The sequence below is a fragment of the Nilaparvata lugens genome, chromosome 7 (assembly GCF_014356525.2).
Source record: "Nilaparvata lugens isolate BPH chromosome 7, ASM1435652v1, whole genome shotgun sequence".
Taxonomy (NCBI): Eukaryota; Metazoa; Arthropoda; class Insecta; order Hemiptera; family Delphacidae; genus Nilaparvata; species Nilaparvata lugens.
The window spans coordinates 6196332-6268420 of record NC_052510.1 but is presented as its reverse complement, the minus strand read 5'-3'; the positions used below and the strand labels follow the sequence as shown (position 1 = coordinate 6268420).

At 34.2% G+C, this 72089-nt stretch overlaps 2 protein-coding genes across 2 annotated transcripts in view; one reads left to right on the top strand and one right to left on the bottom strand.

The window, feature by feature from the left end:
* Positions 1-24395: 24395 nt before the first annotated feature.
* LOC111052746 lies at positions 24396-57918 on the top strand. The gene is given in 13 exon segments (XM_039431834.1): positions 24396-24955; positions 30546-30627; positions 33498-34303; positions 34306-37694; positions 37697-38162; positions 39529-39858; positions 40908-41138; positions 42863-43066; positions 44960-45226; positions 48158-48361; positions 50221-50306; positions 52009-52157; positions 54085-57918. Coding segments are annotated over 11 exon segments (6249 nt in total). The 5' UTR covers positions 24396-24955; positions 30546-30627; positions 33498-33528; the 3' UTR covers positions 54233-57918.
* A 5620-nt stretch (positions 57919-63538) lies between these two features.
* LOC111052745 (zinc finger protein 391) overlaps positions 63539-72089 on the bottom strand; it is a 10448-nt gene continuing 1897 nt past the window's right edge. The window contains exons 2-3 of the mRNA XM_022339501.2: positions 70785-72089; positions 63539-66968 (exon numbers count right to left, since the gene is read on the bottom strand). The exon at positions 70785-72089 is cut by the window's right edge and continues 137 nt beyond it. Of these exons, the coding sequence (XP_022195193.2) occupies positions 65968-66968; positions 70785-71439 (1656 nt within the window). The 5' untranslated portion in view covers positions 71440-72089 and the 3' untranslated portion in view covers positions 63539-65967. The remainder of the gene's footprint in view (positions 66969-70784) is intronic.

Here is a 72089-nt window from a genome sequence, read left to right as displayed (position 1 = left end):
TTAATCTCAATTCACTGTGATTAGATAGAACATTTCTGTATGAACTATAAAATATTATTATAATTTCTTCTTTCGTAATAAATTTTCTATGCTTTTGTACTCCAGAGCGAAGCTCGGTCCCCGATATTTCAAGTTATTTGTCGATTTACTCCAGTTTTTGTCACAACATAAGTTGGAGAATGAATGAGCGTTTGAACCAGCCACTTCTATTTGAAGAAGTTGCAACTTATATTGGCCAACTATAGAACTGTAGAACCAGTGACACACTAAAAACATCCTGCTATAAAAGGTGATATCGAGAAGAAATACGGCAAACTCAAAACCACATGAGAATATAAAAGGATCGTGACCTTGCCATGAGAGAGAAAGCCTTCTTCATTACTATTCCATATGTATTAAAAGCGCCATTCTACACACATTTCTTCAATGAAATTCATCTCAAACTGACAGCATTGTATGAATGGGAATCATTGATGTCATTTATAAAGCTGGCAGTTCAGTGTCGAGGTGCATTCACCTTAAATATGTACAGTATGTTCCATTTCAAGTTTTGTGAGATATGTGAATGGCATAAAAATAATGCCATTCTTAAATTTAGAAAAATGTTCCCATTGCAGTTGTGAATGAAAGGAGAATAATACATGCGACTATAGTGAGGTCCACGTTATAATGGCGGCAGTGTTTTATTAGCAATGGTATTGCTATCCTTGTCTATCATTCAACAACGCAGATAGCGCTATCTCTTTCTCGCTTTGCTCTGTTGCAAGTTCGTCTTTTAACAATGTAGAATTAATAACTAACAAAACATTTTATTTTAATTATTAAAATTCATTATAAAATCATTGAAAAAATATAATTTCTTGCTTGATAGAATACAATTGATTATTTTAAACGAGAATGAACAGTTAATATTACATCAATAAACCTGTATCAGCTACCGTCTATAGAAGACATTGACAAGACAGAGGATCGGCAACGTTGTTCTCCTATCTTTCTCCACTGCCATTATAACGTGGACCTCACTTTAGCAGTGAATGAGACTGATGTTTTCCTTGGGAAATCGAAGAAACAATTGAATACCGTATCTTGAAGGAGTTTTGTGCGTTTGGAATCTTGGAAACACTGGATTTTAATTCAAATTGAGGTTTTCTTGGCAAAACAGATCTGAGGATTTAATTTTTTATGATTTGGATGATTGGCATGATGGAAATACAACAGTGAATTGAGTCTTCACATAAATGTCATCACTGTTGTATTTTCATACAACAGATTCTACAATTTACTTTCACAGTGACTATTTGTAATTTTTTAATTATTGCTGCTTTGTTGGTCTCAAAAATAACTTTCGAACGTTTTGATGAACGTGAAATGTGAAGGCGATCTGGACCTCGATTTAGGTTAATAACACTAATTTGATTCTACAGATAATAAAAATAGTACCCACATAGTAGAAACAAGAGAGTTATTATAATGAAAACGATCATAATAGCAATTGAAAGATGGGGAAAAGACAAAAAAAACAGAAGAACCTCTGGGGAAATTATTCGGATTTTATGAATAAATTTGAAGAAGTAGAGAACTGAAAACAACATTAGAGAATAGCTGAATAGATGCTGAAATTAAGCCTCCTAGACTAATACATTATTGTAATTGCTATGTTTTTGTGAACAGGAATCAATAAATTTCAATTTCAACATTAACAGAGTGTTCCACGAAAGGTGTAACAGCCAAAGACCGTTTTTATTACAAATTCCATGTAGAATCTATGGTTTTCGGCTGTCACACCTTTCGTAGGACACTAACTGTCTAAGGCTAGGCACACACCAGTTAGTCAAAACAAGACATGATCAGTCACAATACTTCACATAGTTGCTTATGAAGACATGTCTAATTGCAATGACTAATCAGTGTGAGTTGCGTCATAAGCAACAATGTGAAGTATTGTGACTAAACGTGTCTGATCATGTCTTGTCTTGTCTTGACTAACTGGTGTGCGCCTAGCTCAAAGAAAAGAATCGTTCCTTGTTTCTGTCTATAGTTTGAAGTTATATATATACGACTTTTGTTGGGTCTAGGTCTTTAACTCCTTCCGAACTATTTAAGTCTATAGTGTTATATCCAACAGTTATTCAGTTATAGATCTCTCCTTCTTACATAGTTAGTATAATACTACGAACGACTTCAGAGAGGCTTTATCTTCACTTCAGCGGAAGCAATCATCAAAGAATGAAACGATCCATGAAGATAAGAATAAATCAATTCAGGCTATTGTTACGAGCAGTAATTATTTTCGAATAGGGGCCTCGTAAATTTGTAAACCTATATACTCCAAACAATAAACAATTAAACGTTTGCCTCTCTGTCATCTGTGATCTGTCATTTGTAATGGAGATCAATATTGAATTAGTTTTGGAATGGCGAGTCTAGGTTCCATCATAGAGAAACAGTAGCATAAGTAGATATCCCATGGTATAGGGCGTTTATGTCGCAACTTTTACTGTTATCTCAAGCCGATAGTTCATGTAATTCTTTCCCGTGAAGCTGTGTGATACTGGTAGTCTCTCATATTGTGCCGTTCATGCACTCTCAACCAAACAAAACAATAAAAATCGACAATAATCAACAGTAATCGGCTTGAGATAACAGTAAAAGTTGCGACATAAACGCCCTATACCCTGGGATATCTACTTACGCTATTGTTCCTCTATGGTTCCATTCTCAATACTGTTCTCTTTAATGAACAGAGTTCAGAGTTAAGATTTGCAGATTTCCCTTAAACTTGTACTTTCCTTCGTTTCCTTTCAACAGACTTCCCCTTGAATTTGAAAAACCACGTTTGTTAGTATTTTATAAAGTATTTTAATTACCACTACATTCAAAAATGTTTTATTCGTTCGATCAGAACTAACATTTTTATATAGAATCTCTCCAAGTCTATCCTGCAGTATATTGACTACTTATTTATTTGTATCGACTACTAGATGTATTTATTAATTGTTGTCCAACGGCTCTTGACATAAATATATATGACCTTATTTGGGCACTTGAGCGTGTCTTGTCTCGGCCAATGGCAGTAGAGCTCAGTCTTTATTGGTCAACAGCTAATGGCCAATCGTAGCGCTTCATCCACACTATATAGCCTATTCTGATACTAATGTTCGAGTTCTCACTATAGTGAGCTCTATAGTGAGATTTCCCATATAATTTCTTTCTTTATCTTTTCTCGAAGAACTTTTATTCATTTTTCTATCATTAGTAGTTCTGTGAACAGTAGACCTCACGCAGTATTCTCATCCACAAGTACCTGATGTCACCTGTTTTTAATGTTAACAAACTCAGTTCACGTTTGAATTTGTATCCCATAATATGATATAATAATAATAATTTCTGTGGATGTTGGACGACGCATCCAGAGGAGTTTATTCATAAATTCAGGAAAATTAAATATAATTTTTTCATACATTTTCAATAATATGACAATATTCAAGGTTTACAAAATGATACCTCACTATTTAATATATGTGTCGAGGTTATCATCAAATTAATACAAATTTATGCTACAACAGATAATACAGAAATTCCAAAAAATCTAAAACTATATTACCCTAAGCATCACCTAGCACAATGATACTAAACCGAGGATATAATTGATCCAGTTCCGTGATAATCTTTCCATCTGATGAAAATTAATTTGGACAATCAAAAATATTATAACTTCTTTAGCATTATTTAGTTCACTTGATTATTTTTAATCACCTATTGAATTAGTTTTTCGAATGTGAGAATATTGATACTGATGTGCACGCTTTATAATACCATGAGTGCAAACAAAATATTGAAAACAAAGACCTAAAGATGCATACCTCTTCAAGGTCTTTGAACTATAGACCTTATAGAAATACAGAAATAGACTGGCTTCTATCTAGACATCATTCTGTGTAAACACTTGTCAGCTGATTGATTATGAATAATTCTATAGTCTGATTACTCATATCTTCAGAGTAGATGATATAGTGATAACGGAGTATGGAGGAATTCCTTTTCCTTTCATATCATCCTTAAAATGCAAAATTTCAAAAAACCTTGTGTATACATCGACGCGCAGTTGAAAAAGGAATATATCTTCCAAATCTCAAATAATCCTCACTACGTTCGGTCAATTATTGTAAAAAATTACTGTTTATTTATTCTGTCAATACTGACGTTGTTATAACACGGTTCAGCATTTCCAGCAATAAAGAGTTTGATTCCGATTTTTATTACTTCAACTGGAGGCCTACTTTACAGCCTATACAAGCCTTTATATTGCACTATACTATGAGTCAAATTTGTCTGGTACCCTTCCGCCACTTTATTTGCATCAATGAAAGCCCAAACTATTCATTAGAGAGGCGTTGACACGGCTAACGTCCCATTGGCTCAGCTGCCATATTATTCCCACCAACTATATATGCCGTCAACTGCCGACAGTTGTGTAATAATATGGACAGATTATCGACCTGCTAACCGGCAAAAGTCAATGACCTATGTCACTGCTCAGTGAGGGTTTGAGTCGACGAAATTGTTGCCCTAGTCTTAGCAGAATATTGGGGTTTGCGTATCAGGAAGTTAGCAAGTAGTGACTCATTCTTCAGCATAAGTGACTCATTTTTCAACGGTTGGGAAATTCATCTATCAAAGCTTGTCCACGAAAATTACTTTGGAATGAGTTTTATAGTATAATTACTATAGTAAACGATATATACGAATTGAATACAGTTATCAACTACCAATTACCGTTTCAGTGCTAATAAAATTTAGTTGTCAATTGATTATTGATTTTCATTATTTGAGCATAGGAGACACATTTTCACATGGGAGTACTACTTCTTCTAGTTCTCATGTTATAGAGATTTACTAGCAGATAACCCGTGCTCCGCAAGGGTCCAATTAGAAACTTGACAAACTGAAAACTTGACTTAATGGCATTTTGAAGAATTGAAAATAGGCATTTAACCATCCTCAGCAAGGGAAGAACCTATGTATATGCAAAATTCCAAGTTAATCAGTCCAGTAGTTCAGACGTGATGATGCGTCATTTGAGTATTTCCTATTCCGTACGTGTATTAACTTTGAATATTATGATATACTCTAATTTAGAGTTTAAACCATGTCATGCCAACAAATCAATTATTTCGATGAAATTTCTAGTTTATATTTCTCGCGAGATACGGTAAGCTGATTGAATGATTACACAGTTGATCTCCCACACAGGCACACGCATCTTCTGTTATCGACAGACGACGAAATTATACAGACATCTGTTCTTCCAAGGATGAATTATCCTTTTGATGTCCTTCAGCGAGTTTTCCCAGGGATGAGACATAGTGCAATCGAATTTCTATATCATAAACATACTATGTTCCAAATTTCGTGAAAATCGTTAGAGCCGTTTTCGAGATCCGTTGAACATAAATAACCAGATATAAAAATACAGAAATTGCTCGCTTAATATAATAGGATATGGATTAAAAATTACAGTGGATTATTGAACCCGAAGAAAGAGAACAGTCATGTTCAATTAGACTTGCGAATTAAGTGATCCTTGTCACCTAGATGATATTTGGAGATTCAGAAAGGATGATTCATTATGAGTTTATGAGACTTGGAGAGATTTGTGGTGATTCATGGTGAATTTCCAAGCTCTAAAAAGATCTAAAACTATTTTATTCCAAGCAATCCTCAAGGATATTAAGTGATACTCAATCACAAGCAGTTTAAAATTGAACCACAAATAAATTGTAGCAATCTGATTATATGATTTCTATATATTTTGTAATTTTCTTATTATAGGTAATTTTATATGTGCTTCAAAATAGCTTTCAGAAACAATATTCATAATTTTGTCATATACTCCCTTCGAACTGTAAATATTAAAATCAGGAAAATCGCAAATATCGGTTTTGATCTGTTTCTTGTGATCCGTCATGTTGATTTTTTACGCATATATAAAAGAGAAATAGGTGCATACAAGTGAACAATAATTAGAAGAACAGGAAGATTTCGGTCAAATATGAAACATGAGGATTTGAAAATAGTGAGAAATCCTATGCTACTCTACTTGATTCTCGATGTCAGCTAAATAGGTCATTCATAGGCCAATCCCTAGTCAATAGAATAGCAAACAGTATATCCTTTTATAGAGTATAGAACATCCTAATGCCTTCACATCGTCAATGCCTTCTATAGAAGGTAGCTGATACAGGTTTATTGATGTAATATTAACTGTTCATCCTCGTTCAAAACAATCAATTATATTTTATTAAGCAAAAATTATATTTTTCAATAATTGCATAAAGTATTTTCATAATTAAGATTAACTATTTTGTTAATTAATGCTTAATTCTACATTGGTAAAAGACGATCTGACAACAGAGCAAAGCGAGAAAGAGAAAGCGCTATCCGCTTTGTTGAATGATAGACAAGGATAGCAATACCATTGCTAATCAAACACTGCCATTATAACGTGGGACCTCACTACAGCGAGTTGTCTCGACAACTAGGTACGCTATCTTTTCTCTATGATAGTAGCAAGTACGGTAGCCTACTATATTATACTATTATACTGCACCAGTGTTGTACTACTATTGTACGTCCATTGTACGTACAGTGCCATACTTCATTTCGGCTACTGAACTGATTCATGTCCAAAGTACAAAGCTTTGACAAATTTGACAACTTTCAAGTTGAGAAAAGACGTTCGACTGGGATTCTCCTTTTGTGGTTTATCAAGTGTGTCACTTTCTTCCCCCATTGTTAAACGTTTTACTGCTTTATCTATGAATAAATTGGTATTTTCTTGTACCATTCCATGATCATCTAACTTAATAAAAGTGCTATTCAAGAAGCACTTCACTTGAATGGGCTACATTTTAACAAATTAATAAAAACAATATAAAAATCTTGTTGTACCCTTTATTTTTTAAAAACTTTAAGACATTTCAACTTGAAAATGACCTAAGTTAGGGTCGAAACTAGTTGTTGAACTATTTTATTTTTTTTTTAAATAAAGGGTACTACAAGATTTTTATATTGTTTTTATTCAAGGTTTATATTTTAATCAATAAATACGCGTATTTCATCCACGTAATATTCCTTTATCTACGAACCACGACCATGTTATAACTCATATATTACGAGATCATAATCAATCCCATAAGAGGTGTATTTTCGCAAAGGACTCTCAAAACTGTACTAAGTACTGTTATAGGATTTTAATGCAACGGAATCAAAACTTCATCGTTATGAACTCATTATGCAATATTACCTGTCAAAATAATACAAAATCAGAAATCAAAATCCGTCTGTATGTTCTACAAATACTTTAGAAAGAATTGATCAATCAGCTTCAAATTTTGAAGAAGTATTCTTCGAACCTTTTTACAGGTTAAGTTCGTTGGACAATAAAATTGATTCACTCCTTCGTCCTTTTTCATGATATAAAAAACATTTAATCAAGACAAGACATATACTCCCTATACTACCCATATACTCACCATAATATCAAGACACCTTCAATTAAATAGGCTATAGTCTAGCTGTATTTTACGAAATATTCATCCAGGTTAAAAAAGAATTAAATAACTACAGAATTTGCAATTGAAAATACTCATCTCAAATGGAGCTGAACTGGAGTAAGATTTACTGTAAACTGACAGCATTGGAAGAATGGGAAGCATTGATGGTATTTATAAGGAATGCTGACAGTTTAAAGTGACTCTAACTAATAGATAAAAAGCAAGCAAGAGTTTTTATGCATCTCCACTCTTCATCATAAATAACGAACATCTTTTAAAAGATTTACTGCTCAAGTCAATCAAGTTGAATGTTTTCAAGTGCCTACTTATATCTGAGGAGAGTTAAGTTAGAATGATAACAGGAACTCAGGAAGGAATGTGTTTCAGACTATGCTATGTATAAGATTGGTTTAATTAGAAAGTTCTCAGTAAGGAATTTATATCAGAAGCTCATTGAACCCAAAACAAGTGAATATACAATTATTAATAATTCTATTAGAATGTATTTCAGATTAGAGAACATATGGAGCTTTGAAATTATAAGTATAATTTATTGACTCATTTCTTTCTTTATCCTTTCTGGTAAAGCTCTTATTTATTTTTCTATCAAGTTCAATTTACAGTAGTTCTGTGAACAGTAGACCTCACGCAGTTTTCTCATCCACAAGTATTCTATGTAACCTGTTTGAAATGTTAACAAACTCAGTTCACGTTTGAATGTGTATTCTATATGATAATTATTCATCCAGTTCCGTGATAATCTTTCCATCTGATGAAATATTTCTCAAATATTTGAAAATTAGTTTTTTTAATCAAAAATATTATAATTTCTTCAGCATTACTTAGTTAATCCAATCATTTTTGATGACATATTAAATTTGTTTTACAAAATAATGTGAGAATACTGATACTGATAGACACGCATAAATATACCATGACTGCAAAACAAAATATTGAAACCATGAACCTTATAGAAATAGATAAGTCTTCTCCAGATATCTGTGTGAAGCAATAAAAAGTCCACTTGTTAGCTGATCGATTATGAATTTCTATAGCCTGATTAATCCTATCTTCGGAGTGGATGATTATAAATAGTGATATCGGAGTATGGATGAATTCCTTTTCTTCTCATATTATCATTAAAATGCAAAATTTCATAAACCTTGTGTATTCATCAATGCGCAATTGAAAAAGGAATATTCCTGCCAACTCTCATCAAATTCAATTAACGCGCTTGGCCGTAAATGTGTTACATACAGACAAAAGAAAATCCGAGTTAAAACATAGACCTCACTACGTTCGGTCAATTATTTCAATTTTTCTAATTCTTCCCTACCGTACTTCTTTTTTATGCTCATTGCTGTTCTTGTCCTCATCGCTTATTCCATCTTCTCCTTTTCCCACTCATCCTCCTCTTCCTCCTCCTCCTCCTTTCCACCCCTTCCTTTTCTTTCGTCTCTATCTATATATATATATATATAAAAGCGAAATGGCACTCACTCACTGACTGACTGACTCACTCGCTCACTCGCAGAACTAAAAATCTACCGGACCAAAAACGTTCAAATTTGGTAGGTATGTTTAGTTGGCCCTTTGGAGGCGCACTAAGAAATCTTTTGGCGATATTTTAACTCTAAGGGTGGTTTTTAAGGGTTTTAAGTTCTTTTAGCATGTATATTCTTCTTATTCTAATATCTTGAAATTATAATTGAAATGTCCATACGATTTATGTTAATATAGAACTATAATCTAGAGAGAGTACCTCTTCGAAACAGTTGTTCTGGTAACTAAATTAAAAATTTTGTCAGGTTGGCATTAAGTTGAGATGACTTTGTTAGGTTGGCACCAATTTGAAGATTGAAATGCATTTATCCAGGACCTCCTAAATACCAATTTATCCAATTAGCCAAAATTAGCGTTTTCTCAGCTTTTCTGCGTTTCCTCACCTTTTTCAATAATTGATGGAAATATATTTAAAAAATTCAGTACACAGGTTTAGCTGAGGTGAAAGAATTTTGTTCGCCAAAGATACGCCGATATAAGGACAGTAACAGGTGTTTTTCGAGATCAAATTGACATAATACGTTCAAATTCGGTACAGAGTTCCGCTGTGGTCTAAATGCAGGCGAGCGAAGCGAACCCGATGATCTCATTTTTGGACAATCCAGTCGGGGGTCCAGGGGGCGGAGCCCTCTGGCTAGACGAATATGGCGAGCGAAGCGAGCCTGACGGCTAGTAGTCTTATATTCTCCACTTTGTCAGTATTATGTACATTGAACCTCTCATTGTCTCATTCAACCTGTGCTGGCATTATAAAGTGAATCTCTCTACAGGTGTATGCATTGAAAAATAAAGACATAGTCTATTCAGACTCTTTCCAAGTAGAAAATCTAAAAAGGATGAACTCAAAAATATCTTCAAGATGTTTTTATTTTGGTCCTGGCTCTCAATACAGACGGGTGTTTACTATCAGTCACTTCACGGATGGATCTTTAATGGTGTCTGTCTTTAGACTTCGGACAATGCACGACGTAATGGATTTATTTTGGTGGGAGATTGATAAAGAATCGTTGAAAAACTATAACAAAATTGAATCACTTGAAAAATAATCTTCAGAGTATAATATACACTCTTTGGTTTAAGAAGTGTAATATTATTTGAGGAAATGATGATAGTAACATAACCCCCATTTTGACAATTTATCTACATTTCTATTGATTCCAGGAATAAATCAGTAATGAACTACTTCGCTGGTTATCTTCAATAATTTGGCTTATTTGAAATTAATAATCATACACTTCTTAGACGATTCGATAGAGTACTTCTACACTAAGAAAAACTTCACTAAATTCATCGATATCAAAAATTATGTTTGTTGTTGGTTATCCATATTGTTTTCACTATTATTATTACTATTAAATTTTGTAAAAGTTTTGAGTTTCTGTTTGGCTTGAAAATATGCAATACCAGCACGAAACGGACGTCGCCACATCAAAAAATTTGAGTGTTTTTTCACTTTAAAGTTTTACAAAATTTAATAGTAATAAAAATTATGTTATTGGAATCAAAGATTAGGTCCACTTACCGAAACTCCTTCTTCTCTCTTCTTCTTCTTTCAATCAGGGATTAGGCTATTGCCTGTTCCGACTCACATTCAGCTTGTAATTAGAATAAAAAAATAATAATAAATAAAATCTATAAACTAATAACACCAATATAATCTAATGTAATATCATCATAAGCATCACTACAATCTACTGTTTTCATTTTATAATAAATATAATTATCATTGCCATCTTTTTCGTGGCCTGCCTATGTCTCTTTTGCCTACCGGTTTATACTTGAAAATTCTTTGAGGAAGCCTATCAGCTGACATTCGTTCCACATGCTCTTTCCATTGCTGACGATAAGATGCAACTCTCTCATTCAGGCAGAAGATATTCAGCTCTTTCCGTATATCCTCATTCCTGATGTGATCTCTTCTGTCACAGTCCTTAGTTCTGCGAAGAAATCTCATCTCAGCTGCCTGCACTTTACTCTCAAGTGACTTTGATGTTACCCACGATTCACTACCATAGAGTAGTAGTGGAGCTGCCATTGTCTTATAAAATTTCATTATCGTGCTTGTGGTAGCTTTCTTTCTCAATGTCCTACTGATACTTCCACAAATCATTTGTAATCTTCCTACCTTCTTCTCTACATCTAATTCATCTTTATAACTAATTTCGGTCGGTCGGTCGGTCAGTTATACCGACCGAAACTCCTTTCTCGTGAAAACTCGCACTAGACTTCAGCTCACAGTTCTGCAAAAATGAACTAGATTTTTTAACGAATTTTCTTATTAAAACTTGATAGGCCTATATTATTTTCATTTCAACGTTTTTGCACTAAGAATCAGAATAATTACAACCTAGATAATGGTAGAGCGAACATATTTATTTATTGATACACCGAACACAATTCATTGAAATGATTGGGGAAGGACCAACAGGCACAGCCCAAAACTGCTCCTTTCCAAAACTAAGAATATTGTAGTTCAAAAGTCAACCAATGGGAGTCTAGAAACGAAAAAATCGACCAATCACAATCTAGCCAATGAGAGAGCAGAGATTTTGTTGTTAAGCCAATAGGAGGCCAGGAACATTGTGGATGTAAACAAGAAATATCTCGCATACGATCATCTAATCTGTCATAAAATTAGAAAATCAAATAAGTAGATTATAATTATTACAAACTGAATCTAATCTAATTCTCATGAAATTTAAATCAAATAACTAATTTATAATTTCAAACTGAATCTAATTTGATAGGTAGATCATAATATTATTTCTGTATGTAACGTCTGATAAATTTTAATTCGAATAAGTAAATTACAAACAAAAACCAATTATTATTTCATAGATAATATTCAGAATATCGGGGCACCAAGCTTCACTCGTTATTTTTATTTATTGATAAACAGAACACAATAATTCTCAAAATGATCGTGTTTATATTTCACAGCTGGCTATACGTCAGCTAATGAATTTCGGGGATGCGATATTTTGATTTTCCACAGAATCACTCGCTCACTTTTTACTATCCACACATTCCACAGACGACGAAAGTCTCAGCTGTTTCAGCCAAGGATGAATTATCCTTTTAATGTCGTTCAGCGAGTTTTTCCAAGGATGAGACCTAGTGCAACCGAATTTTTATATAATAAAGCTACTATGTTCCAAATTTCGTGAAAATCGATAGAGCCGTTTTCGAGATCCGTTGGACGTAAATAACCAGATATAAAAATATAAACAGATATACAGAAATTGCTCGCTTAATATAATAGGATAATATGACAGATTGGACCCATGGGATGTTCCCAATAATCATCTTTCAAGATATTTTACCTTGTATGTTTATTAAATCAGCATCTTTCCATAATATTATAGGTATACATAGATAGAAGGGAATTTTTCCCGTGAATAACTTTTATTAAATTATGGTAATAATGAGATTCATTAAATGAAAACAGGTCCCTACTGTGGAGAGACCCTACAATCAATATATGTCACAATTAATCAGTTCAAGCTATTGAAAAGTTGTTCTTTCATTTTAATAAGTACAAAAGTATAAAAAGTTACGTCCTACAATAAGTAATATACGAGAATCGATTCACGGATTAGAACTCATAAAAAATAAGCATAAAATCGATAATTCATTGCTTCAGCTAGCTTATTCGTTATCATTGTTTTTATCACTCATAAAATCCAAGAGGCGATTCTCATAGAATGCTGCAGTTAATTTCAAGGCAATTTGCTACAGAATTATAGTTCTGCATTAAAGGTATCATATATTTCTATATTTTACAACCATAATATTTTTCATTCTGTTGGGAAATTAATTATTTCTACGTCAGATATTTCAAATTGGAAACTCAACACTATAACAAAATGAACGTATTATCAAGAAATAAATTTCTTAATAAAGAAAACAAAGTACTAGAAGATACAAATACCGTAACTTAACAAATTATGAGATATTGAAAGCCTAGAATGGTTTTATTTTATTTTAGCAATTAAAATTGGTCAAGTTGAAAGAATTAATGATTTTGAAATTAATATTGATGCATGATCAATGAAGTAACTGAAGAATCAAATGTGCCTAAAGCTAAACTAATGCTAATATTTGAATCTATAATGCATATATTTGTATTTACAATTTTTACTTTTGGCATGAAATCCTAAACAATAGCAAAATTAGTGGCATCCCGACACATATTCATATATAGTTGTGGCCACATTTTCTTAGATCAGCAAATAATCAATCAATTGTATTAATCCTTTTTGTAAATAATTGTAGATTATATGCTTTTTGTAATCATGTCTACATTTTTAATGCTGGGCCATAACCAATACACCCTCACCAGATTATGTTCTTCAAACAATATTGTACAATTTGAGGTAATCTCCGATAAACTCTCGATTATGAGCTTCGAAAATCACTACCCGGAGGTTCGGAACCTACTTGAAACTGTGATAAAATTCATTTCATTCACGTTCAAAGCTGAACTACGATTACATGAAGGTATGATCGCATTTAAAATTTAATTCGTGTTTAATTCCAGGTTTAAACTAACATATAATATATATCTCAGTTTAAATCGAGTTTACACATAAATGGGCCTTGGGATCATAATGCACCATCTAGGCTACGTTAAACGCTAAAACATGATTACTGGTTGATATGGTCGCATACATTCTAATCTGTTACATTCCAGGTTTAAACCAGGTTTCAGGTGATTTACCTCCATTTAAACTGGGATGTTGCATATGGGTCTATACTTACGGCAGTATTAGGCCTAATGTACCATCCCAAGTTTGAATGGAGCCGGATCAGTTGGTAGCTTAAACTCTGAGGGCCGGCCATTTGCACAGTCAAAGCTTCAACTGAATTCAATCAGCTGGTGGCTTAAATTGAAAATGAACCACATTATAAAAAAGAGATTTGATATGGATTCAAGCCAGTTTAAATAAGATGAAATTTATTTTAAACTGTTACTGTGCAAATGGCCCTGAATGTAATACATTATAGTGAATACGACAATAGCTTTATTCAAACCTATAGTTTGACTGAAACCTGTGTTTAGCATAAAATGGTATTTAGCATAAATGCCTTATAGCATAATATACGTTCTTGAATCTTACATTTGAAACAGACATTGGTTAGTGTAACCAAACACAAAAAGCGATCATAGTAAACAAAAACTGAATCTAACAATCACAAACAACAAGTGTATGTTAACAATGTAGCACTAATTGTTTGGAAGTTAGTCAATGAAACAGATGTTTCTGCCAGTGACATTTCTATGTCAAGGTCATGGCAACGCCTCTACCTTATAGGAATTAGGATCACGTATGACCTTGAAGACGAGCCTAACCAAAACATTACCATCCCATCCGCCTATCTACACGGAACTCTTATTAATTATACAGCTATACTGGACAGTGGCTATTCCGGTACTCATTATGTCTAATATGACTAAAATGAAATATTTTTCAATTTATAAGATGTAGATGAATCATAATTATTGATCGACTTATGATCAGATTCATCTTACTATTGATTTGTATCTTCCATGAACAAGACTTTTATAAATTCAAACATTACTGTAAATATACTGTAATTACTGTCTTATAGTGTAGAGAGATGGAAACTAGACACAAAAATAAGTTTTACATTGAATTATTTCAACATTTTATTCATATTGTAACTAAAAAATTATATTATGTTGTGATATAACATTAGGCCTATGTAATAGAATCGGTTGAAATGGTGGAGGATTTTGAACATGTTAATTCCAGTATAGATGGTAGAAATGCATAGAAAAAGACTCAACACCTCTCGATAAGCATAGAATTCATGGGCAAAATTTCTTGAATATTTTTTGCAGAAAGCTATACTAGGTAAATAGCAAATCCGAATTGATACAGTACATTAATATTTATACTACAGTATTTAATGTAAAATTATTATATATCTGCTACAATTTGGTAAAATAGCTGGTAATGAGCTATTCACAGCTCATGTGAACTTGGTAGAAGAAATTTAATCTTTTCAAGTGAAAGTCATAGCGGATGTTTAATTAGAGGAATGTGATATTTTCCACTATGTTCAAGGATTACTTTATCATATATTTTCTTACAATATGCAGTGAGCAGTGGGTAGATACAATGTTATTGAGAAAAATATAAATTTGGAAACGTTTGGAGGAATTGGATAAATACAGCTCGTTCAAGATCAAAATGATTTAATATATTAGTCTCGGTAATTCTAATTGATAAATCAAGTTGCATTTTGAAATGTACCTATTATTTAATTTTGATTCTATAGTGATAAATTAAATTTTACACTTTTCCACTCCTGAATCTAGAATATTACCATGAATTTTTTCAGAAATTTATATTTTCTTTTCAGGAAAAAATGAGAAAACTTGTTTAATAGAGGAATTAATTGATAAAACTTCAGTGCAGTAAATGGACATGATCAAAAAATATTCTTGAAAGCAGGAAAGGAGTCTTGATTTACTGAATTTAAAAATTCTATATTTTTAATAATATCGTATTTTTTTACAACTGCTATACCTATAATATGATTGTGTGATTATGAGATATGTTGTAATTTTATTACAGTAGCTAGTACGTTTATAATATTGATGTGTTGTGGATGGTGAGCAATTCTTGATCAAAAATTCATTCATAAACATGATTGAAAATGAGAAGTTTGAGGAAACATTCAATTAATATAATAGTTATTCATTGTATATGGAATACCAATCAAGTGAATTTTTACGTGAATTTATTATGATTCTACTCAACAAGCAGGCAGAAGATGATAAAAGTTTATAACAATATTTTACTAGCTGAATCATTGAAAACATTTAAAATGCTGGAAAAATTGCAGGTAATTGATAAAAATGGATTTTATTTATTTTATAAGGCAATTATCATGATGTTCCTAGTTCAAAAAACAAAAATTAAAACAAACTTAGTACCAATTTCCAATATGATCAAATTTGATAAGAACAGAATAGTGATAAAGTTATCAGTATCATAATTATTAAGAAAGTTATGAATTTGAATAACAGGGAATAAAAAGAATAATTTTTTATGAAATTATTTATAAAATTTTTCTGATACAGATAATGATGGGCTGTTGATCAACCTGAGTAGACGCTACAAGCTCTGGAGTCCTGACATAATAATTTTGTAAGCAATGTTTCAAAAATAAATTGTAATTCAATTCTGCATTCTCTCAATTTTCAATTTAGTAGAAATTTTACAATATCATAACTATTCACTTCAGAACTTCATTATTTTTGCTTTTTGCTGATTTTTTATGGCGATCAATTGATTATCAAATAGGCTACCCCATATTTTCAAAAATTTAATTATAGAGAATATCACTCATCAAATCTAATTTCTTATCAATTCCATGCTTCATTAATTAATTATCATGTGTCATATTTAAACCATTATTATCATCCTTTATATTATAAAAAATATGAAAAATACTAATAAAAGCCCATTTTGCATTACTTTCATGCTTTGCAATAGAATATCATCCTTAAGACTTCCTTCATGCTTTGAGCAAGAATACCACCTTATTTTCAAGCCTCTTCAAGCCTCTCATTTTAATTCATCATACAAACACCTACTGCATAGATTCAATCATGCTTCTAGATAAATCATCAACAATCCAATCATTCAAGTCTACAGATGGAATTAAATTAATTAATTTTTGGATAAAAAAGTGAATTCGTATGGCTTTTGTTGGTGGGGAGTCCCTTGCGGGAAGGTCCCACCGCCTGAATATATAATTTAAGCCGTCAATGGGCCTTTTTTTCAAACAAAAAGTTTGAAAAATGAACAAAAAAAAGCTTAACTGAACAATGTTTTTCCTCAACTTTCCTTTTTCATTTAGTCAAATACCGATGCTTGAATAGCTTGCTATGCTACTAGAGCATGACTCGTAGAGTGATATAGGCCTAAATATGTGTTTCAATACCCCAACTTTGATGGGATGAAACTGCACATCACTTTACAATATTTAGTGCACTTGAAGATACCAAGTTAGTGAGAGTAGAAAAATTGAATGCTCAGATTACTTGAATCAACCTGACGTATATTAAGCAGCTAAGGTAAGGAATCCTAAATATTGATTAGAATCGCCTACCCCACACGAATACAGTACCTAAATCACAAGCAGCAATAACTTTACAGATAAATGTGGTGAAATTCAAATAAACTTTACACTGAAAACGATACTCGTACACTTTGAGAACGATATTGTTTAAATTTTGATAAACATATACAGTCAAGACTAAAATTCAATAATAACTAGTGTGTGGACACTTCTCATTGCCAGCTCTATTTCAAGATCATATTTAACCAAATTTACTCTTTAAAATTATAAGATAGTACCTACAGCACATGTGAATAGTTTAATTTATTTTCACTGTCAATCCCTATTTCATTCCATTCCATTTATTGTATAAATAAATACAGGTTTTTATTCATTTCTGCCCATTTCAGTCATGAAAACGTCACTGTTTATCCAACATCCATTCATGAATGGTAAAACGGAAGTTTATAGTTAGAAAATGTATTCTAAAACGCAGTTTGTGTACCGGTACACACTAAATATTACTATTTTTTAGTAGACTATTATTGATCACCTCAGACCAGAATATTTGAGCAGAACAGCTTAATTTTCCACCTACTAAACATAAACGGGGAAAAATTGTTGAAAAGTTTAGATGGAAGTTCCACAAAGTCAAGTTTACCCTAAAAATGACCATATTCGTCCAATTTATATATTATTATTAAATTTGTCATAATAAGATAACATTCCATAAGCGTTTGTCATATACAAAGATAACCTAAACTTTTGCATTTTGCTATACCTACTCCATAAAAATTTAGTAATAATATATTCCATTCCATTTTCTTTTGTCACATTCCATAATATGAATTCTGTCAAATATACAATTAATACAGGTTTTTATTAATTTCTACAGTGCTACTTGATATGTTTTCGTATGATAATTGATACTATTTTGAAGACAAAAGACGGTTTCTGCCCATTTGAACACAACCTTGTTGTTTTCCCATTGATTTTATTTTTTTTTTTAATTAAAGACAGTACTGTATTTATGAAAAAATCAGTATTTCTGAATAAAAAGTTCATTCCCCAAAGGATCTTTCAAATAGGAGAAAACCACTCAACAAGAATTGCCTACTATCCAATAAAACCTTCCTACAAAACAACCAAACCCCTTACATTCTCATACCAATTTTCTGCATTTTTTTCATTCTTCAATCAGGTATTGCTCACTACCTAATCAAGCCTACAAAACCCTCAACACCACCTAACATTCCCCCAAATTTTCAACTTTTCTTCCAGCAAAAGGAAGACATTGGAGGCGATACCAAACAAAATGGTGACAATGATGATGATGACGATGATGATGATGATGACGACGATGACGATGATGATGACGATTCCTGGAGAGGTGGACACCAATCAGCTGACGCTGCCAAAGTGAGTCAACGATACCATAGCTACAACTACAACAAGGGAAGGCCGTTGTGTCACTTCTACTTCAGCCATCCGTTCAGGGTGGGTGACGTGTACCATGGGACGTTGCCTCTGCCCATTAGTAGGGGTCAGCGAAGACCGAGACAGCTGGTGCCAAGGCCTATGTTGAGGAGTCTGCCGCCGACATCCAGGTGAGGTTAGGTTAAGTTTGGTTAGATCACAATAGGTTAGGTTTAGTTGCTTATTACTTGCACATATATCAGTTTGTATACCGCCGACGTCCAGGTGAGGTTAGGTCAGGTTAGACTAGGTTAGGTAAGGTTAGGTTGGGCTAGGTTAGGTTAGATTGAGTTGCTTATTGCTTGCACATAGATTATATTGTATAAAATCACCTCACTTGTATGGACTACTTTATTAAAACATATAGTACCCTTCTATTTAAAACATTTTAAACTGTAAAACATTTCAAACAACTAATTTCGGCCTACTTTGCAATTTCCTAAACTTGAAACTATAGTTGTTTGAAATGTCTTGAAGTTTAAAATGTTTTAAATAAAAGGGTACTTCATGTTTTTATACTGGTTTCTATAATTAGTTTGTATTTATGTATTTTATAAAACTAAATCATTGGAGGTTGAAATGGAGTCTTAATTTCACTTTCTCATGCTTCAATATAAACTTATATGTGTTGAGGTAATAGGGTTAGCTTGGGTAGACTTGGTTAGTTTTTGCTTGGATAAAGATTAGTTTGTATTTTTGTATTTCCTCCAACTTTATTTATTTTCTAGTTGAAATGGTTTCTAATTTTTGCTTCCTCATGCTCAACCTATGCATGGAGCTCAGTTAGGTTCAGTAGAATAATTATTGTTTATTGTTGCACATTAATTACATCAGTTTTTCTTGTATTTTCACCATCTTTACTCCATTTCCAGTTAGTTTATCTACTTTCTCTTCCTCTTCCTCTGGCTGCTACTTTTTAAAAGTATTTTATCAATTAAAATTTGTATTTTTATTGTCAAATAGATTAATTAATCAATTACTCACCTTTGAGGTGTTGTTCTTAGTTTCCTTAATCTCAAGATTCCCCTCCTCATCCTCCATTTTGTTTTTCCAAAATGTTCAGTAGAAAACCACAATATACCGCAATCTGCAATAAATAATAAAAATGTGTAACTCAGAAACTGTTTCATTCACTCGATAATAACTTTCGCAACACATGATGAACAATAAATTGAATATCATAAATATTCTTATTTTTATCATCAAATTATAATACACTTTCATAATTTGAGATTGAATAAGTATTATTTGCGGAGCAGGTAAAGGATAGTGCCATCTGCTTTGACTAATGATAGACAACGATAGCATAACCAATGTTAAACAAATTTTAGCATTATAACATTGATCTCTTTTCAATCTTCTCTCTCAACTTCAACCATCATCTCTCTCTCTCGAAGAAATTTGATATTTTTTTCTCTTTCATTCGCTATTTGAAAGTTTTTTTAATATTTTGTAAAATTAGTTTGTTTTCTTAATCTTATAATCTTTGTTGTACAGTGTTTTAGTTTCACTTAGAATTGTATTAGAGGGTTAAGTGTAAGAGAGGGCCGGCTGCGCCCTAACTTCGCCCTCCTAGCTTTTTAATAAAGGCAGCTTATCAATCAATCAATCAATCTCTCTTCAACCATTTAACATGGAGCTTTTCAATGTCCAAACAATTTTCAAAGGTACAATACAACATCTTCTAAAAGCAAGTGAAACCCAACTGTTTTTAGATCGCCCAAGAGTGAATTTCATGAATTCACTTTTCAGATTTCAAATTCTAATTTTTCAAATGACAAAAAGCAACCAAAGGTCTAGGCTTCTGAATGGTCATGAGAAGAGTGACTCAAAGGTCAATAAAAATACAAAATCCTCTTAAAATGAGAAAAAATAGTTTTACAAATGAATTCATGAATTAATTTCAGTAATAATTATTATAATTTTTCTACCAAGTAGAGCTTTTCAATGTTCATAAAAATGTCTCAAACGTCAATAAGATATACAAGATCCTCTCAAAAACATGTGAGAAACCAACGTTTAATAAATTAAAATTTCAGTGGTGATTTTTTGTAATTTTTCAGGTGGCACAGAGCAACTAAAGGGCTGGGAGCCGCCGAGCATCTACTACGAATTAAAGACAACAACACAAACAAACACAACAACACAAACTACTCAACAAGCAGCGGCAGCACTCAAAGCAACAACAACTACAACAACATTAACAACATCAAAATCATAAATCGACGGAAAATCAGTCATCACCACTATCATCATTACTATTACAGCCAGTACAATAATCATAATCATTTCAACAATTATCCGTTCCATCGATATGCGCCTTCGATTTTGAATCGACTTCAGGGGAATTTGAGCAAAGAGGAGAAGAAGGAGGGTAGTGGGAAGGAGAAGGAGAAGGAGAAGGAGGAGAAGAAGAAGGAGGATGTGAAGCAGGAGTCGCTGTTGTCGCATAGGAGTGGGGGAAAAGGTAAGGAAGTGATTTTCTTGTTATTTATTGGATGTGTTCTGTATTATTTGAAAAAATCTTGGTTTTCTTTAAATGTGATTAATGTTTTATAAATTTTGGATTATTGAATATTTCTATGTTGATTTTATGAATCTTATTGAATATTTTTTCATGTCATTGAAGAGTAAATATTACTGATATAATACATTTATCAAATTAATACAAAAAATATCATGAAGTGCTCGTTTACAATATTGTTAGTTTTCATTTATGATATTGAAGTTGAAAATATGAGATATCCTTTAGTTACACAAAGCCTATAGGAAGTGAAAATAATGGACAGACTATTCAGAATATGTGTATGGTAAAACAGCAGTTAACTACAGTGTACGGTTCATAATTCTATAATATTATAAAGAAAAGGATTGGCTTATACATGTACGGAATAGGAAATACACGTCTGAACTGCTCAACTGATTAACTTGAAATGTTGCATGCATAAAGATTCTCAATTTACCAATGATGGTATGGGCCTATTTTCATTTAATAATCAATTGATTTTCGTTTGAATAATGAAACAAACTTATTTAATTTTGATACAATTAATGAAAATATTGGACTTCTTTTACATAGGTCGCTTCTTAGAGTCCAAACCTTATTCTTAAAGAAAGTAGATCATAGAAACTATTTAAATTGGGAATGGATGAACAAAGAATTCAGGAACAGTAAAAGCCCCAATCGATCTCATTTTTTTCAAATAACGTAAGAAATACAGTAGCCTACTCAATAAAATAGATAGCCTACTGTAAAATCTTCTTTTCGAAAAACATCAAGCACAAAAAACAACGAAATCGCTTTCTACAAATTCTTGACACATTTCGGGGACTTCAATCGACATACGACCTCTTTCCATACAGAACACAACAGTTTATCTAAATCCTTCAACAACGCCCACCAATTAGTCCCATAAACAATCTCAACATCCTTTCCAAAAAACCTGAACGCTAGCGACATCTTACGGCGAATGAAAGAAGCTCACACAGCCGGTAAACAAAACCGGGTGAACGAACGAACGTACTAAAGTATAGCTATAGGGTGTATAAATATAGTATTGTTTCAGCTACTATTTTGAAAGGGAAAAGCATAATTTACAAATTACGGTATGCTTCTGTTTTATACGCGAAACGGCATATTAAGCTGGAGAAACGTTCGGGCGCGTTTTCAATCCATGCTGTACGTCCTTATTTTCACTTGACACGCAAGTTGAGAAGTATCGATTCTGTTCACGGTTCTGTGTATGTACTCGGAGCAACTATTACTGTGGGTTGTTTCTCCATTTGGAAAAAATTGGCTGAAATAATTCGGTCATATTACTTGGGGGAGGGGCTGGGGGTTGTGCGTGAATGGAATAACCGACAAAGATGGAAGCAGTAGGTAAAGTAGGAAAAAAGGTATGTATAGTGAGGTCCACGTTATAATGACAGTGGAGAAAGATAGGAGAAAAACGTTGCCGATCCTCTGTATTGTCAATGCCTGATACAGGTTTATTGATGAAATATTAACGGTTCTTTCTCGTTTAAAATAATCAGTTTTATTTTATCGAGCAAGAAATTATATTTTTCAATAATTTCGTAATGAATTTTCATAACTAAGATGAAATATTTTGTTAATTAATTATTAATTCTACATTGTTAAGAAACGATCTGACAACAGAGCAAAGCGAGAAACAGATAGCGCTATCCGCTTTGTTGAATGATAGACAAGGATAGCAATACCATTGCTAATCAAACACTGCCATTATAACGTGGACCTCACCATCGGAGGGAAAAAAATGAGGGAGACAGAATATTCTGATGAAGAGAGGAAAAAGAAGAATGCAAGTGGGAGAGGTATGAGAAGGGAGAGGAGGAGGAGAAGGAAGAGAAGGAGGAGGAGAATGAGGAGGAGTTGGAGGAGGAGGAAGAGGAGGAGGAGGAGGAGGAGGAGGAGGAAGAGAAGGAGGAGGTGGAGGTGGACGAGAAGGAGGAGGAGTAGGTGGAGAATGAGGGGGAGCAGGAGGAGGAATGAGGAGGAGGAGGAGAAGGTAGCGGAGGGTGAGGAGGAGGAGGAGGAGGAGAAGAAGAAGAAGATGCAGGAAGAAGAAAAAAGAAGAAGACTGGAAAAGAAGAAGAGAAAAGAAAGGATGAAGGAGAAAAAGGGAAAGAAGAGTGGAAAGAACAAAAAGAAGTAGTACCGTGAGAGGAAGCTTATGAGAAGTAGAGGGAAAGTGAGATGAAGTAAGGTAAGAATACAAAAGAGGATGGAAGGGAAAAAGGAAAGGGAGAGGAGAAGTAGATGGGAAGGAGAAAAATAAAAATATAGAAACTAGAAAAAAATGAATACTGTACTTGGTGTATGGCTGGTTGCCTATGTTGCTCCTCAATCTACCCTCTGTTTAGTTTTTGTGATTGTTTAGATTCTGCAAGCGTTGAAAGGAGGTTCAACAACATAAATACCAAAATGTGCATATTGATTCATTCATAACAGATTATTCAAATCATACTCCTTGATCCGACCCAACCAAACTATTACATCAATCTTCTCTCATATTTTTTCATATATCCATAAAAATTATCTCACTTCCCAATAACTCTATCATCATAGGATCCATTTTTTCATCAGATCTTTAATTTGACAACACTTTCTTCAATCACATTTCAACTCCATCCATAAATCCAAAGTGGATTCTATTAAGTATTTTTATCATTATCTATTATTTTTACAAGAAAGCACTGATTGGGAGAGAAAAACTAAGGATACTCCTTCTACTATTTCTCACCCAAATTTAGAATTAACATTTTAAATGTCCGAAATAGGGTTATGATTTCACTCTTCTAAAATTTAGTACATTTTTACTCGAAAACAACAAAAACTGTAAATTTTCAATTTTGTCGGTTGAAAAACCGGATAAAACACAATTAAAAGAGGATAGAGATCCGATCATCAAAACAAGAAAATAGCCCCCTCCCACAAAAAATGAGGAAATAGAATCAAAACACAAACAAACCAAAACACGTGAAAAAAAGATCAAACGAAACACATTAGGGGGTAAGCTAGACGTTCAGGTTTAGACGGCTGTTGGACAAATAGTAAATTTTAATAATAGATCAAGAGGAAGTCTCTGAGCATGAACAATAATCGTAAACTGGCAGCGCTCGTAGCGGCAGTCGATGGAACTAGGACGCCAAACCGATTTGACACGGGAGTAGGGACCGATCCGTGATACCGGGCTGAACTTACAGCGCTCACTAGTTCTGAAAAACGAAAAATAAACGAACCGAATTCGCTACGGACGTGCTAAGTTGGTGTAAATTTGTTGCCAAATTAATGTTTACAAATAGAGTTTTCAACAAGTTACGGTGATTTAGTTTGGTAGTCTTTTACAAGCCAGTGTTGAATCTAATCTGTGTTGAAATTTGGTGGTTGTAACGTTGAAAATAATGGTTTCATGTTTTTCAAAAGGAAGTTTATAGTGTTGGATTTTATTTCAAAAGTTAAGAATCATGATATTGTCTTTTTCATAATATTGTGTTGAAATGGGAAGTTGATAGTGAATAATTTAATTTAAATAAGTCTGTGTGGTAGTTGTGGATTTGAATATTACGATTTTATGTTTTCCAAAAGTTCATGCAGTTTGATTAGTAAGTTGTCAGTGATGTTCTTCAAAATTCTTGAAGCCTGGTTGGAGAGGAATAGTTAGTAAAAATGTGATATCTTCAAGAAATATAGTGTCAATCAAGGAATATCAATAGTATGGATTAAAAGAGCTGAATTTCCTGTAAGTAAATTTGAGAATTTATCCATAGATTTCATTTTTTATTATTGCAGTATTGAAGGTTTATTGTTAAAAAAGGAATAATTTCAAAAAGATGGACAATAATTGATGCAATCAGCCAATCTAGTCTATATAGTTGATGCCAATGCAGATACATGTTCATACGTGCGATAGAATAATTTGAAAATAAAACCAATTATTCAATTCAGTTGTAAGCTCTATACTGAATCGGAGCTACTTGGAAATTGTATTATTACATCATTTGCAAATTATAAAAATATGCTACTACTTTACAAAGTGAAAAAAATAGAGAAGAGTAGAACTATAATGTTTCAAGAAAGTGGATGAATATATTCAAAACTCTTGTGTTATATGTTCAAAACACCTTCTATAGACATTGAGATCATAATAGACAAAATAATTCAGTTAGTGGCATATTCGGCTGATATTTATTATTTAAGCTCCAATTATAATCTATCATTTGAATTTCATTGTTATTGTTTTTCTCCATTCCAAATAGTTAGAGATTAAAGATGAAGATACCGTGGACAAATTATTATTAAACAGACAACTGAAGAGCAACTAATAAATAGGTAAAATGTATTCAGTATCACAACTGGAGAATCATGAATATTCTCTCTACAAGTAACAAAATAGCATACGTTTTGTACTCAAGTAGATTATTATATCACAATCATCCAACATAATATATAACCCCACAATAAATTTCGGAAATAGAACAATTTTGCAATCTCTTCTGCAAAAAGCCAACACTACGTTACGTGCTGAAAGTACAGTATAAAGTGAAGCTACAGATTAGAACAATACGTCTTCTAATTATTAAAACGTCATAAATTTTTGTTTACATAAAGCAAGGTAACACACGACTATCTCATTCAACTTAATTAATTTACAACGCTTTTGTTCATAACTTAGAGTAGATACAAATGCTCAATATGTAATCTGGCTTTTTAAAAATATCTGTTAGGCCCGCAATGCGATATCTCTTCACAGAAAAAGTTGTCTTCTCATCAAATACAATGCATAATGCTTTATAAATTACCATACATGAATGTGTCATTTTTATCTTCTTCTTCTTCTTCTTCTTATTCTTCTTCTTCTTCTTCTTCGATGGCCCTACAGCCCAAATCGAGTTCTGGCCTCCTCAATCCTGCCTCTCCAACCATCTCGATTCCTTGCCTCCACCCTCCAATTTCTCACATGAAGTACGAGTATATCTATTGCATCCTTTGAGACTCCATCCATCCATAATTTTTATAAGTCATTTTTATAGCTGTCATAAATTCATTTAGAAAGCTTTCCACAATAGTAAATTCAAGTCTTATAACAAATAACGCGGAGATTATCAATAGATGAAACCATAGAAACTTGCATGGAAGTATAAATAAGCTAATGTAGGTCCTATGAAAATACATAAAAATAACACAGATAAATAATCCTACTGAGTCACTGTCGATGTTGTAGAACAATTCCATAATGAAATTAAAACGCACATTTAAACCTTTATACCTAAATCTGCTTCCTTTACCCATAATATGGGATCGATGGCGTAAAAAACATAAAATATAACACACAAAACAAAAACATACATAAGGCCTGTTTAGCAAGACAGCATTTCTACAAATCATCACTCATATATTCACTAACACTGTAGTATGCCTTGCTTTTCAAGTTCTTGGATACAACTTTCTCGGACGCTCATAAATCCAACTGTTTCACTCCTGTAGGCACTGCCTATTGCAATGCCGAACTGTAGAATTTGACGATATATGTGTGTGTTTTATTTCATTACAGAGAATAATATTGGACAAGAACGATAAAATATGTACCGTATCTAAGAATAGGCTACTTTTCCAGCAAAGTTTCAATTCCAATTACAGCTTTCACTAGAATAGACCGCTAGAATTAGGTACCCCACTAACTCAACACCCTAATCCGTTTGCACTAAAGCTAAACTCACCTCAAACTGACAGTAATCCTCACATATAACACTATAATACTTCCATTCTCTCAATACTGACACTAGCGACTGTGTCTACCTGTGAGATTCACTGCAGTATTGGTTGAATGGAAAGAATGGATGTTATATATTGAGAAATGCTGACTGTTTCAAGTGAATCTGGTTTCAACTGTGAGCAATGTCTTAATCGATAGTGGCTGAATATTTTAATAGACAAGGAGGGAGGGAATAGGTTAGCGGTACCCTGCAACCCCCGGTGTGATCTGTTTTATAGCCACTAGGGAAAAAGACACCATTCCCTTCATGTTCTAGAGGTTATAGTGAAGTTGTGGTTCTCTTCTGGCTCAAAATTTTGCAAAATCACTCAAAAATTTCCAATTAATAGAGATTTGAGTGCAATATTTTTGTTTTTATTTAGGTTTTTAAGATCAAAATTTAAAATTTTTAGTTTAGTCATTAGTTTTGAAGTGAAAATTGGACTTTTCAGAGTGAAAAGTAAAAACATAACCTCATTCTTTTTTCGAAACTTATTCATCAAAATTTGGGAGAAAGGCAGTTTTGGACTATGCCTGTTGTCTTCTCTCAATCATATTATATTGCGATAATAATTATTTGTGATTTTCAATAAAATGGATGGAGGGAGTGAGGTCCTCGTCATAATGGCAGTGTTTGATTAGCAAAGATATTGCTATCCTTGTCTATCATTCAACAAAGCCGAAAGCGCTATCTCTCTCTCGCTTTGCTCTGTTGCCAGGTCGCCTTTTAACAATGTAGAATTCATAATTGATTAACAAAATACTTCATCTCAATTATGAAAATTCTTTATGAAATTATTGATAAAATATAATTTTTGCTTGATAAAATATAATTGATTATTTTTAACGAGAATGAACAGTTAATATTACATCAATAAACCTGTATCAGCTACCGTCTAAAGAAGGCATTGACAAGACAAAGGATCGGCAACATTTTTCTCCTATCTTTCTCCACTGCCATTATAACGTGGACCTCACTATAGAGATAAATGTATCGAGGTAAAAACACTTCACTCACATGGACTACTTTTTAACAAATTAATAAAAACAATATAAAAATATTTAATATAAAAGTACTCTTTATTTTTCAAGAACTTTTAAATACTTCAACAACTAGTTTCGACCCTAACTTAGATCATTTTCAAGTTGAAATGTCATTTAAAGTTTTTAAAAAATGAAGGGTACTTCAAGATTTTTATATTGTTTTTATTGATGTATTGAGGTGTAGAAATTGTATCACTCGTTGGAAAATATTGATGATTGTAAATTCATTAACTTACAGCTTCCTTCTGTTTATAATATTTCTGTGAAAACTTCATTTTATGACTGTTCTTGGGTGAATAAATTAAAATTGAGAATTTAAATCTTTTCGTATTCATATAATTTTTATTCTAATATTAATATTCAATAGCTTCTCTGATTGAGATAAGTTTGCGCTCTTATTGTTTACAAACGGTTCTAGATTTTATAAAGTGAGGCCCGGTTGCACAAACGTCGGTTATATTTTAACCGTGATTAATTCCACAAGAACCAATCAGAGAAGCTGCCTTTGAAATGAAATGAAATTCATTGATTCCTTTTCACAAAAGCATAGCAAATTACAATTAATTTTTTTTTTAAATAGGAACTAAGTTGACCACACTAACCAGTATTTGTGGTCAACTTACAGAAAAAATAAAATAATCAACATTACCAAAAAAATTACAAAAATGGTGAAAACTTGATTTCAAATGATACAAAATAAAATCCATTGATTTTTGAGTCCAGCATTAATTAAAAATCTCTTGCACTTCATGACGTCGTCTGCAAACAAAAGTGAACAAGCCGTCTTTTCAAAAAAACCTCCTCTGATTGATTCTCTTGGAATTGATCACGATTAAAATTTAACCGGCTTTTGTGCAAGCTGTCTTTTCAAAAAAGCCTTCTCTGATTGGTGCTCATGAAATAAATCACGGTTGAAATTCAACCGGCTTTTGTGCAACGGCTATGAGTTTCAATCAAATCAAGCAGTTTGAAGTATATATTTTGAAAATATTCTATAATATTTTTTTAATTGAGCATCCAATATAATGAAACTGGGGAATGGAATTTGCATTCACAAACGTAATATTCTTTCAGCAATACATTAAAAAGTTAATAGGAACAACTACATGCTTTATCTTGATCTAAATCATTAATCAAACCTCTTTAGACGTTATTAAGATCTTGGACAAGATTCGTTTTTTCAAACCATCTCAGTTCAATGATACTTGAAATTAATGATTCGTGAAGATTTCAAGAGAAATTCAATCCGTTGAGAACTGTTCCATTTCAGTTCTGCTGCGGTTATTTTAAACCTCTAGTTTTTTTCACAAGTACAGTAATGAGATCCTGTGTAATTGTATATTTGCTGACAACGGAAGCAAAACGAAAGTATGAATGTTTCTTATTTAACTTACAGTAATCGAGAGAAAAATCTCTCGGATTAATGAGAAATTTCTAAAAAAATCAATCTCCAATTCAGCAGAAATCTATACGTTTGGTGAGAGTCATGAGCAATCAGCAAAATATTAGTGAATTTTGAGTTTTATGGAATGAATGATGATTTATTTAATTAATGAATTGGAATCTGTCAAACTAATGGTTTCTGTAATTTAGCATATTTTAAGGATAATTTAACGAGAAGTCTTGAATTGACTTCAAATGATTTGCTACAATGATATAAAATACAATATACAGTCTGGTTATCCTCAATTATTATAGAACATTGATACAAAACTTAAAAGTTTTGAAGCTTTATGCTTCATCATCATCATCATCATCATCATCATCATCATCATCAGTTGTTGTAGTTTACTATAGTGAGGTCCACGTTATAATGGCAGTATTTGATTAACATTGGTGTTGCTATCCTTGTCTTTCATTCGACAAAGAAGATAGCGCTATCTTTTTCTAGCTTCACAACATTTTGTCAGATCGTTTTTTAACAAAGTAATGTGACATTAATTAAACGAAAAACTGTTGAAAATTTATTATTTAATCAATGAAATTTTTTTACGGATAAAATATAATTGACTATTTCAAACAAGAATGAACAGATAATATTACATAAGATATACCGGTATCAGCTATTCTGTATAAAATGCAGTGGCAAGGCAGAGAATCGGCAAGTCTGTCCCCCTGTTTTTCTTCACTGCCATTATAACGTGGACCTCACCATGCATTGAACATTGAAACTTAAATTTTGTGGCAATAAAGCTATTAAATATATTATTTTATGACACAAAATTCGAGTCAAAGCTGAAGGCATCTTCATCAGTTGTAGGCTATTATATTACTCGAGCATTGAAACTTTAATTTTGGGCCAACAAAACTATTCAAGTAGGAAAAAAACTTACTGGTCTTTTATTCCATTATTCAACAACTCTACAACATCTTTGTTAACAGTGTTCAATTTGCTATACAGATTATAATGAAGTGTATAATTTAATAAGATAATATTGGCTTCATTTTACCATTTTTATGTTGATAGCTAGCTCTTTATGCTATTTTCTATTGTAATGGAATGAGCTTTTTTAATCTGATTAATTTTTTTCAGCTATCAACTGTACAAGCCTAGAAGATGTACTTTGGACTATAAGAGACGCCTGGCCCCCGCCTAGAAGTCTATCTGCCGATAGGTAATTTTTCAAATTTATTAATATTCAAATGAATTAGAAATTTATTAATATTCAACTGAACATAGTATATTTCAATCTTTTCAGCGATAATGGACTTCAAATAATATTGCATCCAATATCCAATACAGTACTTCCTATAATTCTTCAATTATAGATACAGTTTATCAATATATTTCCTAAATTCTGAGTCATCAGTTCAAACTGAAACAGTCTCATTTTTAATAATAAATTTGACTTCTATTCACTTTCAATTTAAAATTATAATCTAATCTAAAAAAGGAGTTCATCTAAAAATATAATATTACAATATAGTACCATTGAGAAAATATAGCATGAAGATAGATATTGCCGTGCTACCAATTTCTCCTAAATCGGTTGGATAGCTATTTTTCACCTATTAACCTAAGGAAAGTTATCGGCTCCAACGTAATAGATTCTTGATAAACTATGAATGGATCTATCGCCTATGAATGAGAAATCCAGTTTTCAGAGCAAACCAACTTATAATCTTCAGAAGAATTTTGGCAATATATTACACAAATCCACAAAGAACAATACTTTACACACTTAAGCATCTAAAATCATTACGAGCTAAATACTTATCCACTTATGTAGTTGAAAAAACAATGGCTATAGGCTTGTAAACACAAGAAATAATCATAGACAAAAATAGAACACTATAAACTGTTCAAAACTCAATTTAGAACATTAAAATTTCACTTAAACAGAAAAATATTCAGAGAGAGCAAAATTAGAACACACACAGCCAGCCATCATTTTTAGAGAAGAAGCAAGCCTCCTAGCAAAAAGCATAAGACACCTCAAACCAGTGACGACTTCACGGACACGTCACCAAAGAATTATAAATTACAAGTTTATAATTCACATTTTACATTTGTTCTCAATAAAACTTTATTTTGAAACTGTTATTTTAAATTTATATATCCTCTCTATTTAAATAATCCATTTATCTGTTAATTCTGTCAACTCAGCCTCGGTGACACCATGGAACATGCAACACAATCATTTACAATAAATTCTCAGTCAAAAAGTTATCCGTATATCGATTACTCTGATATTTACTATAAAGTTTTATAGATCTCGAATTGAAGATTCGATTCCAATCGAGAAAAAAATGTAATATTACAATATCAGATTTACACCTTGTATATATATTAGCTAGCATAAGATAGCATATGTTATCTTTTCTAGATATTACCAAAGTCCAGTCAATATAGACATGAAGAGGAGGTGTGCTTGCAATTTATATTGTAGTTCTGATTTTTCAATATATCATTTGGATACATAAGAGAAGTCCAGAACTAATTTCTTCATGCAAAATTTCCTTGTGCTAGATACAGAATGTCCCAAAAACCTTGTATTTTCGGTTCATTTTCCAGTTTTCAGCTATTTCTGCCAAATCCAGTCATCGGACAGAAAAAATTGCTCTCGTCTTTTTTTAGATCATAAATAAAATGAGATAATTTGAAACTCTCTATCTCCAATGAGTACTAAGTTATGATTTTTCGAAAATGAGTAGAATTTAAAGAAAAAATCAATTCTGATGAATTTTAGTTTTTGATAAACAATATCTTCCGATTTTTACCATTTAGATGTATTATTCAAAATCCCTCTGGCCGTATTTTTGTGTTAACTCAAGCCGATAGTCCTAGTAGATCTTTTTATGAAGCTATGTGATGCTGGTAATCTCTCATACTGTACCCTTCTTACACTCTCACCCCAACAAAACAGTCATAATCGACAGTAATCGTCTTGAGTTGAAAAAAAAACAGCTTGAAATTTGGAACATAAACGACTTATACCATGGGATATCTCTTTTTCTCTATGATATTACTTTATGTTCTAATAAAAGTCACAGATAAGTCATGTTGTTCCAATCATTCATAGTTGAGAATGATATTGTATGTATCAATGTTTGAATAAATAATAAATGAAACCAAGAAAACATTGCATCAATCTAACGCAATCCACTAAAGAGTACAGCTTGTTGAGGTAGGACTCATCATACTATGGATGCAAAGTGACTGGTTGATAGTTGGCTTAAATGGGCCAGCGTAGGGGTTTATCATTGAGGTCGGAACAGGCAGTTCCAATTAGGCCTAATTGCCTCTCAACTGCTACAGATCTATGCTGCATTTATTGTGATATCATCATTCTCACATCGTATATTCGTAATAATAGCGGAGAATTTGTTGAGTAGGATTGCTTATTTTGAGGAATATTGTGGAGTGGCGTAAGAGTGCAGGAATAGATTAATATTGTACTTTTGATTGGATAACTACAGGATAAATTTTTAGTTTATTTAAGGTATCAAATATGAGATCACTATATATATATATATATATTATATATATATATATATTATATATATATATATATATTATATATATATATATATATATATATATAGTACTCTTTCGTGGATTGTGTTAGATTTGAACACTGTCTATGACTTCTTATCTATAAAATAAACTAAAATACTGGTTGAAAAAACCATTGCGCGTCTTAAACCATTGGGACAAGGATAGCAGCACCAATGATATCAAATACTGCCATTATAACGTGGACCTCACTATAGCACCAACACTTACAGGTGAATGAAATCTACAAGCTGGATGAAATTGATTCACAAATGTCTGTTAACAGTGAATTGTCACTAGAAGACGACAAATAATAATTTCCAATTTTATGTATTATCTGTTTAATGATCTGTTTTTATCATCTATCTGTCATCTTATGTAATCTATCATCTATAAATCTGTTTTGATGTTATCTACCGAATGAATGTTTAATAGTGATATTTAACTAAACAATGGTGAATAAATTTCAATTTAGTGTTTCTGTTACAGCGAATCAATGTGCAGTTCGAACTTGCCAGACATGGGAAGCGGCAACTACCTACTGAAAGGAGGCCTAGTATTGAGCAACGGCACTCCGGGACAACACTCGAACCTCCCGCACCGACGCTTCTCGGTGCCCGAAACTGTGATGCGCAAGTTCACACTTTCCCGCGAACGCTCCTCGGAGTCCTGCGGTGACAGCGAGGTTGCCACCATGCCGACACCATCAGTGTCATCCACAGGGTTGCCAACTGACCGCAGTGGGCCACTTCTGAAAGGTTCCGGCCCACACCCCAGCCGTCAGCGCAGAAAAAAACACGTCACAACCGTCAGCAAGGCTTGTCAGACAAGTCCGCCCCACTCCCACCTTGACGAGGTCCGGTCACAAAGTGTGGATCCGCACTCCCACCTTGACAAAGTCCGGTCACAAAGTGTGGATCCGCACTCCCACCTTGACGGAGTCCGGCCTCAAAGTGTGGATCCGCACACCCACCTTGACGAAGTCCCGACAAATGGAATCATAGACAACACGTTACCAATTAGTACAAACATAGATTTAAAACAATGGGAGCAAGTGAGTCACCACGACTCCAACGAAGATAACTCTACCAAAGAGGTGGAAACTAGTCCTGAGTTTTTCCTGGATACTGCTCGGGAGAGTAAAATGATCAGCGAGATCACTTTGCCAGGTGAGGTTGTGTCGGAGGATAGGAGACAGTCTTCCATGGATGTCAGTTGTCTTGAGGATGGAAGCAATAAGTTAGATGACAATAGTGAGGAAACGAGACTGTTGTTGCAAAAGTTGACCCAAGAAGATAATTGAGAAAAGTTTATGCAGACACGAGGTCAAAATCGTTTGCTGACGGGGAATTGGGTAGTGATAGTTGTAAGGAGGTGAGAGAAACCTCTGGAAAACGGTTGATAAAATCAGCTAAGGGAAGGTTTGTGTTGGAAAAAGACGGTGGGATTAGTAAAGGAAACTCACAGGAGACGGGTAGTGAAAACAATCACGAAACACCACCTCAAGGAGTGGGAGGTGAAGCTGAGACAAACAACAATGACACAGAAATGGATTCTGCCATTCTTGAGGATGACACCCCAAGTCCCCCACCCCAAGCCAACGCGGCACCGACGAATTCTCATCAGAACCATCATCACCACCATCATCATAAGAGGAATAGTGGTGATAGTGGTAGTAGTAACAACAATAACAATTATAAAAGTAACGGTTCCCCACCGAAATCCGGGCAGAGTAGTGAGAGTGCCGATTGCTACATAACAGACTGTGATATTTGTACAGCAGAGGGAAGAAAGTGTTGTAGTTTGGACGATTCAAGTGAGGTGTGCAGTTTCACAAGTCCCGACATTGTCATGACCACAAACGAACTGAAAACCACGTCAGACTTCACCTCGACATCTGTCACATTGTGTCAAACTGTGTCAGACAGGTCGAGTTCTACTCAGGATTCTACACTAAGCATAACATCGATCACACCTGAGAGTTATTCGACTAGTGAGAATGGAAAGAAGAAAAAGAATGGAGAAGCTTCCCCTACAAATATGGGGTTAGTGATCACTTCAGAGACTGCAATAATCGATCCTGTGGATACTAGGCAGACTGCTAAGAACTCCCCGTTCCATCTGTCGGACTCCAGCCAAAGTGACAACCAGAGCAGTGCATCTAATGCTGGGATACCTCTGGTGCTCACATCTGAGTGTGTATTGATTGATCCTGTCGAGCAAGATGTTACCAAAAAGATGCATTGTGTCTTGGAGATGATGGAGACTGACGAGAGTACACTAACTGATACGACCCAGGTTGAAAATGAGGGGAAATTCGAGGTACCAGATGCCGGGGAAATTTTTGAGGACAGAAGTGTAGACCACAGACAATCCACAGGTAGCATTGTGAATACTCCAGTGAGGCGTGACATGTATAGCAGGAGTATGTCTTGTGGGGAGCTGCCTGCTAACTATGAGGCACAGTCTGGGGATGAAAATGATGAGGGAGATCTCCTGAAGGAGTTGGGCTTCAAAGAGGATCCCAAAAGCGGGAGGACCAGTGTGTCGTTTTTGGAGCTGTGTGGGAGCAGCAGAAGGGACCCCACCTATGAGGAGACATGTAGGAGGAAAGTGAACAACATGTTTTATGGGAACAGAACATATGAGGTTATGACTAGTACCAGTGATATTAATTTGGGTAAGAAGAATCTGATGGGTAATGTGATGAGTACAACTGGTGACAACTTGAAAATGTTGCCCAGGTTGCCTTTAAGTGATAGACAGAGTGTGGAGGTGGGGGTCGGCTTGTCAAGGGAGAACAGTGATGAGAAAAACGATGCAACCCAACAACATGAGGTGGTCTGTGATGGTACCTGTAAGGATAAACAAGAGGATGAAACAATTTGCGGGAATGTGATAATGCTACGTCTTCCATTGCATCAGACCGAGGATGGCAAGGTTTTGTCGAGTCTGGAGGGACCTGAGATTGAGAACTTTGGATCAGATTTGATCATACCGCGCTACTCTGCCAAACCTAGGACGTCGTCTATGGTTGTCAACACGTCATCAGCTGATTATTCGAGTGACAGTGAGTTGAGTATGGCTGATAGCCTGGAGGAGGCGCCTCAATCTCAAGAAGAAACTTGTCTGTCTTCCAGTGGTGACCAACAAGGTGATGGAACCAACCGGAGTGCAAAAAACAGACACGATGAGAGGTTGGTTAGAGGTCATGTGATATCCTTACTACCAGAAAACAACACAAAACTAGTAAGACAACGCACAACTGAAGCCTATGCATACTTTGTGACATTGTCAGGAGAGATGAGTGAAATCCGGACGGAATCCATCCCAGAAAATTTGAAGAAAAAATTGATGGAGAGAGATAGTGAGATTAAAAAACATTCTGAACACCACACAACAAAGCGAGAGAAACGATATGAATCAATATTTAAAAGACCGATAGTTAGGAGGACACCTAAACTTTCAAAACTATCCAAAAGTGAGTACCATGAAAGTTTCTACAAACCTGATCTCTATACTAATAGGAGAGCATACAGTTTAACATCAGAGGACAGTGAGGATATATCAGTTGAGTGTAAATCCACACAATGGGAAGAAAACCCTGTCAGTCAGGTGAAAAACTTACAACCCAATGAGGATGAAATCCTGGAGAAAACTAAGGAGAGCAAGTGGTTGAAATGTAAACAACTGATCAAATCAACACCTGAGTTAGATAAGATTGTTTCAGAAGTGATACTGTCAACTTTGTTACAAGATATGAAAAATGACGAGCAGGATGAAGAGATTAAAGATATTCTACTGGAAGCTTTGAGAGAAAATGAAGAACTGGCAAAGTTGGAGTTCAATGAGGAACAAGTGGTTCCTTCAAAGGAAGAGGGAGAGGGTGTAAGTGATGAAGAAGAGCTAGTAATAGAGGCCGGTAAATTCAAGTGTATAAGTGTACAAACCAACGAATCGGCCCTACATAGTATACTGACTTGTTCGTACGAAGCATGTGATATTTGTAACGAGATACATTTGAAAAACATGAAAGATAAACGAGATGTGGCTGTGGGAGTGGAAAGGAAGGGTAGTAAAGAACAGAAAACTAATAAACAGAGGAAGATAAAGGAGAGCAACGTGCAGAAGAGTGATGTGAGGATAAAGATGCCGAATATTTCCTCACATCATCAGAGATGTTTCATATCGGGGGAGACGAATCTGTTGGAACAGATGGGGGCTAAAAATCAAAAGGAAGAACCCAAGAAGATGGAACAACAAAAAGATGTTAGGACACCTGCAACCTCTCCTAGTGGTAGACCTGGATTGAATATCAATTATAGGCCATCTTCAAGAAACTCCTTACCACCTAGTAAGCCTCAGGTTAGATTAAAACTGCCGATATCTAGGAGGGGAGGTAATTTGAGCAGTAGGTTCCACCAGCGTTTCGAAGCTATCCCAGAGGAGAGGAGTGGTTCTCTGGAGTCGGGAGAAGAAATGAAATCTCCCAAAGATTCCCAACCCAGAAGAGCTTCAGCTCCAGCTGTTTCAGACATCCTGCTGTTGAATGCTGGAGAGGGAAGTGATAGAAAAACCCTGCTGGCCCCAGAGTTGGACAGTTTGGGCAGTTCTAGTAGCAGCGGAAACGGGCGTGAAACGATACTGATAGAACGCGGGAAACGGGGCAGTATTTCAAATTGAGCGCGGGTTTGGGTGAGGTGGACGTCAATGGGAGGCGGCACACTATACATGCCGGGGGCGGTGATCGGTCCGGGAAAACCACCCCCACCGAAAAATCTCGTCGACACACCGTTCACGGCACGATAGGGTTGAGTTCTACGGGGAAGATTAACCTCAACGTAGGATCTATAATGAAGGGGAGACTGATTGGGAAACGGGGCAACGTGATGATTGGCAGATTTCATCCGGTGAGTCCGTCTTCCGAGGAGACTCAGGTGGAAAAGGATGAAAAATTGTTGTTCGGAAAGATTGAGAGGGTGGCAAGAGAGAGACACAAGGGGAGGGATGCTCTGGCCACCACCCCTCGAGGAGGAAGTGAACACAGTGAGGAGGAGTTGTTAACCCTATCGAAAGGGTGGATCAACTTCTATCTGCTGAGAGAGAGCATGGATATTGGGGGAGAGGAGTTTGTCAGTGATGGAGAGATGTCTGGTGAGTTTTGTTTAATTAATATTATTGAATACCGTACTAGATAATGGAATATTTATATTTTGTTTATCAAGTACTTGGATTATTAATAAAATTCAACATCCATAGATTATCATCCATCAACAGAATTGTATCATTTGTACTGCTGTTATAAGATTAAAAAATGTACTTCTTATTTTTAGAACTGGTGGCTGCAGCTCAAGGCTTCTTTTCCAGTCATTCCAAAAACTATTGAATTTCAATGATTATTTCTATTTGTGAAAATATTCCTTGTATTTGGCAATAAATTCATTATTCATTCATTTAAAAAATGGTTAAATCTGATGAATTGATAAAGTTTGACAAATGGATAAGATTGAATTTCAATGAAACTGAAATAACATAATAGTTGAGTTGATTTTCATAAGCACTTGATCATATTTTATGAAGACGATTTGATTTTGAAACTTATTCAATTCAATTTTTCAACACTAATGATCAAACATTAGAGTGTAGTGAATTTAATAATTAATTATTGATGAAGCAGAAGAGAAATTGAAAATGATAATTCAAAAGAATTTGAATTTTGTGAATATCTGAAAAATATTTTACTAGGGCAATTTCTCCATGTTTTATTGACACTATCCTAATAATTGGAAATCCAATGTAATTTTCAAAAATCACATTATTCAAATTCCTTTTCAAAATTTTATGAATGACTTGTAATGAGATTCACGTTGTTGAATCAGTTGAAATGATAAGACTAAAGTGTTGCAGATTCTCTGCGTTGCCACAGATTTTTCTACTGGATAGCTGAGTATCAAGATATTCTGGTTTATCTGATCAAATCTATCTCAAATATATTCTATTTGCCAAGAAAACATATTTTCTCACGATATAATAATAGATTTTCTTGATAATTGAGATGGAATATTTTGGTAGTTCATATCCAAAAAAATATCCTCCCCCTTAACCTCCGTAAACAAAGCCGTAGTGCATTCGTGTGATGTCAGTACAGGTAGGGCTCCTACACCAATAAAAATTCGTTTATTTCAGCTGATCACCAATAAAAATTCGTTGATTTCAGCTGATCTATATCAGCTAGTGTTTTTATTGGTGTAGGAGCCCTACCTGTGCTGAAGTCACACGAATGTACTATGGCTTTGTTTACGGAGGTAGTGCCTTAACTCTCTACCATGGTTGGGAAAACCCTGGTGACTAAAATGCACAGTGACTTCAAACTCTTTCGATTCTCCAATTAAGATACTCCAAAACTGAAAATCCAAATTTGAATTTGGGAGAAGCCTGGTGACCAAAATGCACAGTGACTTCAATTTATTGATTTTACAATTTTATTAGGATATTTAAAGATAATCGTAAATGTTTGCAGGTTCGGGTTCGGAAGACCCCCTAGGTGACTCGGACCAATGCACAGTGCGGAAAAACGTGACTATGGTGGGGGCAGAGGGGGACCCTGACGAACCCCCCCACATCCGACACTACTCGATGCAAATCCAGGCCACCGAGGAGCAGGAGCCGCAGGGAGCGTCTCAGTTCCTCTCGGTCTCAGTGCCTCCTCACGCGGTGTCACAGACCACATCTATCTCACCCCTACATCTGCCCCCATCCGCGCGGTCGGACCGACTCCCCAACATCGCCAGTCCAACCGTTTCAACAACATCTGACCCCTACACGCAGGGGTCTGCCAACTCGCAAACAGGTATTCACTTCAAGCTCTACTATAATTTCAATTATTTCTGAAAAACTTTCTTGATTTTACTATGCACTTATCTTTTGAAACAAGAATGTTTCTAGCATGTTGAAAATAACATGTTTTCTGCACGTTTTCTCACTTCGTCTTTTATTTTTAAAATAAATTTTTAAAATAAATAATTTCTGTACATCTATATTTTCTTTATCACGTACTTGATTATTGATAAAATTCAACATCCATAGACTAGTATTTCTGTGAACAGTAGACCTCACACAGTATTCTCATCCACAAGTACATGATTGAAACTATAGACCTTATGGAAATACAACAATAGACTGGCTTCTCCACACATCTGTGTAATCACTTGTCAGCTGATTTATGATGAATAATTAATTATAGAATAGAATAGAATCTTTATTACAGCAATATCTGAGGTCATCAGATACAATACAAGTGTCAAATATATACAACATGATACAAAATAAAAATATATTACATCAGTAAGTTACACTATCAGTACCCTATGATAATATGTCACCTGATTTTCAACTTATAACCGAATATTCCTAGCTAATGTATAAAAGTCTTCAATCTTGTTTAAAGGGTTAGCTGCTAAGAAACGTTTCATATGAATTTTAAAAGTTCCATTCTCCATATTTCAGGATCTTCAGGAAGTGAATTATATAGTTTGATTTTTACTCCAATATTGGCGTATAAAGGAGGCTCCTTTTTCCTTTTATATTATTCTTGAAATGCAAAATTTCCAAAAACCTTGTATATACGTCGACGCGCAATTAAAAAAGGAACAGACCTGTCAAATTTCATGAAAATCTATTACCGCGTTTCGCCGTAAATGCGCAACATATAAATATATAAACATTTAAACATTCAAATATTTAAACATTTAAACATTAAGAGAAATGCCAAACCGTCGACTTGAATCTTAGACCTCACTTCTCTCGGTCAAAAATGCATAACATTTATCAAATGTATCAATGTATCGAATGTATCAAATTTATTAAATCTATCAAATGTATCCTAATGTGTGCATACAGGCGGCAGTCTACCGTTGCTTCAATGCGGCGACGCTAAACGACCAATTCTGAAGCGCACATCCAAGGTGAGAACATCAACTTCGACCACTAGACAGTTTGTGACCAATGGGGGTGTGAGTGGAGGAGGTGCTGGCAACAAAGAGGGCAAGTTCTTCCCTTCGTCGCCCACCCAGACAGAGTCACGTGTCGAGTATCTACAGTTTCCTCTCAGTACGATGGACAATCGTTCACGTGAGTAGATTTCAATATTATACATTTCAATTATTTGATGTAGATGTAGTTCAATAATCTATTTATAATTTTTATCCATTTAAATTTCAAGTTTATGATCCTTAAAAGCAAGAGGGAGAAAAGGAGCAGTAAGAAGAGAACAAGAGAAGAAAAACAAGATCAAGATGAAGAAGAGGGAATTATGGATAGAAAGTTAGCAGAGGTTGAGAGGGAAGGAAGAGAAGAAGATGCCGAGAGTAAGAGAAGAATAATAATTACAGAAGCAGATAAAAAATATGTAAAGCAGTAAAGAGGAGTGACTGATGCTCAACCGATACCAACCCTCAACACCCATTTTATAAAACCAAAAAATTATTATTACTAAACGAAAATCCGAATTAAATGCTGTAATTCACCCGAAGACTTCTGCTACTGCAAATATTGACAACAGGGTAAACAGCTACGTGGAAATTCGATGAGCGCAACTATTCAAAAATTATTTGTCAGCCTGGGAATCGAACCCAGTACCTCCTAATTGCCGGTCAGGAATGCTTTCCCGGGGTGACAAATAATTTTTGAATAGTAGCGCTCATCGAATTTCCATCTAGCTGTTTACCCTGTTGTCAATATTTGCAGTAGCAGAAGTCTTCGGGGTGAATTACAGCATTTAATTTGGATTTTCTTTTATTAATAATTAATTCATTAGCATTTGAATAATTGTAATACCTCAGTAATTTCCATCTGAAAACCAGAAAAGTGTAGGCTACATCTATTTATTTTCTTTTAAGAAGAGGAAATAAACATAACTCTTGACATTTTGACAGAACTACTTGAAACTATCAACTGAAAACATTTTACGGCGGTGAATTTGGATAAAATAAGTGGTGCTTTTCCACAGCAAGTGGCTACTCACTAATCACAGTAACCTTCTAATTTCTACATAAATTTTTAAACTTTCAAATCAAAATTACAGTACCATACCTAGCCTGTATATATATAAATTCAATTCAATTCTTTATTGCCAAAAATTAACATTGTGACAAATCAAAGGTTAATAAATCAAACACTTATCACAAGAAAATAAAATAAAATTAACTATCCAGAACTAAAAAATTAAAAATCGTTTCACATTAACCTTCCGGCAGTTGCGCAGTTGTAAAAAGTACAACAGTGTCAGTTTTTACTGCACAAAACTATTGAATGGGGTGGTGTCAGTGAATGAGTCACCTATGCATTTCAAAACTTTCCCTCCATCACTCCACTGAGTTGCAGTATCAACCGAGCAATGGTTCAGTCTTTAGGTGCCATTTAGTCGTGACAGTGCATGAGTCGCACTGTGAATAAGATAGGGAAAGACTGTATACAGGGACTGTAAACGAACCCATAACACAGAATTGATGGCTTCGCTTGATGTACCTTATTGGGCTATGAAATGGTAATCATCCAAATTTTCATAGGCGAAAAATAATTTAAGAAGATGGAAAAAGTTATTATACGATTAATTAATATGTTTTGACAGTAAACAGAGTACATAACACTTGGAAAATTGGATGTTGTAAAAATACAACAGGCGACTGCTCGTGTGATTGAGTAGGGCGCGACTACCGGAAGGTTGAAATTAAAATTAATATATAAAATTGTTCATTAATTACAGTGATGATTATATTAGCCTAATGATCCTTACTACAGTTTCTTCGATATTTCTTCTGAATAACTTTTTCCCTAAAATTTATATTTTTTGACAGCAAGCGGCGACTCGCTGATAACAGCCAGCTGTGACACAGAAAGTGACTCGATGTCGGAAAGCCCAGTGTTGCCATCCATCAGGTGGCCTGTGAGGCAGGTGCACCAGCGCAACAGGTACCACACCCAGGTGCACAGGTACCAACGTACCGAGACGAAAAGCGCCTGTCAGCTACAGCCTGCCAACGCCATTGGCTCTCAAAATGGTAAAAGGATCTCATCTTCCCAAAATTATTCCAACAATCAATCATTAACTCAATCAATTGAGTTATTGAATGAGGTGGTGGAATAGAAGTATAGTACCCTTTTTTGAAATTAATAAAATAATAGATTAAAAATACTATTAGTTCTGTGAACAGTAGACCTCGCGCGCAGTTGTAAACCACAGTCTCCTCTAATACTGTCCATCAGAGTCAATTCTGTCCTGTCTAGATATCGGCGAGATATCGGCGGTGTCGGCGAGATATCGGTGTATAAACGACTAATGGCTGTTTGGGTTGTTGTATCGACAATACTAATAATTTGCTATGCTACTATCATCAAAAGTTTACCCAGTTGAAAGCAGAGAAGAGTCGGGAGAAATGCTACTTCAAGTTATCAATTGCATGCCTCACTGCATGCAATTAATAGTCGTCCACACAACAGCTGTTTTTTTTCATCAAGTTACATTGAGATATTGAATTGCATGCGTCAATGCATGCAATTTATAATTCACTCGACAGCTGATTTATGATGAATTATTCTATAGTCTGATTTTTACTCTAATATTGGCGTATGAAGGAGGCTCCTTTTCCTTTTATATTATCCTTGAAATGCAAAATTTCCAAAAACCTTGTATATACGTCGACGCGCAATTTAAAAAGGAACAAAACTGTCAAATTTCATGAAAATCAATTACCGCGTTTCGCCGTAAATTCGTAAAAAAACATATAAACATGAAGAGAAATGCAAAACCGTCGACTTGAATCTTAGACCTCACTTCGCTCGGTCAACAAATTATAACAACTAGTTTCAGTGATCCACACCATCTTCAGGTTTTGAAAAATGTATTTTTCAAAAAAAGGCTACAATAACTCTATTTTCTGAATAAATAAGTAGCCCTACATTAAGCCATACATTTCAAGAAGGGGAAAATTTCTAGTGTCTAAGGGTGGCCAACTAAAGACAGGACAAGTGTTTTGAACATATTTGTACACACATGTCGTCATTCATTGTTGTGTATTAGCCATGATAACAAGTGAGGACATAATTTTATTAATTTACTTAAAATTATTTACATGTAACAAAAATAAACTCAAAGCTTACACAGCTTTACTTGTTTACAGCTTTACTCCAATAAAACAAACCTTATTTTGTCATTTTTACATCAAATGAATGTTTTAGTACTTGGAGCATATCAATTTTTAACCCTTGGTAAAGTTTTAGGACACTTATATGAAACCTCATTAACTAGACTGTTAACTCATTAACTCTTCAACTGTTTTTGATGGACATGTGTTTTGTTTTAACGTGTTTCAAACAAATTTGTCAAACGTGTTACTTAATTCAAATTAATAGAAACAATATAAAAACTTGAAGCAACCTTTATTAAAAACTTTAAAATATTTTAACGACTAGTTTCGACCACTGGTCATTTTCAAGTTTAAATGACCAAAAAAGGTATTTAAAAGTTATTTTTAAATTTTTAATAAAGGGGTTCCACAAGCTTTTATATAGTTTTTATTAATTTAAATTAAGTAGCCCATATAAAAGAAGTGATTTTAAAGAGCATGCGCTATAGTGAGGTCCACGTTATAATGGCCGTGGAGGAAGATAGGAGAACAACGTTGCCGATCCTCTGTCTTGTCAATGCCTTCTATGGAGGGTAACTAATACCGGTTTATTTATGTTAAATAAACTGTTAATTCTCTTTCAAAATAATCAATTATATTTTATCAAGCAAGAAATGATATTTTTCGATGATTTCATAATCAATTTTCATAGTCAAGATTAAATATTATGTTAATTATATTTCTACATTGTTTAAAACAATCTGGCTCTATGGTTCCTCCTAGAAAAATTATTTTTATAAAAATGTATTTACAATAATTTTCGTCTAGGTTCGACGTGTTGGACAGTAACGGTAACGGGCAACGGTGGAGACCCGCAACAGCCCCCACCAGACGTCGAGATGCGTCTGTCGTTCGGCGCGACGCCACACAAGAGCACGCATGCGCATGTAACCGAACGAACACGCTCGGCCGCATCGTCATCACTGCTACTGCAGACCGAAAGCAAGCACAAACGCCTGAGACGCGCCTTGCAGGTCAGGTCGCCCCAACCCCAACCCCAGCCCTGTTGGTCTCTCAGTGTCAACAGCAACCAAGGTAGCAACTCCAACAAAATCCCTACATTAATATTGTATAGTAAACAAATAAATAGTAATATCGGGGCACCGAGCTTCGCTTGTTATTTATTTATTGATTAACAGAACTCAATTCTTTAAAATGATTGAGGAAGGACTAACAGGCACAGCCCAAAACTGTTTCTTCCCCGTATTTTGATTTATACACTATAAATATTCCAAAAAGTAGGTTATGTTCCATACACTTGAATTCAGGTCAAATTTTCAGTCCAAATATTTGAAAACATAAAAGTTCTAATTTAGATTGTTTACGAACCAAATTGAATAACAAAATAACACTAACTAATCACTTAGAACTGTGAAATAATGATTAACTTTGGATATTATGATATACCATGTCATGTCAACAAATCAGATTATTTTGATAGAGTCAATTATAATACAAACTATCTTATACTTACCTTCTTCTTGTTAACAAAGTCGGACATTCTAGTACCTATATAATATTATGAATAGACTATTGGCTACCCACTGTAACAGGAACCCACCCTCTACACTCAGACGAATAGTCTTGTAGGGGTATTCCAGTAAAATATGCTCTGTATTACAATGTAATCTGTATTTTGTATGGAATAAAGAATATTTGAATTTGAATTAAAATTTCTAGATTTCTCGCGAGATACGGTAAGCTAATTGATTACACAGCTGATCTCCCACACAGGCACTCGCATCTTCTGTTATCGACAGACGACGAAATGATAATCTGTTTTTCCAAGGATGAATTATCCTTTTCATGTCCTTCAGCGAGTTTTCCCAGGGATGAGACCTAGTGCAATCGAATTTTTATATCATAAACCTACTATGTTCCAAATTTCGTGAAAATCGTTAAGAGCCGTTTTTGAGATCCGTTGAACATAAATAACCATATTAATCTATCCAGATATAAGAATATATACAGAAATTGCTCGCTTAATATAATAGGATAATGAACGAATGAGTATATCAGTAGGCCTACAGCTCAATTCATTATAATCTATACAGAGTGACACAGAATAACGGGAACTTCCAAAAACGTCATAAAACATTAGTTGGAAGGACAAAAATTATTTTATTAAAACTTATGTGATGTTCAAGACTTGCCATTTGAGAATTATTAATAACATTTATCACTTTTTAACAATTACGTCTTTAAGATGGCTTCCTCCAGAACGAATACAATCTTGAAATCTGTGTTGACGATTCCTCATTGATCGCTGCAACATCTGCGTTTCCTGGTCCCATGATCTGTCCACCTGCGATTTTCTGTTTGTGGAGCTATCTCAAATCAAACGTTTTCACAACTTGACCAATAACTGTGGTTGAATCATAACAGACAATTTAGAATTAAATTAACAATATCCCAGCTGAAATGTTGCAGCAATCGTTCAGGAATCTCAACACAGATTTCAAGAGTGTTTCGTGATCCGAGAGAATGAAGAAATATTGGGCTGATCAAAAAGCCAAACAGTTTCAGAACCAAGGACGTTTTTAGTTGATTGACTCAAGTGGTCCTATGTGGCCAAAAAAGGCGAAAAATATTATTAAAATGAAATAAAAACCATCCATCTGTTGTGGATAAGAAGATTTGATACAGTATAAGAATATAGCCTATATGTTTAATACTACCTAATTTAATTGAATTGGAATTATGACATACCATTATTAAAGTGCCCACATTTTTGGAATCCAATATACGTTTAATACTACCTATAATGCTTAACTCACACTAAAGCACTACCTCCTTAAACAAAGCCGTAGTGCATTGGTGTGACGTCAGCACAGGTAGGGCTTCCACACCCATAAAAACACAAGCTGATATAGATCAGCTGAAATCAACGAATGTTTATTGGTTTAGGAGCCCTACCTGTGCTGACGTCACACGAATGCATTACGGCTTTGTTTACGGAGGTAGTGACTAAAGCCCTGCACACACACATCGATTTTTGTTCGTACGATATTTTGCTGTCATTTCTATTAGATTAAACAAATGATTTCAAACAATAGATGTTTGTCAAGTTCCGTTTAATCTGATAGAATTCATAAGAACGGCAAAATATCGTACGAACAAAAATCGATGTGTGTGTGTGTGTGTGTGTGTGTGGTGTGTGTGTGTGTGTGTGTGTGTGTGTGTGTGTGTGTGTGTGTGCAGGGCTTAACGCGACTCAGGTCGAGAAGAGACTCGACTCTAGTCGAGAGCATGTGTTTTTTAATAGTGACAGTCGCGGAGACTAGAATCGGCTGGTCTGAGTGTCACCATTTGGAAACACATGCTCTCCACTAGAGTCGAGTCTCTTCTCGACCTGAGTCGCGTAAGTATGAGTTGAGCCTGATAAGATTGTATGGTTAGAGATATTGTGGTATTTCTCCATAATTGAAATAATTAAGACATTAATGTTGTTAATACGGCTAAAAATCAATTTTTAACAAAAAATATAGTGGTATTGACAACATCAACGTTTTATTCTTTCAATTAATACTACCCAATTAAATTGAATGATTATGAAATAGCCTTCCATTATTAAAATTCATACTGGTGCCCAAATTTTAATGTTTTTTGGGAATCTTGAAGCTAATACCAGAGTTCTTTTTCAGAGGAGCAACACGAGTGAAAAATGTTTTTTCTCCCTCAGGAAAATTGTTGCCCTCAGCTTCGCCTCGGGCTTCAAACTTTTCCCTCAGGGAAGAAAAAACAGTACTTTCCACTCTGGATATACAAATAACTATTAAAGTTTTTAATAAAAGGTACCTTTTATTGTCTTTATTAATATGTCTTTATTAATATTTGTATTCTTACTCTATGGTTCCACCAAGGAAAATATTTTTATAAATGTATTTACAATTTTCGTCTAGGTTCAACGTGCTGGACAGTAACGGTAACGGGCAACGGTGGAGACCCCCCAACAACCCCCACCAGACGTCGAGATGCGTCTGTCGTTCGGCGCGACGCCACACCAGAGCACGCATGCGCATGTAACCGAACGAACACGCTCGGCTGCATCGTCTTCACTGCTGCTGCAGACCGAAAGCAAGCACAAACGCCTGAGACGCGCCTTGCAGGACAGGTCGCCCCAACCCCAACCTCAACCCTGTTGGTCTCTCAGTGTCAACAGCAACCAAGGTAGCAACTCCAACAAAATCCCTACATTAATATTGTATAGTAAACAAATAAAGAGTAATGTCGGGGCACCGAGCTTCGCTCGTTATTTATTTATTGATTAACAGAACTCAATTCTTTTAAATGATTGGGGAAGGACTAACAGGCACAGCCCAAAACTGTTCATTTCCCGAATTTTGATTTATGCACTATAAATATTCCAAAAAGTATGTAATGTTCCATACACTTGAATTCAGGTCAAATTTTCAGTCCAAATATTTGAAAACATAAAAGTTCTAATTTAGATTGTTTACAAACCAAATTGAATAACAAAATAACACTAACTAATCACTTAAAACTGTGAAATAATGATTAACTTTGGATATTATGATATATACCATGTCATGTCAACAAATCAGATTATTTTGATAGAGTCAATTAAAATTTCTAGATTTTTGCGAGATACGCAATTGATTACACAGCTGATCTCCCACACAGGCACACGCATCTTCTGTTATCGACGAAATTATCATTTTTTGTTTTTCCAAGGATGAATTATCCTTTTCATGTCCTTCAGCAAGTTTTCCCAGGGATGAGACCTAGTAGTGCAATCGAATTTTCATATCATAAACCTACTATGTTCCAAATTTCGTGAAAATCGTTAGAGCCGTTTTTGAGATCCGTTGAACATAAATAACCATATTAATCTATCCAGATATAAGAATATATACAGAAATTGCTCGCTTAATATAATAGGATAATGAACGAATGAGTATATCAGTAGGCCTACAGCTCAATTCATTATAATCTATACAGAGTGACACAGAATAACGGGAACTTCCAAAAACGTCATAAAACATTAGTTGGAAGGACAAAAATTATTTTATTCAAACTTATGTGATGTTCAAGACTTGACATTTGAGAATTATTAATAACATTTATCACTTTTTGACAATTACGTCTTTAAGATGGTTCCCTCCAGAACGAATACAATCTTGAAATCTGTGTTGACGATTTCTCATTGGTCGCTGCAACATTTGCGTTCCCTGGTCCTATGATCTGTCCTCCTGCGATTTTCTGTTTGTGGAGCTATCTCAAATCAAACGTTTTCAAAACTTGACCAATAACTGTGGTTGAATCAATCATAACAGACAATTTAGAATGAAATTAACAATATCCCAGCTGAAATGTTCCAGCAATCGTTCAGGAATCTTAACACAGATTTCAAGAGTGTTTCGTGCAGGAGGAAGCCATCTTGAAGAAGTTATTGTCAAAAAGTGATAGATGTTATTAATATTTCTCAAATGGCAAGTCTTGTACTTTACATTAGTTTGAATAAAATAATTTTTTCCCTTTCCAATTTTTTTCCCTTTCAATTTCTAATTTTTTTTATTGGTGTAGAAACCCTACTTGTGCTGACGTCACACGAATGCACTACGGCTTTGTTTACGGAGGTAGTGCTCTAGTGGAGAGCATGTGTTTCCAAATGGTGACACTCAGACCAGTCTATTCTAGTCTCCGCGACTGTCACCATTTGGAAACACATGCTCTCCACTAGAGTCGAGTCTCTTCTCGACCTGAGTCGCGTAAGTGTGAGTTGAGCCTGATAGGATTTGTATGGTTAGAGATATTGTGGTATTTCTCCATAATTGAAATAATTAAGACATTAATGTTGTTAATACGGCTAAAAATAGATTTTTAACAAAAAATATAGTGGTATTGACAACATCAACGTTTTATTCTTTCAACTAATACTAACCAATTCAATTTAATGAATGATTATGAAATAGCCTTCCATTATTAAAAAATTCATACTGGTGCCCACACTATTAATGTTTTTTGGAATCAATTATCTTGAATCTAATACCGCAGTTCTTTTTCAGAGGAACAACAAGAGCTGAAAAGCGAGTTCCCAGGTGTGGGGAGTGGAAGACACCTAGCGGCACCAACTAGCTACTCCAGCTCAAAGGTGAACTAAATTCAAAATCAAAATTGAAAACTCACCATTTCCTCGTTCCTTCTGTTTCGTTGGTGACTGAGAACATTGTAAAGGTAGATTCTAGTTGGATTCTATAGTTAAAGTCTGTGTAGGAGAATCGAAAAGCTCCATGGATTTGCAGGCTGTAGTTCTTGTTTAAAATGATTGAAGAAGTATCAGTAGGTTGTTGATTCAGAAAATCTGAAAATGGGAATCAAATAATCGATTGTTTATTATAAATAAAATGGCATTAGTAGCCGAACCATGACGTCGTGACGAAATAATATTTAAAAGGGTACTGAGATTATATTTTTATTCATACTTAAAGTAGCCCTAAAGAAAAAAGACAATAAAATGTCGATCGTTTATTGCCTGACAAGCATGCAATTATTCACTAGGCAAGCTAATTCTATTCAGAATATTGTTGAAGAGCTGAATATAAAGACCTATAAGCCTACAGCAATTGGTAGTTTTCAATCAATCGGCTACTTCAACATCATACAAGTCTAAGTTTATTGTTACAGATTACAAAACAACTGAAAAATTTAATTAATTATTATAGACAATTCACATTCATGGCACAAGTTCAAGGAGTTATGATCAAAGCTATATATATATATATATATATATATATATATATATATTATATATATATATATTATATATATATATATAATTCAATCCTACAATAGCTATTAATAAGATAAAATTACAGTACCCTTTTTTGTATTTTTAATTTTGATTTTACTTTTAATCATTCAGAATTACACAACTTACAGAAAAGTACCACAGGCTTACGCCCAAAACGGTTCCAATTCTAATTTATACACCAGTCCAAATGTAGCTAGGACACTTAACATACTTCAATTACACAGACAATTTACAATTCAAAACACATTCTAAACATACTTCTAAATTGAATTAAATCAATCACAATTAATTAGAAAATTCCAAACTTGAAAAAACTATAAAATAATCCATTATTTTATTACTTTCAAAAACGGTACTATAGTTCTATTTTATAATTAATATAAGTAGCCCTAAATTCATACATAATAAAGAATAGTTATTATATTACTTTACACATCATTTTGCTAGTATATTATTAATAGCATTGGATTGTTTGTAGTGAAACATACACATTTTTGGAATGTTTATATCCAGTAGAATTTTTACTATCTATTTAGTACAGTACCTATTTTTCATTTTATCATTGAATATTATTGTTAGAAATAGAAAACATTTTTAGTAGGAGTTATAACTACTAAGCAGTAGCTTTTTTCAAATACCCAACACATTTATAAAAATAATCTACAATGAAATCTAATGAAATCTAAAATGAGGTTTTATAAAATATACCGTATTTCTTCCAACACTCCTCAAAGTGTTGAAAATTGAATTTTATAAAACTCATGTAGATTGTTTTTATATTCAGTAGTAGACTATGCAGTAACTATATGGTTTTGATGTTTGTTTAGTAGTATCAGTCAGTGTATCATCTATGATACCGTAATCCTATTTCAAATTTTAGTGCAGTTTCATCATTTTATTTAATGTATTTGTAAAATTCTAGTCGGAATTTCAAAAAGCTGCACTGTATTATCGCAAATGATAGTTTAATTGAAGTTAGCTAGCACTATTACACCTAGACCTTGCAACCGCCATTAATAGGACTGTAGCCTGTGTTTTGCAGAAAGACGGTGAGACGAGTGGTGCGGGAAGGGGGGGCGGTAGGGGCTCCAGGGGTCACAAGGGGGCCGGGGGGGACAAGGAGTCGCACTTCGCATTTGTCTGGCCAAAGGTTGAGCAGATCCTAGCCAATGGCCCAACGCAGAAGGCCATGTAAGTGAGACTATCTCATCTTTATATCATGTGCCTATCATCTTTATATCATGTGCCTATAATCTTTGTATCATGTGCCTATCATCTTTGTATCATCTTTCTATCATCTTTGTATCATCTACCTATGTATAGTGAGCTCCACATTATAATGGCAGTATATGATTAACATTGGTGTTGCTGTCCTTGTCTATGATTCCACAAAGCAGATAGCAACTGTATCAAATCATAGTGTAGTGTATCAAGTTGAGATGATACTGTATCTTATTGATCTGATACTTTATCATGTGTGATGATACTGTATCATATTGATTCTATACCAACACTTCATTCACATAGGCTACTTTTTAAATTAATAAAGCAATATAAAAATCTTAAAGCACCCTTTATTTTAAAAAAACTTTAAAATATTTCAACAACTAGTTTCACCATCGTCAGGTTGTCGACATTATCGGCGATGGTGTGATCACCGAAACGAGTTGTTGAAATATTTTATAGTTTTTTTAAAATAAAGGGTGCTTTAAGATTTTTATATTGTTCTATTGATTTTATACTGTATCATGTGTGGTGATACTGCATCATATTGATTTGATACTGTAACATGTGTGGTGATACTGTATCATATTGATTTGATACTGTTTCATGTGTGGTGATACTGTATCACAAAACTGTGTTGATACTGTATCGGCAACATTGTTCTCCTATCTTTCTCCACTGTCATTATAACGTGTGTTAATGGGAAGGATATTATTTTATATCCTTCCTGGATAATCGACAATTACTTGTTGAAACACCGCCGATTTATGTAGTTACATCACAATATTATATTATCGTTATCCAAACTGCATTAAATTTTCATTCTCATTAATTTTTCATACTCTGTGAGATTAAACTCGAATTTTAAAAACACTTGTAAAATGAAAATGCACTAACTATTAGTCTGACTAGAGACGACCGTTTCGACCTGGTGTGAGTCATCATCAGGCCCACAACTTATATAGTGATCGTCACAACTTATAATAAGTGCATTTTCAATTTATAGGTGTTTTTAAAATTCAATTTCAAATTCAAAAGTGAAAAATTATGGACAGAGAAAGACGAATAGGATATAATAAGCCATCTAAATTTGAAATTTTCATGTTTATTTTGGACTTAAATTTTATAAAAATTGTACACTTGAAATTCTACCCTTATATCTTGGACTTTGTCACCTATAAATTTGGAAGAAAAATAGCACAAGGACAACCTTATTATTTTATCAAGGACAACCTTATATCTTCCAATGTTATTACATTAGTGTCATTTGCATTGTGAATAAATAAATATTATGAAAAGAGACAAAATTAAACAGTATCTTTACTCCAAGGTATGGATATGCAACAGAGTAATTACTATGAAAATGGTTAATTAGCAATACTGTCATTTAATGTAAATTAGTGTATAAGCATAGAGAAACAATAGCGTGAGTAGATATCCCATGGTATAGGGCATTTATGTCGCAACTTTTACTGTTATCTGAAGCCGATTACTGTTTACATTGTCGATTTTTACTGTTTTGTTGGGGTGAGAGTGTATGAACGGCACAATATGGGAGACTACCAGTGTCACACAGCTTCACGGAAAAGAACTACATGAACTATCGGTTTGAGATATCAGTAAAAGTTGCGACATAAACGCCCTATACCATGGGATATCTACTTATGTTATTGTTTCTCTATGGTAAAAGTCAGTATGTATTGTAACGTACACGAATGAAGAACTGTAATCTAAACTATATCCTCTAACTTTCCTGCTCCGCTTTAATTTGACCCTCACTCAACTATGAATAAATACTGTTATCAGAGATTAGTACATTCGGTATATGTTATTGATTTATCGATTTTAGTTTGAAATATTCCAGTTTTGTGATGTCAGTTGAACATTTTTGCAGGATAAACGGGACTTCTGTGAAGTGGAACAGCTGTTCCAGTGTACAGGAGCTGTCGGTAACAGGTCTGGCTATAACTCCTGAGAAAAAACCACGTGTGCCCACCATGAGTGAGAGAGATCTCACCAGAATGAGAAACAAATATCTCTGACAACAAATAATGTACGTTTGAACCCTCCAGATATTAGAGAAAACTGTGATTCTGAGTGTGAAATTAACTCAGAACAGTGTGACAAATAATGTATGTTTGAAACCCCAGCAAAAACGTTTAATTCTGAGTGTAAAATTTCACTAAAAACAGTGTGATACAGCTATTTTGTGTGGCTCTATATCTGATATGAACGACAAACTCATGTTGTTTGAAACCCCAGATATTAGCAAAAACGTGTAACTCTTAGAGTAAAATTTCACTCACAAAAATTTGATACAGTTATTTTGTGTGGCTCTATATCTGACATCAACGACAAACTCATGTTCTAACTCGAAATCACCAAAACCTGACGAAGAATGGAGGATTCTACCCAAAAAAGTGTAGGCCTAACGTAATAGATGTGTCATTTAATTTTGAGAAACACAGAAAAACTTATTTAAAAACTTGAAGAGAGGTGCCTAGTTCTCTGTATTACTACTGTTATTGCAGATAATATTTTGTGGAAGATATCCATATTGAATGGAAAACTTAAAGGAATTTTCATAACCACTTTTTTATTCAAATACAATAAACTAGTTACATTACCATAATATGTGTAAAACACTAGTACAGTGAGTACAGGTTGCAGAAAACCAGATTAAATTTTAATTTGTGATTAATTTCACGAGAACCAATCAGAGAAGCCTTCTTTTTATGACAGCTTTCTCTGATTGGTTTTCGTGAAATTAATTACGATTAAAATTTAATCAGCTTTTGTGTAACCGGACCTAGTATTGATTCTCCTGAAATTTATCACGATTATAATTTAACCGGCTTTTGTGAATCCGGGCCTGAGGGTGTGGAATTAATCGAAACTGTTCATTTTAATAAGTGGTCATGAAAATTTCAAGTATTTTTATTTGAAATTTCCTATTTTAGATTGATTGATTGACCAAAGAAAATATTGATACATATAATAAAAGAACTGAAAAAGTTTGTTTAATAATTATCAAATAATTGTTTTAAATATTAATATGAATTTGATAAAAACAATGTTTATTATAGAAGATATTAAACTATAATTGATTTTAACAGGATTAGATCTATTGGAAAACCGGAATTTATAAATACGGTCCTCAAATTAAGGGATTTGATATTTTTAAATTGTCTATAATTTTTTTTAAGTTCGATAAATATATTGGAAATTTGTAAGTGAAAGATAGAAGTCAGCTATTCTGGGAATCTTGTCATTAAAAAACCACATTTCGTATAAATTGCAGCATTTTCATGTGTTTTATAAAGCTTGTTATGCAGTAATTTGGTTCCTAAAGCTGCGTTTACACCAAAGTTATTAACAAAATGTTAATAACTTAATCCTTATAGATTCTAGTAGATTGAACATAACTTATCATATACATGATGAACATATGTGTTTGTCAAGTTCCGTTCAATCTAATAGAATCTATAAGGATTAAGTTATTAACATTAATAACTATGGTGTAAACGCAAACAGTTATTTACTTTATAATGTTGTTCTAAATATTTAAACAGAATTCTCCCAAACAGATATCTTTTTCAGAATTATGAAGACCTAATTAAAATGTTTTAGTGATATATTTATCACACTGTTAATAGGCCTACCTATAATATCGTTTATTTGAAATACTTTGAACATCATATTCCTAAATATATTTTGTTCAAAATTGTCAGCCTAGATCTACCTAATATTGGAATAGGTCCCTCTAAAAACGTTGCAACTGAAAAATTCCACAATGTGAAACCTCAGTGTTAAGACGTTGGTGGAATGGTCCAAGGTCTATAAATACAGGTCATGACACTCTTGTTTCTTATGGAGCGGCCATTATGTGGGGTCTTTATGGCGGTACACTTGAAATTCTAAATCTGCTCATAACAAAATCATGCATTGTGCTTTTTAAAAACAATATTCTGGTTCAGATAATATGTAAATTAAGGTTTTCGATTTTATAATAATGAAATTTCAATAATAATTCATTTTTTATTATTAAAAATTGCTCTTATTCTTGTAACTTATGATTCTGATTCATAAGGCATTGGGACAAATATAGGCTAACCTCGAAAACGGTTTGAAGTTCCCAATCAATTCAATCTAAAAATGAGCAATTCAGTTCCTAGTTGGAATCTAAATATTATTATATTCTGTCGGAACAATTTATTTTACAATTCAAAGCCAAGCAATATCCCTTGAACAATATAACAAAATAACACAATCATCATGTTGTTCAATCTATAATGATAACAGCTGATAAATTTGAAAATTGGTGAACTAGGACCCCATAAAATGGCGATTTTGCAATGCATCACGGGACTGTGTCATGACCTGTATTTATGGACCTTGGAATGGTCCCCTGCCTAGTGGTGGCATCTGTGGTTTATGGTAATCACTATTTCATTCATATATAGTTCGAACTATAAAACACAGACGTCACTGCTAGGTGGAGAATCGAATCATTCTACCAGCGTTTTTACACAGGAGCGTCACGTTGTGAAATTTTGTCAGTTGCATCGTTTTTAGAGGGACCCATTTTATAGGTTGAGAATAATTCTACTTTTTTACGAAAGTAATATAGAATTAATTTGACACACAGAATTTACACATGAATAATATTTTTAAAGTTTACTGTTTAGTTGAACATTTTCATTATAATGAACGCCAGGATTGATAATTTGAAATATTTTTAAGCAAAAATATATCTTGTTCAAATTACAGTAAACTATATAAACCATGGTTTATACTGTAGTTCAAACAAATCCTAAAATTGTTTTGGTAGAATATTTCTAATACAATTAATATCGAAAGCCTATTTATTATTGTTTACCATTACTATTTTGTTTGAAATTTAACATAACTATTACGGTACTGTTTTAGTTGAATAATTTTATAATTGTTAACACCTATTGTTATTTATTTATTATCCGTTTCATTTCAAATGTAGTCTATAACAACTTAATACCCACCAAAGTTAGTGTTTATGTTTTACATTATTTTATATTGTTAATTCGTTAATAACAATAACTTGTTGAAAAATTGCTAATAATAATTTAGGTAGGAGAGCATTAAACCTAGTCAACCTAGTCAGTGTATTGGAATTATTATATATAATAGTATAGATGAATTTATAAGAATTTGTATACCGTTCCCTTCCAAACAATAAAATGTACAAAAAAGTGAAAAATAATTTATTTGTACACTAAAGCCAAATTGTGTAATTTGATAATAATTATACTATTCTATATATTAATTCATTCAGAATTGATTATTAATATCCAGGCTTGTAGGCTACAATAATTATGTAGGTTTAAAGCTGCGTTTACACCAAAGTTAATAACACAGTGTTAATAACTTAATCCTTTTAGAATCTATTAGATTGAACATAACTTATCATACACACATGATGAACATAATATGTGTTTGTCAAGTTCCGTTCAATCTAATAGAATCTATAAGAATTAAGTTATTAACATTTTGTTAATAACTTTGGTGTAAACCCAGCTTAAAAGCCTAGGTATAATTACCCAATGTAGGTACCTGGAATATATGCATTCTAGGTACCTTTGTAATTACCTGTAACGTAGATAGTGGACTAAAATAATATTATTGTAATACGGTATTGATAATATTGATTGCAATACATTAGCACTTTGTACATTGATGAATAAATTTATAACAGAAATATTGGGACTTCATTTATTCATCTATATATAAAAGCGAAATGGCACTCACTGACTGACTGACTGACTCACTCACTCACTCGCAGATCTAAAAATCTACCGGACCAAAAAAGTTCAAATTTGGTAAGTATGTTCAGTTGGCCCTTTAGAGGCACACTAAGAACGGATTTGGAAAAAGTTCCAAAGATACGCCAAAAATCTGCGTTTTCCAGCGTTTTTTTGCGCTTTCTCAGCTTTATAGAGAACAAATGAACAGAAATGTTCAAATTTACTACAGAAGCTCAGCTGGGGTGTAATAATGTTGTGTTAGAAGTAATTGGAAATAACGCCAAAGTTACGCCCAAAATTAACGCTGATCTCATTTTTGGAAGATCCAGTCGGGGGTCCAGGGGCCCCCTGGCTAGACGGATATGTCGAGCGAAGCGAGCCTGACGGCTACTTTATTTAATCATTCAGAATTATACAACTTATAGGGAAGTACTACAGGCTTATAAGCCCAAAACGGTTCCAATTCTAATTTATACAACAGTCCAAATGTATCAAGGTTATGTGTCACTTCAACATTCTTCAGTTACACACTCAATTCAAAACAAACAAAAATCATTTTTAAATTGAAAAATAATTCTAATTGAATTAAATCAATTACAAATATTCATAAAATTACAAACTTTGAAAAAACTGTATTTATGAAGTATTTTTTCAAGAACAATGTATTATTGATAAAAATCCAGGCTCACTTCAAATGGTCAGTTTTCCTTATTGATAATAATATTAAATCTATGTATAATATTTGGACAATTTAAAACTAAATTAGGAAATTGAGAAAGTTTTGGTCAATAGCCTGTTTTTCCTTTTCCGATCATTGTATTGTTTTTGCTAACCTAATAAAAAAATAATAGTATATTTGTACGGATTTTATTGGTGGGAAGCCTGACGGAAGTTCCATCTTGCTTGAATATATAAATTAAACCGTCAATGGGCCTGTCACATACTTCAACCGGGACCTACTGTATAATGTGCCCACCCGATAACACGTTCCTTATTGATAAAATTTATGCTTTCAATTCAATCTATGCTGGCTGTTTGAAGTGAGACTTAGGCCTACTATAAATTGGGATATTGTCAGTTTGGTATTAGAATTGCTCACCTGGATATGTTTGGGTTGACTCTTCCATTTTATTGTTTCATCATTATTGTCAATTGTTGTTAATTTTTCATTCATCAACATTTCCGTTTTTTTTCTTTCACCAACTCAGAATGTCTTCAATCCTAAGAGCAGCAGAGGAAATTGAGGGTTTAATAATTTAAAAAATGATTATAATGTAATAAAAGGAAGAAATGTCTTATGCACGTACGGGAAAGAAAATTCACGAATGACGCATCATCACGTCTCAACTACTGGAGTGATTCACTTAAAATTCTGAATATAGGTAGATTCTCAATTTACAGGAGATGTATATAACTTAGGACTATTTTAAATTCTTCAAAATTTCAAAACGTCAAGTTTTCAGTTTGTCAATATTTTAATTAGACCCTTGCGGGCGGAGCACGGGTTGCCTGTTAGCCTATAATATAATAAAGGAGAGAATTGGCTTATAGTACGAGATAGGAAATTCACGAATGACCCTCAATGTCTCAACTACTAGACTGATTTACTTGAGATTTTGCACATTTTTAATTTACTGAAGATGGTTATAGGGCTACGGTATTCTAAATTCTTCAAAATTTCAGTAAGTCACGTTTTTAATTAGACCTTTGCGGAGCACAGGCTACCTGCAAGTTCATGTAAAATTTTGCTTTCCATTGAATATTTCTGCCCAGCTAGGCTGGAGAATACCATTATCTCTTATGAGAGTGTTCACACATTTGCAGTCCATCAAAATCTGCTCTGCTATGATGACGTCCAAGTTATAATGGCTGTGTTTGATTAGCAATAATATTGCTATCCTTGCCTATCATTCAACAAAGCGGATAGCGCTATCTCTTTCTCGCTTTGCTGTGTTGCCAGATCGTCTTGTTCGTCTTTTAACAATGTAGAATTAATGATTAATTAACAAAATATTTCATATTAATTATGAAGATTCTTTATGAAATAATTGAAAAATATAATTTATTGTTTAATAAAATAAAGTTGATTATTTTAAACGACAATGAACCGTTAATATTAGGCACATCAAAAACCTGTATCAGCTACCGTCTATAGAAGGCATTGACAAGACAGAGAATCGGCAACGTTGTTCTCCTATCTTTCTCCACCGCCATTATAACGTGGACCTCACTATAGGCTAGAGAATACCATTATATCTTATGGGAATGTACACACATTTTCAGTGTATTTCACTGTGTGAACACTCATATAAGAGCCAATGTTATATTATTTTCATGTCGTCCCTGATACCGTATCTTCTAAACCCTAATGGTTCGAACCCTAATAGTGAGTGTTAATACAGCCAATGTATGAGGTTATGAACACTGCCATACAAACCATACAATGACATTCTTTTTCTGCCCAGCAGAACTGAAATTCATTGGACATGGAAAGCAATAATTCTTTATTGAGGTAGGCTAGAGAATACCATTAGCCTATATCTTATGGGAGTGTTCACACAGTTTCAGTTCACTGTGTAAACACTCCTATAAGAGTGTAATTATTGTGTTTCAGGAATGTCAGATCTGACATTAAAAAAATAAATTTTGACTAGTTTCTAATCATCTATAGAGATATTCATTCCAAACTGTCAACGTTCCTGAAACATAATGACAGTTATTAAGTACCCTTTTCATTCTATCACAACACAATCCTACTTTGAATTCTTTAAGAGACATTTTCAAGTGAAGATAATTATACACTTATATTACATTAAAAGTGTTGATTTACACTTGAAAATGGTTCTTGAAGAGATGTAACTATAGTGAGGTCCACGTTATAATGGCAGTGGAGAAAGATAGGAGAAAAACATTGCCGATAGGCCTACACCGTCTTGTCAATGCCTGCTATAGATCGTAGCTGATACATTTTTACTTTCCTTGCCCTATTACCATAGGTAATTTCCTATTACCTGAGGAAAGTATTGCTTTCCGAAAAAAAATAAGGTACCCCAATTTCTAAACGTTTCGAGGTCCCCTGAGTCCAAAAAAGTGGTTTTTTGGTATTGGTCTGTATGTATGTGTGTGTGTGTGTGTGTGTGTGTGTGTGTGTGTTTGTATGAGTGTCTGTGTACACAATATCTCATCTCCCAATTAACGGAACGAGTTGAAATTTGGAACTTAAGGTCCTTACAATATAAGGATCCGACACGAACAATTTCGATCAAATGCAATTCAAGATGGCGGCTAAAATGCCGAAAATGATGTCAAAAACAGGGGTTTTCGCAATTTTCTCGAAAACGGCTCCAACGATTTTGATCAAATTCATACCTGAAATAGTCATTGAAAAGCTCTATAAACTGTCACAAGTTCAATATCTGTAAAAATTTCAGGAGCTCCGCCCCATCTACCCAAAGTTTGATTTTAGATTCCCAAATTAACAGGCTTCAGATACAATTTAAACAAAAAATTTCAAGTGGAAAAGATTGAGAATGAAAATATCTACAATTAATGTTCAGTAACATTTTCACCTAAAATTAAACATAAGCTCGAAATTCGATAGAATGTGATTATTCAATTGCAAACTGTTGATTCTATTAAATCATCTATATATATAAAAGCGAAATGGCACTCACTCACTGACTGACTGACTCACTCACTCGCAGAACTAAAAATCTACCGGACCAAAAACGTTCAAATTTGGTAGGTATGTTCAGTTGGCCCTTTAGAGGCGCACTAAGAAATCTTTTGGCAATATTTCAACTCTAAGGGTGGTTTTTAAGGGTTTAAAGTTCGTCTTTTAGCATGTATATTCTTCTTATTCTCTTAATTATAATTGAAAAATGTTCATACCATATAATATGTTAATATAGGACTATAATCTAGAGAGAGTACCTCTTCGAAACAGTTGTTAACTGGTAACTAAATTAATAATTTTGTCAGTTTGGCATTAAGTTGAGTTGACTTTGTTAGGTTGGCACGAAGTTGAAGATTGAAATTCATTTATCGCGGAAAAATTGATTGGGCACTGCTACTCCAATCAGAGCTATTCCTGGGAATATTATATTACTAGCTGTCAGGCTCGCTTCGCTCTCCATATCCGTTTAGCCAGACGTTTAGTCTGGACCCCCGACTGGATCTTCCTAACATATGATAAAAATGCTCAAATGAAAAATGGATATAGCGAGCGAAGCGAGCCTAACGGCTAGTTCACTATAAAGAGATAGCAGACCTCGTGTGTCTGATGCGCGGGAATACTAACGTCAGGTGATCAATTTTCATAACGGCAAGGAAAGTTGTGTGAGTGCGCCACACCAGATTTTTATTGATGTATCTCGTTTAAAGTAAACAATTATATTTTATTAAGCAAGATATTATATTTTTCAATAATTTCATAATTAAGATAAAATATTTTGTTAGTAAATTATTAATTCTACATTGTTAAAAGACGATCTGGCAACAGAGCAAAGCAAGAAAGATAGTGCTATCTGCTTTGTTGAATGATAGCAATACCATTGCTAATCAAACACTGCCATTATAATTATGATAAACTACGTAAACTATGTTTACGGAGGTAGTGATCAAAGCTCACTGACCAATCACATAAATTTTGAATTTACTAATTAATAGTGGAAAGATCATTCATTTTAATGGAAAAATTGGATTTCTTGAAGGCTAGTTACAGAAAACCGTGACACAGCAATGTTCTAAGCCTTAAGCAACGCTTCTTTTTCTGAAGTAAGTACCAAATAAACTTTCTTCCAGAAAGATCATTCATTTTAGTGGAACAGATTGGATTTCTTGAAGGCTAGTTACAGAAACCCGTGACACAGCAATGTTCTACAGCCTTGAGCATTGCTTCTTTTTCCAAATAAACTTCCTCCAAATTTTATGTTATTGGTTGAGTGATTATGAGCCCCGATAATGACAGTTCTTCAAATTTCGACGAAACTTAAATAGCTCTCAGTATATTTCCAATATTTCTAGTGCTCTATACAACCATTCAGTGCTGAACTAGTTGAGAATCTCCTTCAAAAAATCCAGAATAATTAATTAACAAAGTAAACCGATGCTCATATTAGGGCCAATGCACACAGTCTAAGTTTGTTCATTAAAAATATTCTTTATTAGGCAGAGTTAATCCTACCACTCAACCTCGAAATGTTCATCTAGTGGTTTAATCACACACCGATTAGTCAAGACAAGACTAGTCACAATACTTCACATTGCTACTTATGACGCAACACACACTGTTTAGTCATTGCAATTAGACATGACCCCATAAGCAACTATGTGAAGTATTGTGACTAAACGTGACTAGTATTGTCTTGACTAATCGGTGTGTGACCAGCCTAACACATAAAATATTATTAATACAGTTCGGATCAGCGTTGAACTGGAACTGTGAACATGATCCTCAAATCATACAATCCAAATTGCCCTTCTTTCAATATGATGTAGAAAGAGATAAACGGACTGATCATCGTTGTCCTAAAAAATTGGAAATGGAAATCACCAATTCTACACTGATTAAAAAGAATTCTTTAGTATATTTCAATACAATCTAATCTTGCGAATATTATCATAAGTAGGAATACAGAAATTGAAATTACATAGTAATTAGAGATCACACATACAGGACATTATAGATAAATTACTTTCAAATATTTTACAACAGTACTATAACTAACAACGCAATATTGTACAATATATTTGATATATTTTATACCTATTAAGATTAAAATATGCTTCAAAATTTCATTTCAGAGTTCACGTTGATATAAGTGTATAATATCCAATATAAAACACTAAAAAGTCTAACACAATTAACTAAATAAGCACCAATTAAACGGAATAAATAATAGAAAAAAATGTCTACTTCCTTCACAAATCGCTTTTGAAAAATTAATAGTGATCACAAGTAAAAATTGGAACAAGTCTCATTTAGACTTTTCTGATACAATTTTAAAAAAGCCCAACACTTTCAGAGAAAATTTCATCCGATCACTATAAATGATGAATTTTACTATAAGAAAATAATGAAGGATAACGGAAACATTCCTACAATACATTCGTTTCTTCTAGGGAATTTTCAGCTTGTAGGATTTATTTATTCATAAATTCAACTTTAAACGGCACAACACGAATTTACAAAGAAAAATGATAATAGAAGAACAAATACAAGCAAAAAGTTGAAAGATTTCATGGTGGTCTAGGGTAGTCATCATTCGAAACACTATAATATCCCTAAGAATGATCAACTTATATAGTATATTATACTTTACACAAATATAGAAATCTCTTAAATATATAATACTGTTCATTAATTCTAGATTATATTGTACATTTGTTCATAGCATACACATAAATACAGTATATAGTTGGATCAACACTTGATAGCATCTAATTTCATCTAACATAATTTTATAGAACATAAATATAGATGGAAAACCCAATTTAAATTAATGAATTAGTTAGAATAATCAATCACCCATTTAGAACTATTGAACAATGACTATGTCTCAACAATTTTTTACAAAAAATTCTAGTTCTTAAAGGATTTAAATTAAAATAAATTTCAACTTAGCTCTTACCAAAATGTGATTTTGACCAAAATTTGACATAGGTAGTCCCCTCTGTTAAGTAGTAATCTAAATAACTGACTGGAGGTAGCAGCGTACCGTCAAATCATTTTAAAATACTAGCATGTTACATTTGATTAATACGTCCTGGTCTTATTACGAACCATCAACATTAGGAGGTACGCTGGTCCAGTATAGTAGGCCTAACAGCTGAAACCTCCAGTGGCTATTCATTTGGAATTAAGGGTCAGAACATCGGCAAAGGTAGTGTAGCATGGTAGGTAGGTGAGAGTTGTAAATAATGCAATATCTAAATGTCTCCGATTGTAAAACTCTTCAGCCTGTATGAAAATCATCATGTTATTTACTGCTAATTATTTTCAACGTTAGGACGTAAGTTGATTTTGTTTTGTTAAGCTAGAACATTAATAAAACTTCGACTGAGACCCTGTCAATGTTGTAGAACCGTTCCATAATTAAATAAAAACACACATAAAATATCAAATTCTACAGTTTTATTTGGTACACGACCATGGTTTCGTGACCACACACGTCACATTTTCAAGCTGATTCAGTCACCATCTGGTCACGAAGCCATATGGTCCTGTACCAAATAAAACTGTAGAATTTTGACAATATATGTGTGTTTTTATTTCATCACATTAATAAAGGAATCAGAATTTGAATTCCTTCTACCCTCCACCCCAACTAGTCTACCCACTATTCACTGACACAGTCACACAGTTGAATAAATGCGTTACATTTCAACGCTCAGCTACCTTCTCTGATATACCTCTAGCATAGAAAACTTGTAGATTGTTTATTCTACGACTCTAGCTTTACCACTCCACTGTTTTGACCTCAAGTCAGTAGTAGTAATAAAAAATTAGATCGGGTCTAGTGTCAGAGTTGTCAAGATTAGTAATAAAAACAACCATTGACCAACGATAACGATATAAAACAATCTACATAGCCGCAACCGTAATTGTTACATTACCGGATGTTTCATAAGTCAGTTTACCCACTAAATGTATTTTTTAGAAGGAAATTGAATCAATTTACTGATAAAGTATTGTAATGGGGCTACTTAAATTGTTTAATTAATATCGAAATAGTTACGTAGTACCCATTTATTAAACTTTCTTAAGGTGCGTACAGACTTTCGATCTGCTCCGCAATCGAACGTCACTCGAGCAGATCGATTGATGATCGACTGCGGAGCAAGAGTGGAACGAGAAGAGCTAACAAGTCCCGTAACGTTCATGATCGGAGCGAGTGCGGAGCGTGTTGGAGGCGCGTATATCCGTACGCACCTTTATATAGATAATATTCTCACTGTACGGGAAAGTTTACTGATACCGATGTGTGAGAATGCGCCTACATAACCTGCGCCACAAAATCGCTCAACATATGCCTGATATGTTGCGCATGCTCGGCACTGAACCCCCCATTCCCACACCTCCCCACCCCACCTTCAAACCTCTCCCCCTCCTCGTCCTCCTTCTCCTCACCCTTCTCCACCTCCTCCTGCTCCCTAGCAGAACTGTCCTCACACATACCACAGGGCGACGCGCGTGTGTGTACGTTCATATGCTTGTTCAAATTGCCCGATTTACAGAAGGACTTGGAGCACAGATCACACGTGAACGGTTTGAGACCGGCGTGTATGCGTGTGTGTTCCTTAAGGTTGCTGGAGTGGTTGAACGCCCGGCCACATACGTCACACGAGTACATCTTCTCACCCGTGTGGATCACCTGGTGTTGCTTCAGGTTACCCGACGTGGAAAACGACTTCCCGCACACACTGCACGGGTAGGGCTTTTCCCCCGTGTGCCGCCTCATATGCTCCTTCAAGTTACTTGAATGGTTGAACGTTTTGTCACACACTTCACACCTATGCGATTTCAATCCCGTGTGGATTATGATGTGTTGTTTCAAGTTGCCTGACGTGGAGAACGCTTTACTGCACACATGACACACGAACGGACGTTCGCCTGTGTGACGTCGCATGTGTTCCTTCAAGCTTCCCGACCTCGCGAACGTCTTCGAGCACACCTCGCAAGTGTAAGGCCTCTCGCCCGAGTGCACCCTCGCGTGCTCCTTCAGGTTGCTCGAGTGATTGAACCTCTTCGAGCACTCCTTACACTCGTGCATCTTCTCGTCGGAATGGATCAGCAAGTGCTGTTTGAGATTGCTCGACGTGGTGAAGCCTTTCTGGCAGACGTCACACTTGTGAGGCCGGTTCACAGTGGTGTCGCTTTCCTTGTCGGCGGGTGGTGTTGCACTGCGTTTGTCGGCTGGCGGACGAGCGTTGAAGTTCTGCTGTGAATCGGTGTTGGCAAATGCAAACGGGAAGTGTCCTTTGGTGTCCAGGTTGACTGGAACAGATTGCACGGTTTAGCGATTCAACCGAAAAACAATCAACCGATCAACAACGCCATTTATTTATTGTTAGATTGAGCATGCATTTGCCCAAATCCATTTCAATACAAAAGCCATTTTGTTGTTTTTTGCATGCCTATTATTCGGATTAAGTGGAAGAGAGGGCTCTTCTTTCCCCAACTTTTATAGTTTTTAAAAGTTTGGAATTTTCTGAAATTTTTAATTGATTTAATTCAATTTAGAAGTATTTTTTTTAATTTAAAGATAATTTTTGTGTGTTTTGAATTGTAAATTGAGTGTATAACTGAAGAATGTTGAAGTGACACATAACCTAGCTACATTTGGACTGTTGTATAAATTAGAATTGGAACCGTTTTGGGTTTATAAGCCTGTGGTACTTTTCAGTAAGTTGCGTAATTCTGAATGATTAAATAAATAAATAAACTTCGCCCAAATCACTTTTAATGTTGTAAAGTGCAAATAAAAGGAATTTATCTATCTATTTATAACCCAGCGAAGTGTCTTGTTCTACTAGGCCACATTTATAAATGAAGATTCTGCATGCACGTGCCCAAATCCATTTCAATCCAAAAGCCATTCTGTTATTATTTTTGAATTCCCATTATTTAAGACTCAGTATAGTGTCTTCTTCTATTAGGCCAGATTTATAAATAAAGTTTTGTATAAGTAAGAGAATGTGTGTGAATGTAGATGCGTTGCCCGATCAACAGGTTAAAATTGCATACATGTTATTTATTCATCTATTCACAAAAACATACAAATCAAATCGATTATTGGAAGGGGAACAATAGAGATAGATAAACACCACCTAGTGTGGAATATTCTATGAAAAAATGTGAGAACTAACTGACCATGAGTGAAAATGCTAGAAGTCAAATTCACATACAGGATACAAGAATTGCCAGAGTTTCAAACTCCATAGGCTATAGTTTTTAAATATAATTTCAACTAAAATCATAAACTTTACAAGGTTTCATATAGAAGTGTTACATAGTGAAGTGAACACTCGGTGTATTAGAAAAGTGCTAGATATTAAACTGAAAAATTACCAAAATGAATAGTCTACATTAATTTCAACTCTATAATCTATTCTAGAGTAATAACTCTTTATTAACCATTCAATTTTTATTTTTCTATGAAAACTTTAATAAATAAGTGGGAACTCACTGTACATTCATAAAGTGTTACATAGAAAATTTACATAAAATTTCACAAGGCAATCTGAAAATTAAAAATAGAGTTGAAAACTCCATAAAATTTGTTGAACCCTTTGAACTTTACAAGAGATAAAAACTCTATTACATTAGTAGGAATAGCTTCATTTTGATGCATTTTACATGACGTCAAGACTTGAGTGAACCAAGACCAGGTCACGTGACTGCGCCATCTTGTTAGAAATTAAAATTACCGCTATCCGGGTCTTTTGAACTGGTCGTGGCCTTAGACCAGTTATAGAATAGACACGGCTCATTGTATATTCATACTGAAAGTCGATGAAGCCAACATCTACAGCCAAATCCACCCATCTTGACGTCACAACAGTGACGTCACGCATCGTAAAGAAATTATAGAAAACTTTTTTGAGTTTGTTGTGTAAGTGTTTGTGGTGTTTAACTTACATTGTTGTTGAACAATGCATTGTTGTTAGCTTAGTTGTGACGTCAAGATGGGTGGATTTGACAGTATGTTGGCTTCAGAGGCTAGACTTCCCAGCGTGTCTATTCTATAACTGGTCTAAGGTCGTGGCAGTGAACAAGTCCGATTGACCCGGATCAATAAAGTGATCCGAACTTCACATCTCTACTACTATTATAATGCTGAACTTTCTTTCAAAATGGCGGATTTTGGCGTAAGGATACTAGCCGACTTTCCATTCTGTACTGTATTCTGTGACTGAGGATTGAAGAATTAGTAAAATTCCCGAGAAAAGTGCAGTAAATGCACTTCTGTTAATAAATTTTTAAAATAATCACCTGTTTTTTTTTCAAAATGTGAAATTCGCGTGATTTCTTATAAGCACAAATATAATGCACTCTATGGGAGCCCATTATCCAAAACGTCCGTGTTGAACAGTTCGGATTCCTTCAACTAACCTGATCGCCATAAGACCATTTAGTGCACTATAGCCAAATTCCCAATATTATAAAACACAGAAAAGTTTGATAAGAATAGGCAAATAATTACAATTTCAGAAAAGTCGAACGGCTACTGGCAACTATAGTCTATACAATACCACTTGGAGGAATATACGGAGCAGAGAAATGGAGCAAGATCAGCCAATTACAGTGATGGATAGAGTAATAGAAAGAAGCGCAGTTGTCGATTAGACTCAGTCGACTAATAGCTTCCAGAGAGGAAACTACGTGAGCGCATCATGCGCAGTTGAACATTCGCCAAAGACTACAAAACGCTGTCCGTTTTAGCACGGCAACATAGCTACCGCTGTATCCTTACTTTTCTCTGCTCCGCATATCCCTCCAAGTCAAAAGTAATTTTGTATGGATATAGAGTATATATCTGGAAACATGCGCTTATTGGTCCCTGAATTAGGTTGGGAACTGAGGTTTGAAAAAGTACAAAAATTTTCGAAGAAAGTGCAGTAAAAGGGGGTTTGTTGATAGTTATTATAAATTTGAAACACGGCAGTGTGAGAATAGGATACGGTAGCCAAAAATATTCACTTTTCCTTTATAGGGCTAATAAAATAACTAAAAAGCATTGCTCTGTTTTATTTCATTTCAGTAGCCAAAACTGTACCAAAGTCCTAAGTGATTATTAGTATTTGTAGTAACAAAAATTGAAAATTCCATTTTCCATCTATTTTTCTGTCACGTCTTATTAAGTTTTTTCTCTGATAGGTACTCCAACATTTGGACGTAATTCATTCACTTGCATGATAGATTATTTCCGCGTTTATAGATGATTCTGTAGTGTAGGTATTTGAAGGAGACTTTCCCATTATAATTTGTATAACTATTATATTCTATTTTGTTCACATATGTTATGCCGATAATGTATGCTATTTTAGCATTGTTTATGTTCAATACATTATTATGTATTGAATAATTACAATTTCTTGTAATTGTACTACAATATTGTATTGCACAACAATAAACTATTCGTTATTGTACTTGTTCGTGTTCAATACATTATTATGTGTTGTATGATTACAATTTGTTGTAATGGCACAACAATACCGTATTGCACACCAATAAACTGTTCTTTATTTTTCTTGCACAAGTTGTTTATATGGGCCATTCGTAAGTCAAGTGGAAGTGGGGCATTTTATTGTTTCAACTTCGGGCAGTGATGTTTACAGTGATTATGATTTCTAGTCTCTGTAGTAAAGTATAAAGCTTCCCAAACAATGATGGATAGATTAGATATGCTTGAATTTAGCTCTTTAAGCTAGATTATCACATATCAGTATCAATGTAAGGCTCGACTCACACTTACGCGACTCAGGTCGAGAAGAGACTGCGACTCTAGTCTCTTCTCGACGCAGCATGTGTTTCCAAATGGTGACACTCAGACCAGTCGATTCTAGTCTCCGCGACGTCACCATTTGAAAACACATGCTGCGTCGAGAAGAGACTACAGTTGCAGTCTCTTCTCGACTTGAGTCGCATAAGTGTGAGTTGAGTCTAAGTGTCCGGTATAGTGATAATATTATTACCCTCAGTTATAATGTGACTATTAATTCATGCATAAATACTCGTTCGTTTGTATAATTTTTATGGAAATATTTTGTATAATGTTTTTGTAGAAATGAATGTATTATTATAAATTACCTGTAGAGCCGTAGTCATCGGTGAAGTTGGCTCCGTATGGCGGCGGAACCATAGTGGGAGGTATGATAGGGTGCGGCAGTCGCATACGTGTGCAATAGTAGGGCGGACACTGCTGGCCACACAAGTTGCAGCAGGCGGCGACCGCTGCAGACGTCTCGGCGACAGGCGACGGAATGGGCGACGTCGCTTTGTCGCAGAACTGCTTTGTTGCAGACGGCGAGGAGGATGAGGAAGAATGCGGAGGCGGCAGGGGACGGAAGTTGGGTCGAGGGGGCGGGGGGAATTGGTGGTGGTTGGAGTGAGAGGAGGAGGAGGAGGACAGGTCGAAGTAGCGCGACGAATTTGGAGGAGGTACGGACGGAAGATGCGGAGGTTTTGGAAGGTGTTGGTGAGGAAGAGGTGGTTTTGGGAGGTGCTGGTCATGAGGAGGTTTGGGGAGGTGTTGGTGAGGAGCAGGAGGTTTTAGGAGGTGTTGGTGAGGAGGAGAAGGTTTAGTGAGATGTTGATGGTGAGGGGAAGGGAGTGGAGGATGACGGGAAGATGGAGAGGAAGACGTGCGGATAGTGGCAGAAGAAGGGATGGAGATGTGGGTGTTGGTGGAAATAGAAGAGTGTGAGTTGTAAGAGGTTTTCAAGGTGGCCATTTGAGTTACCATTTTGGATCTAAATATTCCTCTAATTCAATTCAACAGTAATTGTAATATAACTCTTTAAATTCCACAAAAAATAAATAACTGTTGGTGTTCGAATGCAGTGTATACCGATTATGAATAAATTAATTGATTATTAACTGGATTCAGTTTCTTTTATTTTATAAAAGATTTAACATGGCGTTTTAACCTTAAAATTTTTTAAAGAGATTATCAAGGAGCAGTACTTTCCATCTTGGACTTTTGATCCATTTGTGTGTGGAATACTAGACTTTTTTGATTAAATTAGAGTTTTTAAAATTCAAATAGACCTACAATTAATTCTTTCGGGCAAACGTTTTTTTTTTATATTTCTCTAAGTAATTCTAAAATGATAGTGATAGAACTATCCTATAATATTGAAAATTCTAGGTTTTAGGAGGTTATGATGCAAATATCAGTTATGATGCAAATATCCTCCAATATTTAATGCAACGTAATAGAAGGTACAAGTTACAAGGATTATTGTGTACGATAAAGGTGAACTACCGTATGCCTTGTATTGTTTGAACCTTTTACAGAAAAATATTGACATGAAACATTAATGACAGTAATGAAGTTATGATTTGCTTTAAAAGTTTTGTTATTGGGAGAATGATTTCCTCGGTAATAAATTT